The sequence below is a fragment of the Musa acuminata genome, chromosome BXJ3-7 (assembly GCF_036884655.1).
Source record: "Musa acuminata AAA Group cultivar baxijiao chromosome BXJ3-7, Cavendish_Baxijiao_AAA, whole genome shotgun sequence".
NCBI lineage: Eukaryota > Viridiplantae > Streptophyta > Magnoliopsida > Zingiberales > Musaceae > Musa > Musa acuminata.
The window spans coordinates 33,629,804-33,701,892 of NC_088355.1; the positions used below are offsets into that span (position 1 = coordinate 33,629,804).

At 37.6% G+C, this 72,089-nt stretch overlaps 6 protein-coding genes and 1 long non-coding RNA gene across 15 annotated transcripts in view; 4 read left to right on the forward strand and 3 right to left on the reverse strand.

Moving 5' to 3' along the window:
• Positions 1 to 423: 423 nt before the first annotated feature.
• On the reverse strand, positions 424 to 2,280 carry LOC103973357 (protein STAY-GREEN 1, chloroplastic). 2 transcript variants are annotated; one of them, XM_009387903.3, is made up of 4 exons: positions 1,925 to 2,280; positions 1,314 to 1,487; positions 1,050 to 1,211; positions 424 to 931 (listed from the first exon to the last, which is right to left on the reverse strand). In XM_009387903.3, the coding sequence occupies exons 1-4, from the start codon at positions 2,054 to 2,056 to the stop codon at positions 608 to 610; spliced, it is 792 nt and encodes a 263-aa protein (XP_009386178.2). In that variant the 5' UTR covers positions 2,057 to 2,280; the 3' UTR covers positions 424 to 607. The 2 variants fall into 2 exon arrangements, with proteins under 2 accessions (XP_009386178.2, XP_009386177.2); XM_009387902.3 differs by having other exon boundaries at positions 1,050 to 1,217.
• A 1,097-nt stretch (positions 2,281 to 3,377) lies between these two features.
• Positions 3,378 to 4,464, forward strand: LOC135643644 (uncharacterized). Its single transcript, XM_065160862.1, has one exon. It carries the CDS (start codon positions 3,613 to 3,615, stop codon positions 4,273 to 4,275), a length of 663 nt encoding a protein of 220 aa, XP_065016934.1. The 5' UTR covers positions 3,378 to 3,612; the 3' UTR covers positions 4,276 to 4,464.
• Positions 4,465 to 6,159: 1,695 nt separating this feature from the next.
• On the reverse strand, positions 6,160 to 7,055 carry LOC135643587 (NDR1/HIN1-like protein 1). Its single transcript, XM_065160721.1, has one exon. The coding sequence runs from the start codon at positions 6,930 to 6,932 to the stop codon at positions 6,327 to 6,329; it is 606 nt and encodes a 201-aa protein (XP_065016793.1). The 5' UTR covers positions 6,933 to 7,055; the 3' UTR covers positions 6,160 to 6,326.
• Positions 7,056 to 7,324: 269 nt separating this feature from the next.
• On the reverse strand, positions 7,325 to 16,429 carry LOC135643585 (flavonoid 3'-monooxygenase CYP75B137-like). The gene is made up of 2 exons (XM_065160720.1): positions 15,463 to 16,429; positions 7,325 to 8,100 (listed from the first exon to the last, which is right to left on the reverse strand). The coding sequence occupies exons 1-2, from the start codon at positions 16,369 to 16,371 to the stop codon at positions 7,477 to 7,479; spliced, it is 1,533 nt and encodes a 510-aa protein (XP_065016792.1). The 5' UTR covers positions 16,372 to 16,429; the 3' UTR covers positions 7,325 to 7,476.
• Positions 16,430 to 18,505: 2,076 nt separating this feature from the next.
• LOC135643116 (uncharacterized) lies at positions 18,506 to 25,768 on the forward strand. Its single transcript, XR_010498151.1, has 2 exons — positions 18,506 to 19,166; positions 25,252 to 25,768. It is a non-coding gene; the product is annotated as an uncharacterized LOC135643116 (long non-coding RNA).
• A 38,369-nt stretch (positions 25,769 to 64,137) lies between these two features.
• LOC135585151 (uncharacterized) lies at positions 64,138 to 68,620 on the forward strand. Of its 8 annotated transcripts, XM_065158339.1 has the most exons (6): positions 64,139 to 64,364; positions 65,080 to 65,182; positions 65,632 to 65,667; positions 66,073 to 66,125; positions 66,594 to 67,457; positions 68,224 to 68,620. In XM_065158339.1, the coding sequence occupies exons 5-6, from the start codon at positions 66,601 to 66,603 to the stop codon at positions 68,393 to 68,395; spliced, it is 1,029 nt and encodes a 342-aa protein (XP_065014411.1). In that variant the 5' UTR covers positions 64,139 to 64,364; positions 65,080 to 65,182; positions 65,632 to 65,667; positions 66,073 to 66,125; positions 66,594 to 66,600; the 3' UTR covers positions 68,396 to 68,620. The 8 variants fall into 8 exon arrangements, with proteins under 8 accessions (XP_065014412.1, XP_065014411.1, XP_065014409.1 ...); XM_065158340.1 differs by lacking the exon at positions 66,073 to 66,125 and having other exon boundaries at positions 64,138 to 64,364; positions 66,598 to 67,457; XM_065158335.1 differs by lacking the exon at positions 66,073 to 66,125 and having other exon boundaries at positions 64,142 to 64,364.
• An 891-nt stretch (positions 68,621 to 69,511) lies between these two features.
• Positions 69,512 to 72,089, forward strand: part of LOC103973363 (uncharacterized) — a 4,283-nt gene continuing 1,705 nt past the window's right edge. Inside the window, exons 1-4 of the mRNA XM_009387911.3 lie at positions 69,512 to 69,861; positions 70,979 to 71,178; positions 71,565 to 71,705; positions 71,781 to 71,861. Of these exons, the coding sequence (XP_009386186.2) occupies positions 69,639 to 69,861; positions 70,979 to 71,178; positions 71,565 to 71,705; positions 71,781 to 71,861 (645 nt within the window). The 5' untranslated portion in view covers positions 69,512 to 69,638. The remainder of the gene's footprint in view (positions 69,862 to 70,978; positions 71,179 to 71,564; positions 71,706 to 71,780; positions 71,862 to 72,089) is intronic.

Sequence of the window (72,089 nt, forward strand, 5' to 3'; positions counted from 1 at the left end):
GATTGATTTTTTATAACCAATCAAACTAAAAAAAATATTTTATAATATAAAAAAATATTCGATGAATACTCACTTAGTTGTTAACTAGGAACTTCAGTCTCTTTGTTCGTTTAAATATTATTCAAATTAGATATTAAAGATGATTTTAAAAAATATTTTATTTTCAAGCGTGACAATAATAAAGAGATAGATCACGCCGAATCAACTACATCAAGTGAGAGGTTGTGTGCACAATAAATTGGTGTTAGGAAAATTAAAAGAAATATATCATGACAAAACTAAGTTCAACGTACCCCAAGAGCAGGATTGCTCCGAAACTCCCTACCTAGCTAGCTTTCAGCACTCTTTGACCGCCACCGCCAGGTCTCCCCCAACCCACCAAAATTCGAGGCAAAATCATCGGTCAAGGTTGTCTCAAAGACATGGTCGATTAAAGCTTTCTACACGCGTTAAGATAATGTATTTACAGATTACTATTCATAAGCCTTCCCTCCAGCATGCTCTGCAACTGTCTGTAGTACAGTTCATGCAAATAATCTTCAATCCAAAGAACTAGGATATCGGTTTCTGCAATCTGTGTTGTATGATTAGACTGCATCGTGCCTTCCTACTGTTGCAGTTGGCCAGCGGATTCCTGGTACTCTTCTTCGAGATCGTGTGGCCAGGGGATCAAACTCTGTGGAGGAAAGCAGCAGTCGCATTCCACCTGGCATTGCCGCGGCCGGTCCATCGGCGATCCCGAGGAGGAGGAGGACGACGCGTCCCCGGCCTTGCCACGCCCCCTCGAGGTCGCATCCCGGAGCGGCCCCCAACACTCGACCCGGTTGAACTCGGGGAGGCTCGAGTGGAAGTAGACCCACACCATCGCCTCCTCCAGCTCCGGGTAACTGTTGAACAGCGTCTCGTCGCCATGAACAAACGCCTTCTGTACCTTCATCGCATCATCCAACGCACAGTGTCCATCACTCGATGTGCAAAAGGACTCATAATGATGAAATCATGAGCGAGCGAGTTGGTGACTGCACGAGTATACATATGTGTATCTATACCACTGGGAGTTCCTTGCAGAAGATGTAGTATCGGAGGTTGGCGATGAGGTCGAGGAGGAAGTGGCCGCCGCTAATGTGGCAGTGGACGTGAAGGGACATCTTTCCCTGGACCTTCTTCCACTCGGCCACCACCTCGTCCCGCTGCAGCCGGTTGTACCATCCCTGTAGCTGTCGAAAAACAGGGGAGACGAAGAAGCTCTGTAGCAACTGTCGACGACGAGATATGTGCAAGCTGAGATGTGCCTATGACAGGTCGATTGATACCTGAGCACGATTGATGGTGTTGGAGACGGCAAGAGTGATCTTGGAGGTGACATCGCTGTGGGTGAGGGTGTAGGTCCTGGGTAGCTTCCCCGGGTGCTTCTCCTCGTCCACCCCCAAGAACAGTACCTTCAGCTTGGAAGCCTCGAATATTGCCGGCCCAAATAGTCTCGCAACCTAATCACGATTACCAGCACATGAGATCTCAATATGTTGTCTTCTGCATAAGATACAGAGACACGCTCTACGTGAAATCATGCTTTGCGTTCGTTGCTTCTCTGTTGTGGTATTGGTCATGATAGTATTTATTTGCAATTGGCAGGTTGATGATACAATATATTTTTATATTTATAATCGTGAAGAAGTTCATGAAGTATTCAGAATTGCAGATATGTATACAGAAATAGACAAATCCATTAATACAACATCATCTGGTTGTTAAGCTCAGGAGGCAAAAAGAAAACAACAGAAGAAAAGATGGATCGGAAACTGTTATCAGACACCAAAAAGGATATAATCCATACATGTTCTCTTCTTTGCCTCCTTACCGTAGATGTTCATGATCTCAGAACAGTAGACAACAGCAGTGATATCACGATATGTAGAAAGCATACCGGAGCTATGGATCGCCTTCGTCTTTCTCTCGGCTTGCCGAAGACTAACAAGGGACCCCTTCTAAGATCCGGACAACAGCTGTGCTGCTTTAGTTGAGCAGGCAGCAGAAACAGACCGGCAGCGAGAGCCATGACAACCCAAGAGTAGACAGGTAACAGAGCAAAAGGAAGAAGAAGAAGAAGAAGAAGAAGAAGAAGGAGAAGAAGAAGGCTGAGAACAAGCACAGGGATAAGGTAGAAACAGTAGCTAGCCTCCTCCAACCTCTGTGGAAGATTTGGGAAACTCGAGGACACTTGGAACCCAGTGGCCACGGAGTCACGCCTCCTTATTGTGTTCTGTTTCGTTCAGACTTGTTCGGGATATAGTCGGGCCGCTGATCACCTAATATGAGTTCCCTTTCTCGCGCTCTCTCTCCCTCTCTCTCTCTCTCTCTCGCTGTCGAGGTTGCCTACACCGAGAAGTCAGCGGCTTCTGCCGCATTCTGGCGGTGGGAGTGTGTGGTTTGTAAGCAAGCAGAAAGAGGAGGCGTGTGGGAATTCCAATCGTTTACAGGGAAAGGATTCCCATGTTTTCTACTCACTGTTTTGTTTGCTTCTTGGGGTCCAAAGAAGACGAAGCGTGGCCACCAATCCGCCGTGACACGTATGTTGTCAGTCACGGAACAACGAGGCCAATTGATTTGATAAAATCATCACACGAGATGATTCAGGTAGCAGCAAGAAAGAGCAGTCTTAATTATACGGTTGGAAATAATGGAGTTTTCTTTTTGCGAGTTAGATTGCGTTAAATTGAGGAAAAATAATAGATAAAGGGGTTTGTTTATCTGAGAGTTTTAATATAACTAAAATTGAAGGACGTATTTGTTCTTCCCAATAATAAATAAAGCATAAACGATGCATTTTAGGGTGATTTTCTCGGATAATGTTCTTATTTTTTAAATATCGAAAAAAATCTTTAATTTTTAAAATAGTAAATATATCCTTCCTAACAATTTAAATTTTGAGTTTCCTACCGAGACCAACTAAACCAAACTATTCAAACTAATTCGATGTTAAATTAAATCAGTTACAGTAGTATCTTTGGTTCAACAAACTTGGTTATAGTGTTTTTGAATTATATTATAATTATTTAGTAATCTTATCTAAAAATACTGTAAATTAATCTTATTTAATTTAAATTATCATAAATATTAATTATTAATCTTATTAGATGTGTTCAGTTTCATAAAATATTGTATTGAAGAGTGCTTAGATGATTTTCAATGAAAATTAAAGAGATTTTCAATAAAGGGAAAGGGAAAGGGCGAAGGGCACGAGAAAAACACCATGAATGGTAACGCTGTTTATAAAATACTTAAAATATAAATATTTGTTTTTATAAAAAAAATCGTCCAATAATTTATATTTGAAAATAAATCATCCTTGTAAAAAATAATTATTTAGAAAATTAAAGAGATTTTTTTTTTATCTCCACCGACCTCATCCATTCTCTTCATCTCTGCTTCTCCTTTTCAGGCGTCACCGCCAGTCTCATCGCCGCCCTCCTCTCCGCCTTCCCCTCTCGCCCCTGGTCTCGTCTTCTTCGAGGCCGCGGCTGCCGATTTTTCCGTCGTCTACCTTTTCAACCCCCACTACCTCCTCCCGCCCCTCTCACCCGCCGTTACCACGGCCTGCTCCACGCGGTAGCGATGAAACGTGCAGCCTCGCCCACGCCTCCCATCGCTTTCTCTTCGCCGGAGTCCCTCTTCGACTGGATCCGCCCCCGACTTCCCGCCGACGCCATTGCCTCCTGGGGCGCCACCCCTGGGACCAAATCCCTCCGTAATCTCTGGCTCGAGATCTGCAAAGGCGAGGCCTCGCTCCTCCTCCTCCCCCACTCCCAGAATGAGACGAAAGGCGAGGAAGACGACGCCTCTACCCTCCTCCGCGTTGTCAACGTGGCTACCCTCAGAATTCGTAACCCTCGCGGCGCCGTCCTTGTTGAATCTCACCAGCTTCTCTCCGATGGCGCGGTGCGTTACCGTCACCGTATCCTTTCCGAGAAGATGATGCCCGGGGAGCCCGTGGAGGAGGCTGTCGCCCGTGCAGTCCGTGAGGAACTAGGCAAGGACGCGGTGAGAATTTTGCCGGGGTCGTATCAGATGAGGGTAGAGGAGAAGGCTTCTGTCTCCTATCCGGGCCTCCCGGCACGATACGTGGTCCATTCTGTTGATGCGGAGGTCGATGGACTGCCGGAGGAAGGGGAATTCTCGACGGAAGAGAAGGGGGAAGAGTTTGAAGCAACGGAGAAGGCGATCTTTGTCAGGAGACATTTCTGGAAATGGGTTGCTGACGACGGCAACATTCAGTAAGCTTTGGGGATGATTTCAGTGCATAAAGGTGCGTCTTTGAATGGATTTACATATGTATTGATCTGTTATCAACTAAATGTTACAGTTTAAGAACATATTTGTGCTTGGTGATTACAAGTGTTATGTAAAATATCTCAATTATCACAATATTCTATAGTTATATCTATGGTACGACGGGTTGGAACATTATATTCATAATGCGAATGGACTCAGTTATTTGATTATTTCTCGATGTTGCACATCAACTTATTGTAAGAAGATTATGAAACATTTTTAATGTGTATTTACAGAGAGAAGATTGAGCGAATATACATACAGAACTGACGGATAAATTTTGTAATTTATCATTCTAATATTTTTAATATTTATTTAAAGATAAATATTTATTTATTTTTTTAAAATTAATAAGTAAATAAATAAATAAATAAAATATTAAAAAATTATATGTTATATAAAATAAATACAATTTTATTTTATAGAATACAAAAATCGTATTGACTTCTTACTAAATCATGTCATTACATTAAGTACATTTCTCATTAAACTGATGATCATATAAATTAGCCATGTTATAAGATTTATATTGTTATTAGAGTTTGTACCCCATTATTCAAGTCATTATAATCATCAATTACAATACCATATCATAATTTGGACAATGACTTTATTTACTTCCTAATCTTGAATGTTCTAGTAAAGAGCATAATCTCAATAATTAATGTATGTTCCTACTTATGAAACCCTAATAAGAAATAACAGATTTATTTATTTTTATTTAAAAATAAAAAAATTGATATGGTATTAAATCTCCCTGCCCATTTGATAGGGTTTGACCACTACGGTGAACAGAAATAGGGAAGATGTCTAATTATGTTTGCAATTCTATTATCGGAAAATATTTTTAGTTAAATAGATATAAGCCAAATTTTCTAGAAAATCACCAATATAGATAGGGGAATATGTGGCCTATTGATTAGTGTGGTCAATCATATTTTGGCGTCGTTAAGTTGATGAATTTGCATGTCATGAAATGGTCCGATGGGGTAATTAATGCATTAAATTGTAGCCTTGTGAACCAAGGCAATTCCACAACATACTTAATGTGAGACTAAACTGAGTTGTCATTATCTTCTTAAGGTTTAATCATCTCGGCAAAATTCAAATATATTCTGGATTACACATGCACCATGCATCATGCATCATGCTGGTGTAATATCATCATTCTGGATTTCCGGTACCTACTTTGATATGCATGGATTATGTGGAATCAGATTCGAGCAGTTCTTTTTGTTTGTCATAGATTGGGTTGAAACCCACTAAATTTTGTTGTGAGAATATTTTGTGCAGTAAAGGTAAAAATCAGCCAAACCATTTAGCGCAAAATCTTTTTCTCGATTGTCCGTCTCTCCTCACTATGAATGCCACAAGGAAAAACTCTGATGAAGTTACATTTAGGTTAAGCGTTGAACATTGAAATTAGTGTCTAAGGTAGAAGATTCTGCACCACTCCCCTCATCATGGGAAAGGAGACTCCTTTGGGTGAATAGGGAGAGTGTCACCGATCACCAATCAACCATATATTATTCCATTGAATGGAATGTTTCTGTAGAAGCCTCCACTTAGCGCAAAGGACGGACGACGCAGCAAAGTTTTCTCGTTATGGCCCTCATGCAAAGAACATTACCCGCTTAATGGCGTAGGAATCAGTGGGGAAAAGCTAAAAGCATCGGGTTCTTCGTCGATGGCTTCCTTTGCAAGGAAGGAAGCGTCGTTGAACCACTTTAGCTACAAAGCTTTCGTCCACAGCAATTATTTGGTGCTGCTCTCTCTCTCTCTCTATCGCTGCACTGCAGTTTGGATGGTAGCAGAAGTAGACCATATATATGAGCTTTTTCCCTAATGAAACCAAGTTTGCTTTAACTACTGATACACTTAGCAGACAGTACACGACAGTCCAGACACTACTGCTTCTCACATAAGAAGAAAGAGAAAGTTAAAGAGAGACGGTCTCTGGTACACAGAGCTTGAGCATGCGAGAGGAGCCATTGGACTCAGGTATCGACCTTGCACTCCGGTTCACCGAGCAGCGGCACCGGCCCGGTAACACCCTTCCTGAATCCGGTGAGCATGTCGCATCGCACGTACATCCCATACCAGTTGCTGCGGAAGGGGCCCGACTTGTACCTCAGCCGCCCCAGCAGCAGCAGCCTTAGCCCCACCACCCCGTAGGCCTGGTCGGTGGCCAGCCCTGCCGCGACGTCCCCCGATATTGGCACGAACCCGCCGCCGAGCACCGGCGAGATGGCCACGGTGCTGTCCTTCTCCTGGAACATGGGCGGTAGCGCGGCGGGTGGCGTGATGGGCTGGTTGCGGTAGGACACGTAAGCGGAGAGGCGGTCGTAGAAGACGGAGGCGCGGTCGTTGGGGTTGCGGATGACCAGGGTGAACTGCATGCTGGTGGAGATGGCGTTGGCCTGCGACGAGGCGTTGGAGATGTCGTAGATCGCGGCTGCGCTGACGGTGAAGCGGGGCTTGGAGGGGCGGTAGACGAGGTAGAGAACAAGGGCGGTGATGCCAGCTAGAAGAAGGAAGAGGAGGAGGGAGGTGACGAGGAGGCGCCCGGGGGAGGCGCGGCGGCCCTTTTTGTCGTCGGACATCTTTGACTCTATGCGCTTATCTTGCTCCGCAGGATGGAAGTGGTGGAGTGAGGGACTGAGAAGTGGCCGGAAGGTTTTAAGAGAGGATGGAGAAGGGGTCGAAGGAAAAGGATGCTAGTGGCTCGTGACGTGTAAAATTCTAACCTTTTTAAATGGAGGTTATTTAGAATTTGTCCTCTCTTTCTTAATTACAAAGAAACCATGAGGACTGAGACAGTGATTACCCGCATGGTGTTTCAGCTATTCTGTATGAAATGGAAGGTTCTTAATCGACTTCGATACGCTCCGATGCATGAGAAAGCAAGAAAAAATCTGCTCCTTACGAATGGAATAGGACTGACATTTGATGAGATTCTTGCTCCTTTTGAAGAGATTCACCACTGCGAACTATGTGCAAAGTAGTAATCTTATCCCTGTATACCAGGGAGCTGTTAATTACCAATGTATTGTTCTTCAGCACTAGGAGTCACTTGCAATGCTATTATCGAGACTTCGAACACATGCACTGATCCCGTTGTTTACTATCATAAAGACGGGTGGAGATCTAGCAGTAGTGATCAGCGCTTGCAAGTCGAGGCGTGGGAATGGCAACCAGCGGGCGAGCCTTCTTCATCACGATCCCAAACTTCTCCTCCAGCTCCAATGTCGTGCCCTTCGGTAGCTCCCAGTCGAACGAGTGCAGCAGCGACGCCACCATGTACATGACCGCCCTCTCCGCCATCGCAATCCCGGCACAGATCCTCCTCCCGGATCCGAAGGGGAAGTAGCTGAAATCGTTCCCGCTGAAGTCCCACCTGTCGGCGTCCGCGAACCTCTCCGGCCTGAACTCCAAGGGGTCTTTCCAGATGGCGGGGTCTCTTTGGATCGCCCACACGTTGACGAAGACCCTGCTGCCCTCGGGGACGGTGTAGGCGCCGACGACGCGCGTCGAGCTGGGGCAGTGCGGGACGAGGAGGGGGAGAGCCGGGTGCAGGCGGAGCACCTCCTTGATCACCAGCCCGAGGTAGGGGAGCTTGGGGACGTGAGACTCTTCCACAATGCCGTCCTTCCCCACCACATGGTCAAGCTCCTCCTTGGCTCTTTTCATGACGTCCGGCTTCTGCATCATCTCAGCCAAGGTCCACTCCATCGTGTTAGATGTGGTCTCTGTCCCACCCACCACCATGTCCTGCCCACAAGCGTTAATGGCAGGCTTGAATTATTTGGGAAACTTCTAATAATGCAGAGGAATGTAATAATGTTCCTAATTGCACAGCTTCATCATCTTGGGCTAACACTTGCATTAATAGTCATAATAGTAAGTGCAGCATTTAACACTAATGCCAAAGAAGCGTCTGATGTTGGAATATTATGCGATGATGCTGGAGAATTGACTAACGAAGTTGAAGGTATATATATATATATATATATATATATAGAAGAGTTCTCGAAGATAACATAAGAGTAAGAGTTCTCTAATTATAACATAATGATAGAAGCCATATCATTATATTATTATTATACGAAAAACTTTAATATCGAAATATAAAATAAAATAATAATAGATCTAATTTATAATATATACCTTTCGATGTCATTCAGAAAGCTTTTACCTGATCTACGGACGTAATCATTATATTCGAATGATTTCAATATACAAGGAGAACTAGACTCGCTTTTTTTTATCTTCCTATCCTGACCATTATGTGCGATAGATTAAGGACAAATGGGAGATGAGTGAAGATCTATAATCTCTCAATAGTGTTACGTATTCTCATCTCTTTATCTGTGTATCCACATATTCAGAGTCTCTAGAAGGTACATCCTTTTATAGACTATAGTAGAGGGAGTAGGATAAGTAATTAAGAGAGTCCCTCCTATCAAAGTATCTCTTGAGGAATCCTACATGATGGTGTCATGAGAGTATCGTCGATTGATGAGTCGACTCGGTTGGTCTACTATCGAAGGTACAAGCTCATTCAGGTGCCTCTTTCTAGCTGATGTGGAAGACTTTGTGAGGTAAGACCGCATAAGCTATCCGATTGGAAGTCGTTCTGTTGGTGAGGACTTAATTTCGGATGGTCAGGTAAGTGAATTGGGATCTTTCTAGTTGTAAGGTTTCTCCCCGAGGGCTGGGTCATTTAGGTGTCTTCGGGTGATTGGCGATTCTATATGACAGGCCGGTGCCGGGGGTTTCCAGCGCATCGATCCGGTCGAGGTATGATCTTCGGGTCTTCATGCTGAGTGCATGACTAGGGAGCATGTAAGCTTGACCTAGGTGCATCTCTCGGGTTTTCATACTGAGGTACACGACTAAAGAGTGTGTAGGCTTGGCCTTGGTGTAACTCTCGGGGCTTCATGCTGAAGTGCTTGGCTCGAGAGCGAGTCCTTTTTAACTTTACTCATCTAAGGTGCCACTCTCGGGTCATCATGCCGAGATACATGGCTACGGAGTGCATAGGCTCAGCCTAAGTGCAACACTTGGGGCATCTCACCGAGATGTATGGCTAGGGAGCGTGTAGGCTCAGCTTAGGTATAGCCCTCAAGGCTTCACGCCAAGCTACTTCGCTCGAGAGCAAGTCCTTTTTAGCTCTATTCATCCAAGGTGCCACCCTCGAGCCTTCATGCTGAGATGCATGATTAGAGAGCGCGTATACTCGGCCTAGGTGTAACCCTTAGGGCATCTTGCCGAGGTGCATTGCTAGGGAGCACGTATGCTTGGCCTAGGTGTAGCCCTCAGGTTTTTATGCCGAGGTGGATGCCTAGAGAGCATGTAGGCTCGACCAAGGTGCAGCCCTCGGGTCTTTATGCTGAGATGCACGACTATGGAGTGCATAGGCTCAGCCTAGATATAGCCCTTGGGGCTTCTCACCAAGTGTACGACTAGGGAGCATGCAAGCTCGGACTAGGTGCATTTCTCGGGTCTTCATGCCAAGGTGCACGGTTAGGGAGCACATAGGCTCGACCTAGGTGTAGCTCTCAGGGCTTCTTATTGAGTGCATGGTTAGGGAGTGTGTAAACTTGGCCTAGGTGCATCTCTCGGGTCTTCATGCTGAGGTGCACATCTAGGGAGCATGTAGGCTTAGCATAGATGCAGCCCTCCAGAAGCTGAGCTTGGCTGCATTGAGGTAGAGGATCTAGCTCGTCTAGGGTCAGACTCAACTGTATTGAAGCAGGAGTCCAGACTTAGTTGTGTTGAAGCAAGAGTCTAGACTCATTTGAAAGTTCAACCCAACCGCATTAAAGCAAGAGATTGGATCCACCTAGGGTCGGATTCACTTGCGTTGCAGGCAGTTTTTAGTATTGCGGGGCATATATGGTGTGCCACCTTATCTTGATAGCATACACCCCTTTCTATGGGGTCCTCCTCCGTGGGTTTGATTCACAGAGGGATCTGAGCTCCCCTTTTCCATTTCTAGTGCTTCTATAGTTGTGCTAGGGTAGGCGATGCGATCTTCGCTGGTCATTGCTTGCATGGTCCATAGGTATATCGTTATGTCAAACCGATGCCTATTAGACAAGGAGTTGCTTTTATATAGTATTCTCTTGTTTTGCTTCTTCTATTGTTGTTTCTTGTTGTTGGTTGTTAAATTCTTCAGTGCAAACTAAGATGTCCTCCTCCTCAAATAAAACTCTGCCTTCTCCTTGAGGGTCGTCCTCTTCTGGCGATGACCTTCTGATTGCCTTTAGTCCTCTTTCTCGATACCAACGGGGTGCTGAAATGTTGACCGCCTCCTCCCGAAAGGTAGTTCAAGTGAGCTCTTCATTAATGGGGAGTGAACCTTTTGAGACTTCTATAGTCCCTTGGGACCTTGTGTGAATGAAGGAGGTCCACGAATGCAGTTCATGGTGACCTTGCTATAGTTAGAGGCATTGCACAATTGCTTCCGGGTTCTATCTGATAGAAGATAAGATTTCCCCAACTATATGAGGAAATCTCTCTATTGAAAATCCTTTATTCTATTGAGGGAAATCCTTCCTCATAATCTATATGTATAAATAGGAGAGGGACATGTTAATGTATTTAAATTTTTTCACATTTTCAATAAAGCTTCTTCAATAATTATTCTTATCTTCTATTATTTTTATCATAGTATCAGAGCAGTGAGAAAAGCGAAGCTTCGCTCTTGCCTTCGGCCAGCGACCAACGCCGTTGAGAAAAGTAAAGCTTCGCCCTTGCCTTCGGTCAGCGACCAACGCCGCTGCAGCCAAATTCCTAAGAGGCTCCATGGCTAATCCTCATCTTCCTCACCGCAATAGTCTTCGTTGATCTGCCAACAGTCGGCAGACTTAAGGAGAATGAAAGACGAACTTAAGGGGAACGAAAGGAACGCTTGTGCCCTCACAGCAACAGTAATCGCAGCAACGACAACGATTTGCTCTTGCTTTACTCACGAAGCCTCTCGCTCGTAAACCATTCTTTACATCGATCCAAGATTGGTATCCTTGACAGGAGCACGGGGGCATGATAGAAGATAAGATTTTCCCAACTATATAAGGAAATATCTCTATTCTATTAAGGAAAATCCTCTATTCTGTTGAGGGAAATCCTTCCTCCTAATCTGTATAAATAGGAGAGGGGCATGTTAATGTATTTAAGCTTTTTCACTTCTTCAATAAAGCTTCTTCAATAAAGCTTCTTCACTAATTGTTATTATCTTCTATTATTTTCATTACTATCAAAGTTTTTTATTATCTTCTATTATTTTCATTACTATCGCTGGGCGGAGGAGTGGATGTAGGTCACAATGATCGAACCACTATAAATCGATTTACATTTATGTTTTGCCATTTATCTTAACTACAAATTACCTTCCTTGCTTTACATTAACTACACTTTCGTATGCTTTCAATCTAAAGATATTTCCGAAATGGTTTTCATCGAAATCAGATTTTACCGCTGCATTAATTCACCCGCCCCCCCTCTTAGTGCCGACTTATTCCTAACAATCAATTTATCAAGTATTAGAAAAATATTTCTATAATGTTTGATATAAAACATATAAAAGTTATGCTTATACCTTTTACTTTTAGACTAAATCTTATAGTCCTTCTTCACATTACATTTCTCGTCATTGAATCTCGTCATTGAAGTAGTACTTTACTATGAATATTTTTTTTGAGTTTATATAGTATTTATAAATTTAAATAATTTATGTTTTAACTTTCTTTTATTGTTATCCACTCTTTATTTAGTACCCAAATATTATGAGTCTTTCTTACTTTAATCTTAATAATATAAGGGCATTTATTAGAAAATAATTAAGGAAGTATCATTATAATAAAATAATATAATATTAATGTTTTAAGTTTTTTTAATAAATGCTGAACTATTATTATAAAATAATATAATATTAATGTCTTACTTTAGTCAACTTATTTAAGTTTTACATATCCTTAAATTTATTATTTAAAATTTAAATAAGTAAAATAATAATAAATAAAATTAAAAATAAATTATATAAGAAGGAGCTCAACTACATTCATGCTAAATGCTCTTTAAGCTTAGCTTTGCTAGCCATATTGAGGATATAATATTAAATTTAAATTTAATATAAGTCAATGACTTATTAATAAATTTAAATTGATCTTTAAATATTTTAGTGTGCTAGTTGTATACTGTAATGATGTCTGGATATTATTAATAATTATCATAAAACTGAGTATTTTAAATCTTTTTCGATCATTTATCTCAATTATTTGTTCTACAAAACTTTTAGTAGCTAAGTCTGTGATTCTTTCAACCAATCTAATGAAGGTCTAACACACCTAATAAAAATTACATATACTCAAGTCATTGATAATAATTTAATCTAAAAAATATAAGGGCATTTCTTAGAAAATAATTAAGGAAGTATCATTATAATAAAATAAAATAATATTAATGTTTTAAGTTTTTTAATAAATGCTGAACTATTAATATCATATCTATTTTACATTTGGATGAAATATTAACATATCTAGTATTCATACAAAAATATTTATGGAGAACTGATACTATCCTCGTGAAATAGAGTTGCTACCTTTGGGTATATAACTTTAAACTATAAGAATTTCCAAAATAACATCATTATACCCTATCATATAATTATTTGAAATAGATTATTCTTTATGATTATTTAAATCTCTTAATTATGTGTGTTATTATGAATATTATTTTTTTCAATGTTATTTAGGGTTAATTTATAAGTTATTGGTCTAGGCCAATTTAATAGCTATAAGTTTAATATCATAAAATAAAATATAATTTAAATTATCTTATAAATGATAAAATTTTTATTATAATTTATATTTTATAAGTCTACCAACGTAAACCACTTTGGTAGCTACTAGTCAAATAAAATTTAGGGATATGAGTTACAAATAATATTCACAAAATTTCTTCAATCTAATTTATGCTAAAATAATTTAATAATAATAATCATAATATTATTGAACATTAGTCAACATAAAAAAACTTGTATGATTACTGTAATCATGATGAAATATAAATTATGCCTTTATGTAAAAAATAAATATTATTTCATAATTTTAAATATATATATATGAATAACTAAATAAATATATAAGAACAATAATTAGATTTTTATTTATCATATATAAAATGTTATTAATATGTTATATGAGAAAACTATTAAAGAAAATCATAATTTATATATATTTTTAATTGGACAGACCTATAACTGAGCTTCCCAAATTAGCTTCATAGATTTGGGTGGATCATTCACCCAATTAGGCTTATCAAGATTAAAGTTGATCAAAATTTATTTTTTTCCTTGAATTTGATCAAAAATTAATTAATCGAACCTAAATCCAATCAAGTAGTCAAAATACAATAATGATCAAGTTCGATGCAAATATTTGATTAATTTAAATTAAATTAATTAATTTTATAATTAAGGATATAAATAAAAAAACTTTAATTTTTGAAGGGTATAACTATAATTTTATTGGGATATGTAGATAAAATATCTAATTTTTGAAGGGTAGAATTGTTAAAAGGACATAGATTAAAATTTTACTAATTACATAGAGGTAAAAATCTCCTTCTATTTAAAAAGAAAGAATCCCTAATTATACTCCATTTATGTGATCACCATAGTTTACATGTCGCCCAACAATCCTGTTGGCCTTTGACATCCAATGACATCTACCTTGGCCAACATATGACACTGCAATGGCATTATTGCAACTACCATAACCATTATAGGCAGCAATGATACTGTTGTAGCCATTGCATGCAGTGACAATCATTGTAGCCACCACATGCATCAATAGTGGTCGAAGTTGCTACAAGTAACAACGTTGCATAGCTGTAGCATGAATTGTAGCTACCGCAAGGTTGCCGTAATCTATAGCACTTTCACTACATACGTAATCACCACCCACAATTGGGTTAGCGACCATCGAAGATTGCCGCCCTTAACAAAATAACGGTCGATAACAAGTTATCGATAGTGTTCCATCAATCAAACACGAGAAACTTCACATATCTTATAAGCAAATGATAGGACAAACTTTATAAAAAAACAGATTAGCAATACAAATGAATCATTCATGGATCGTAAATAAAAATCAAATAGCATATTTTTTATTTTATAAACATGACTCTGCTATCAATTGTAAGTATAAAAACTATCCTCATGCTACTATTATATAAAAATTTTTAATACTAAAGTATGAAATCAAACAACAATAGATCTAATTTATAATGTATACCTTTTGATGTTATTTAAAATACTTTTATTTGATTTTTAAGCGAGCACACTTTCATTGGATCCAAAAGCTATAGTGATGCTAATATGAAGGTGAACTAAACTCATATTCTCCTCTCTTTCTATCTTCACAGGACCATTATGTGCGATAGATTATGATAAAGGAGAGATAAGAGAAAATTTATAATCTATTATTGACTAATTTACGTGACTAATAAGAGAAGATTTATAATCATATGATAATACTATGTATCCCTGTCTTCCCTTTTTAGTATATCCACATATTCATATCCATACTTAGTTCCTAAGAGGTCGTGTGCGCGAGAGCAAAGGGTCTAAAATAAGTGATTATGAAATTTCATTTTAGCAAACTTATTTCCTAAGTAATTATATCATAATTGAGTTTCTTTTCATCGATTGATAATTATAATTAAAATCTAATTATATCTATAATATATCTTATATAGTTAGATTGAACTATATAAACTAACACAATGGAAATATTCCATTAGCATATTAACAAATGATTATATATATATATATATATATATATACTAGTGGATAATTATGTATGTATTCTAGTATCCCAAATGTTTTCTCCCATCAATTTTGACCTCTAGTAGCGTGGGTCACATGAGAGGTTTCGTGAGAGGCTGGGTCAACTCGAAAATTACCGGCTGTAGAGCGTACCATTAAATTACACCTTTAAATAAGTAAAATTATTCGAAATTTTGTTAAATATTCTTATTTGTTTGATTATGTAATATTCGATAAACTGATAAAACATCAAATACATGACATCTAAAATCAAAGGAATAGAAAGAGAGAATACTGACCATGAGAAGCGCTTTAACGTTAGTCATGGTAAACGGCGTCTTACCGTCGCCACCTTCCGTCTCCAACCTTAGCATGAACTCCAAGAAGTCGTCTCCTCCCTGCTTCTTGCCTCCACCCTCCTCCAATTTCCTCCTCCTCCTTTCGATGATCGACTCGAAGATGCGATCGAAGCGCTCCAACAGGACGTGCATCTGCTTCTGAATCCCCTGCAGGTCGAACCTCGCGAGCCCCGGGAAGAAGTCCGACACGTTGGGCCTCCCCAGCAGCTCCGTTATCTCCGCCACCAGTTCCTGGAACTCCTTCCCCACCACGCTCCGCTCCTCCCCGTCCTCAAGCGTCCCGCCCCACAGCGTGCTCGTGATCACGTTCATCATAGCCAGGAACATCTCCGCGCCGACGTCCACGGGGCTGCCCGCGCGCGCCCGGAGGCTTCTGACCACGGCCCGCACCTCCCGGCGGCGGAGGTCGTAGACGGCGTCGAGGCCGGCAGGGCAGAGCATCTCGCGGACGCAGGCGCGGCGGAGCATGCGCCACACGGGCCCGTTGGGGTTCCACACGATCTCGGTGCCGCCGCCGTAGGTGATGACGCGGGCGGCGGCGGGGACGTCGCGGTTGGCGAAGGCCGCGTCCTGGTCCTTGAGCACCTCGCGGGCGAGGGAGGGGGAGGTGACGACGACGGCGAGCTTGGCGCCGAGACGGAGGCTAAAGATGGGGCCGTGGGCGCGGGCGAGGCGGGCGAAGTAGGAGTGCAGATCGGGTTCGAGGAAAGGGAGGCTACCGACAAGGGGGAGGCCAATGGGGCCGGGGGGGAGGGGGGCGGACCTCGGGCGGCTGTGCCGCCGGAACCAGGCGGCGTACCACAGGGCGGCAAGGAGGCAGGCGGCGGCGTAGACGAGGAAGCTATCCATTTACTTTCTTTCTTCTGTGCATGCCAAGCAATAGGATGTGGTGAGTGTTGTACTCTTATCGAGTGGGAATATGGCCGGTCTATGATGTTTTGATGGGTGAGAAGATACCCTGTTGTCGGGTAACAGTGGCCACACAGAAGCCACCAAATTTCCGATGACGAGAACGCCTCCTTTAGTTTAAGATGATAATTAAAAATACTTAGCAGAGGGAGATGCTAATTGATCTGTGTTCTTTTCTCTTTCCCTTTTTTTTTTTTTGAGAGAAAAGAATTACTGCTCAGGTTTTCCTGTATTCACTCGCAGATCCTATTTTTCTGTCCGTGGGGGCTGCACGGTTCCTGTATTAACTCGATTCCGGCCTTTTCGAATCCCAGCGGTTGGCGGGGAGGACTAAAATGATTAGGTTAGATTCGGTTAGGCCTTCAGTGGAGGTGAGACGAAACGGCGCCTTGAATTCGATTTGACTCAAACAGTTTCTCGTGTCTCGAAAGGGTACGACCGCTTTGGTGGGCCCCCCTCCGCTTTGTCGAATAAAAACAAGGGATAAATACAAGCGTCAGTGTGAATCAGTAATATGTGGGTCCCACGACCGAGCAACATGTCGTGCAAACGAGTAATTAGATTTCAATTGCATCGGATGGAATAAGCATATGGAATGTGTCTTACATGATGCCGTGAAGTTTAGTCCGAGAGAAAACCTTTTAGAATAAAAAATTAAAAAAAATGAATCAGAAACTCAACGAACGATTCACCGTACTAAAAAAAAAAAAACACTATCCCACCATACCCTCCCACATAAATATAGAAAAACATAGTTTATATACAATAATAAATCCTATATACTTTTTTTTTCTATTTGAATTGATAATTTTTATTCTTTAAATAGTTTAGATCACTCCTAAAATACTCAATAACCCTAACAAAAAAAATTGATGATTGATAATAAATCCTAAGATCAAAATTTCGTCCTGCCAAAATAATCAACTATAGTTAAAAAAATCTTTATTTTTCTCTTTCATCCTTTTATTATTTTCAAATCAAAAATATCTTTTTCTCTTCTCTCCGAATCATTTCATATATTATTGGAATAGCTCAATCATAAATTTATGGTTTGGAATAACTCAATCATAAATTTCATATATCATTGATAACCCCAAAGGGAATATTAATACGATCAACGATAGGAGAACCGTTTGTTATATGAAGTACAGGATAAACGGGACGACTATCTGCATCATTCCCGTTAAAACTTGCACATGCTTAGTGAGATTGATGAATACTTTGGACGAGACGACTCCCTATCAGTATTATTATATTTAAATCAATTTATTAATATTTATAAGAAGGACATCGAAGCATAAAAATACTAGCATAGCTTTTTTTTTTTTCTTTGCGGCATATCTGTTAGATTATGTGGCCCTATTTAATTAGGTAAGATATATTATAGATATTATTAGATTCTGATTATGGTTATTGGCCAATAGAAAAGAAGTCCATATTAAAGTAGGATTCCTTAGGAGATATACTTGATGGAAGGAACTCTCCTAATAACTTATCCTAGACCCTCTGCTCTCGCCTATAAATAGACAGGACCTCTAGGGGCTAATATATCCATCAGATATCATATGTGCACATCTGATAGATAGGACCTCTAGGAGTAGTATCTGAGTCAATTTTGAGAGATTAAGGTTTTTTCTCTCAATTTGAGTCAAGTGAGAGATTAAGTTTTTTCTCTCAATCTCCCTCTCCCTTAATCCCCTAATCCATCAATCTAGGTGGTCCTGTGAAAAGATAGGAAGAGAGGAGAAGGATCTAGTTCTTTTTGCAGATTGATATTTCAGATCCGACGATGGAGCACTTGTAAATCAGATAAGGTTTATTTCTTCTGAATAACACGAAAGGTATGCATCGTAATATTGTTAGATCCAATTTATTTGATTTCAATCTTGGTATAAAAGTTTTTCCGCATCATAGATAGCATGATTACAGATTTTATGCTAACAATTGGTATCAGAGCCAGGTTCTTGAGATCAAATATATTAGATCTATTATTGTTCTTTACGATGCTTGAATGATTCGTCGGATTTTATTGATCCGTTTTCTTTCTATATGATTTGCTCTATTATTGATTATGAGCAATGTATAATTGTATGTTTGATTGATGAATTTACTGTTTATTATCATCGATGTTATTGAGATGATTATATCTGTTGATCCTTGTCAACAAAGGGCCGTGTACCACCCCGCAGCCGCGCATCACGGTCGTGCATCACGGTCGTGCGCAGGCAGAGGTTCGCTTGCGAACGGTGGCGGCATCACGGACATCCCGCACCGCATGTGAACGCGGTGATTACGGAAGGGCGGTGGCCGCAGATGGTGGCAACCGCTGCCAAGCGCTAGCAGCGGCAGCGGCAGCCGCGCCAAGCGCCAACGGCGGCCAAGCGCGAGCAGGAACCGCGGCAGCCGCGCGCAGGTAGTGGCAGCGGTCGCGCGTGGGCACAGGCAGCGCGGCGGTATGGCAACCGCGCACCGGCGGCGGCCGCGCGTGGGTAGGCCGTGCACAGGCGGCGGCCACGCGCGGGCAGGAACCGCCGCAGCGGCCGCTCGTGGGCAGAGGCAGCCCCCCCGCGGCGGCAGCGGCCGCGCGCTGGCAACAGCCGCGGCCAGCCGTGCGCGCCGTCCGCAGGCAGGAAAGGTCGCAGCGGCCGTGCGCGCGCAAGCGGCGGCAGCGCCGCACGTCGCAACGGGCGCAGGCAGTTTAGGGTTTTTGGCATAATTACGGTTTTGACCTCGAGGTTAGGGTTTTGCAAAATTACAATTATACCCTTTGCAAATTTCGTAATTCCAGTTTATGTTCTGACAACATATTTACCGTTTTACCCTCGGGTCTAATTTTGCCAAATTACAGTTCTGCCCTTCGTGAATTTCTTAATTTCAGTTTAATCCTATCGTATATTTACAATTTTATTCAAATTGAGAATTTTAAGTTATATTCTCAATTATAAAATTGATAAATATGATTTATTATAATTATGATTGAATTTAATCATGATTATATTTTGGTTATTTGATTGGATTTAATTTTTGATTAAAAAAAAAAACTATAAATTATGGTTTACTTCATAGTTTTCTCATATGAATTATTGATTATACATGTGATAAATAAAGTCCAATTATTGTTCTTGGATATTTATTTAGTTATTCACATGTATATATTTGAAATTGTGAAATAATATTTATCTTTCACATGAAGGCAACGAAGACATGATTTATATATTATCATGATTATCATATGAGTTTTCTTTTGCTAATTAAAGTTCAATGATTATTATGGTTATTCTATTATTGAACTGTTTAGCATTAAAGTTCAATAATTATTATGGTTATTGAACTGCTTAGCATTAATGTTCAATAATTATTATGGTTATTTTATTATTGGAACCGCTTAGCATTAATGTTCAATAATTATTATGGTTGTTATTCTATTATTGAACTGCTTAACATAAATTAAAGAAATTGATGAATATTATTTGTAATTCATCTCCTTAAGTTTTATCTGATTTGTAGCTGCCAAAGTGGCCTTGGATGATAAACTTTTGTGATATGAATTATAATAAAGGTCTTATCATTTATATGACATTTTGGATTGTATTTTATATTTTTGTATTGGTCCTGTAGCCACCAAAGTGACCTGGACTGATAATTTATAAAATACATTATGTATTTAGTCCTAAATGATATTAAATAAAATAATATTCATAATGACAGCATGAATCAGGTTAAAGAAATTTAGTGAATATTATTTGTAATTTATCTTTCTAAGTTTTATCTGACCGGAAGTTACCAAAGTAGCCTGGGATGATAGGCTTATGGGATATGAATTACAATAAAGTTCATGTCATTCATGGGATATTTTAGATTGTATTTTATATTTTTGTATTGGTCCTGTAGCCACCAAAGTGACCTGGACTAATAATATATAAAATACATTATGAAATTCATCCTAAATGACATTAAATAAAATAATATTCACAATGACACATATAATTATGAGATTTAGATAATCCCAAAGGAGAATCTATTTCAAATAATTATGTGATGGGGAAGGATGATACTATTTTGGATATTCTTGCAGTTTAGGGTTGTATACCCAAAGGTAACAACACTATTCCACAAGAATGGTATCAGTCCTCCATAAGTGATTTTGAGTGAACACTAGATATGTCAATATTTTACCCAAAGGTGAAATATAGATGATATCAATAGTTCATCACATTTTGGAAACTCAAAGCATTAATGTTATATTATTACTGTGGCACTTCCTTTATTGTGTTTCTGTAAATGTTCCTATACTTTCTGAAATAAATGGTTTGAGCATATACAAGTTGTATTGAGTGAGTGAGATTTTGATCAGATTAATTGAACAGAACATAATTACTGAAAGTTCTGTGAAATAAATAATTGAGGTGACTGATCAAGAAAGGCATGAAATACTCGTCTACAACTAGCGCATGAGAATATCTAAGGATAAATTTAAATTATCTGATAAATCATTAGTTGACACCTTACTATGATAGTATTTGAGGAATTTAAGATTATATCCTCAAAATAAATGATAAAGCTGTAAGCTCAAGACTCATAACATTTTGAGTACTACTCAAGGAGTAGGTAACACTAAAATAAGTATGAAGCGTAATTCCATTTGAGTTGATAATTATTATATAAACTCATAAAAGAATATCTTCACAATAAAGTGTTACTTTTGTAGCAAATAAAATTATGTGAAGAAGAAATATAATATAAGATTTGATTTGAAAAAAAAAAAAAGGGTATAATTATAACCTTTGTATGGTTCAAATCAAATATTATGGATATTATTGATGGATTAATTTGATGCTTCATCATATGTTACCAATAATAGATATTGGGATAAAACCAAAAGAGAATGAGATATTTATCAATGTAGGGAATCATTTTAAAGTGAAAGCGATATTAGTTTGTATTTATCGCTTATATGATTCAATTTGATAAATCTTGAGAATCCATGTTATGTTCTTATAATTCTGGAAATTTAAGTTCTTTATCTAGAATTGTTATAATATTATTTTTTCTTTTGATGGTCGTAAACTTACTGTGATTCAATAAAATTAATTTTTGAATTCTGTATAATAGTCTATGCAGAATTATTATGAATCATAAGTTTACAATGATCATATAATTAATATTAAAGTGAAATTTAGTTTTATAAACTCCTTGAGGTTATGTTTATCAGTATATGCTTTTGTCTCATTAAAGAGAGACATCTTATTACCATATAAATAATGTGTTGAGATATGATTATGTATATCTAATTCATGTAAAGTCTATGACCGTTTACACTCTTGAAGTGTATATAAATGAAGTCGATAGACAATTAGATAGAAAAGTCAATATCATCATATCTGAAAAGGGTGATAAATTTTATGGTATTTATGATGAACCCAATTATAATTTTTTTGCTAGATTCTTGAAAAAAAAAAAAAAAGGTATATGATTTACCAGATATGTTACAGCCTAATATGATTGCTGAAAGATGTCATCGTACCTTATAGATATGGTTAGGAGCAATGATAAGTTATTCTTTTGTACCCAAATCAATGTGAGATGAAGCTTCAAGGACAACTATGTATATCTTGAATGGTGTTCCTAGTAAGTAAATTACATGACCTTTTAAGTTATGAAATGATAGGAAACATGACTTAAGATATTTACATATTTGAGATTGTCCTATGGAGATAAGGATCTTCAACTCACATAAAAGAAAATTAGATTTATTAATTATTTTTGAATATTTTATTATCTATTCAGAAAAGTTTAAAGGGGTACATTATTTATTGCTCTAATTATAGTATGAGGACAATTAAATCTGGTAATGTAAGATTCCTATAAAATAGCAAATCAGTGGGAGTGAAAATCTCGAAATTTAATTTTGATATAGAGGAGATATAAGTAAATACTCCTTTATTATTCGAGAGATTGTTGTTACTCAAATCATTAAATGATTTGATAAAAGTGAACAACAAAATAACATTACTAAACTCCCATATTATATTGATATCATTATTAATGGTCTTGTAGAACAATCATAATTGATAACTTTGAGAATATCTCAAAGGGGAAGGAATCATGTCATTTATGGTTATTATGTTGTATATCTACAAGAATTATATTATGATATAGGAATCAAAATGGATCCCTTATTGTTGTCATGGGTCATGAAAAGTAATGATTTTGAAAAGTAATATGATGCAATAAAAGAAGTTAAAATTAATAATCAGAATGGTGTCTGATAAATTTATCGAATTGTCCAATAATTGTAAAAGAGTCTATTAAATAAATGTGGCTCAAAGGACAATGTCGATATAATGGTCAGACTTGTGGTTAAAAGTTTTACTCGTAAGGAATGTATCGACCATAACGAGATTTTTAATGAACTCGTTAAGAATTATCATGACATTAATGATTCATTATGAGCTTAAGTTATATCATAATGATATGAAAACATTTTTAAAAGATCTAGCTTTATATGGGTTACTCTACATAATTTACTCTAAAAGAAAATAAAAGAAATATAAAGTTTGGTATGCAAATTCAGGAATCCATTTATGACCTTAAACAAGCTTCAAGGTAATGATATATAAAGGTTCTTGATATCATTATTTCAGATTTAAGGTAAATACTATTAATTAGTATTTATATCAGTGGGAGCAAGTTTATTATATTGGTCTTATATATGGATAATATTTTGTCTTACCAATAGTGATCTTGATTTATTATACTAAATCAAGAATTTGTCACTGAGAGTTTTAATATGGTTGATATGAATGAGACATCTTATATTATTAACATTGAGTAATTCAATGATAGACCTCAATGATTATGAAGATTGTCTTAGAAAGGATATATCAACCGAGTCTTGAAATGATTTTAATATACAGCTTTGTTCAGTAAATCATAAAAGCAAAATTTTAGTCAATAGTAAATGCTTGAAAATGACTTGAAAAGAATCAGATAAATAAGATATTCTTTGTATATGCGCAGTTGGAAGTCTATGCTCAAGTCTCTGTTAGAAAAGATATCAGTTTTTACAGTTAAAATATTGGGTATATATTGGAGTTACCCAGAAGTAAAAACATTAAAGGACTACAGAGAAAGTAATAAGATATCCGGAAGGGACAAATGATTATATGCTCACATGTATGAAATTATATCAGCTTGAAATAATGGTATTTTTCAGATGCTGATTGTATAAATTACCTCGATAATAGGAAGTCCACCTTACGGTTAATATTTATGTAATTAGAGAGGCAATTTATTATTATTAATAATAAAATTGATTTTGTGGCATGCTTTGAGGCCACTAATCAAATTTGTGACTGCAAAATTTTTATCTCAGGGCTTGGTGTAGTCAGACTCAATTACCAAGTCGTTAAAGATATTTTATGACATTGCAGTAGTTTTCTTCTCTAAGAATGACAAGTACTATTGCATCTATATGCATTATGGTATAAAGTACTTGATGGTTAGAGAAGATGAGTCCAGAAACATCTAATGTCAATTAATTACTTGAGTTCCACTGTATTGATTGCTGATCCATTCACTTAAGACTTACGGTCTAAAGTATTTTGAAAGAACATGTTCTTATGATTGGGTTTGTGAGCAATCCATAAAGGATATGGTGATGCATGTTTGAGTGGACATTATAATTGACATTTTTACTTACGTACTTAAAGTTATTTGTTTCTGCTATCCTGTTCACAATTATGTATGTACATATTATGGTTGAATGTGATGACAGGATTGTCTTGACAAGACAAATTATAGGGGTCATTTTGGACTGTATTAGGAAAGGCTAACAGTATTGTGGTATATAGAAGGAAGTGTGACACTGATGGCATACAACCGCTATGACTCATATTGTTAGTCAGACTTAATGTAGTATTATTATTATTATTGGACTTATTGGCCTATTTTCTAAAATTCACGCGCGTGTATATAGTTTTTCAAAAAACTTTCAGAATCCAATTGAGTCAAATTGTTTTTAAATAAATTTTGTTTATTTATTTTTGATTTTTAAGTCTTTTTGTATCTTACCAATTATTGGGCCAAGTGAGAGAATGTTAGATTATGTGGCCCTATTTAATTAGGTAAGATATATTATAGATATTATTAGATTCTGATTATGGTTATTGGCCAATAGAAAAGAAGTCCATATTAAAGTAGGATTCCTTAGGAGATATACTTATGGAAGGAACTCTCCTAATAACTTATCCTAGACTCTCTGCTCTCGCCTATAAATAGACAGGACCTCTAGGGGCTAATATATCCATCAGATATCATCTGTGCGCATCTGATAGATAGGACCTCTAGGAGTAGTATCTAAGTCAATTTTGAGAGATTAAGGTTTTTCTCTCAATTTGAGTCAAGTGAGAGATTAAGTTTTTTCTCTCAATCTCCCTCTCCCTTAATCCCCTAATCCATCAATCTAGGTGGTCCTGTGAAAAGATAGGAAGAGAGGAGAAGGATCTAGTTCTTTTTGCAGATTGATATTTCAGATCCGACGATGGAGCACTTGTAAATCAGATAAGGTTTATTTCTTCTGAACAACACGAAAGGTATGCATCGTAATATTGTTAGATCCAATTTATTTGATTTCAATCTTGGTATAAAAGTTTTTCCGCATCATAGATAGCATGATTATAGATTTTACGCTAACAATATCATCATCATCATCATCACATAAAACTCTTTATCTTTTTTTGTTTTCGTTCTCAAGGAAATCTTTATTCATAACCTTCAGGGATCGTCTATGTTCTTACGTTTTATAAAAACATTTACTAGAATGAGTATTGAAATTTCAAGCCTTCATCAACGGACGCATGCATTAATAGCGCAGGCGAAGGAAAGGACACTTGATAGGGCTAAAACGCCGCCGACAACTAGTCCGCGTCAGCAGTCGCCGTAGCAGCTCTCTTTCCCAGGCTGTTGCCCGTCACATGTAGTGCCTCCTCGTCGGTCGTCCCTTCTGACGGTGAACTTGCGCCTACCACAGCTCGAGAATTGGTCGATACTGGAGGGGAACGATTACAACAGTCTGTGTGAGGGACTGATTCTTTAGTTTACTGCATAGGACAATAAACTAAGTGGGAACGTCACTGTAATGCTAATAATGCTACTTCAAGCCATCTCACAGTACTGAAAACATTTCTTCTAGAGAGGTTATGAATATAACGCAGAAAGGTCAGCCACGGTCCCCAAAAGTGGAGACACCACCACTATAATGAACAGTGTTTAACACGTTTAAGGACAAAATGAAGTGCTATAATATTAAATTAACCCACCAAATTGGGTTGGCCAATGTTGCTTCGTAAAGAATTCGTCAAGTATCTCATCATTATTTATCAGAATGTACAGGCCATCCAGCAAAAATGGACACCACACTACTAATAACAATCTGACTTATTTTCCAAATTGTAAAAAAGATTCCAAACCATTTTACATGGAGAATATGTATGTTACCATGGTATTTATTACTTGCCGAAAAGCAGACCAAAAGGTTGGATTGGATGAAGCTAAACTGATTCTGGATCCCAAAACAAGATGAGAAAAAGGTTCCAAAGGTGGCATGCAGATAATCCTTATTCTGGTCTGATTTATGTTTACTCACAAATCAATTTTGCAAAGCACAAAAATAAAAATTTGTTCATGATCCCTTTGATTTCTTTTGTCAATTTTTACTCTTTACTAAAGAATAAAGGAGATGACATCTACATTTGTTGATACACACATCAAGCATGGTTACAAGTTCATATATATAACTAAGACTTAGGGGGCCCTGTTTTGGTAATCCTAAATGAATTCAGCAGCTTAATCAACTTAAGTCGATAAGCGCCTTTGTAGTCTGAGGTCCATTAATAGGATCAGCTCTTCAGTATTTGAGTATGGAAGTTAGACGGAATAAGCGAATTCCATAATACTTATTTTCTTTGAGTTATAGGAAATTATTTACTTTCTTTGAGCTAAATAAAATACTAATTATATTGTTTCATTCCTTCAACACTTTTTTTTTTTAATGATTTTTATCATTTGTCAGTCATGCATAAATGTCATAGGACTGAACCTACATGCAAAAATTCACACTCCACTACCAGATTTAAAGATTAGAATTGTTTGCAGAGATACAGAAACGAGATATAATGATCGAAATCGAATAGCTAAAATGAAACGAGTTGCGATTTATATGCTACTGAACAGACAAATTTAATGGAAGATAAATTTGCAAGAAATCTAGTAACTTCAAGCAATTATTTTCAAACAACAGATTATATGGTAACACTACATGTAATATTTACTAATAGAAGAAGCAATCAGACAAGAACTAAGTGACCAAATTAACTCGTAAAGCCTCTGTTAGATGTACACCAATAACCTGCAACTGTTAAAACTGGTCCAAGAAAAGGAAAACTCAACATGAATCTAATGCAAGGAAGCACTATGATAGAAGATAGCAAGGTGATCAATCATACTCGAGAGGAATGTGTTCATGGTGCTTGGAATGATAAATTATCATGGTTCAACATGTCAGGAAAACTTGCCTGGCCGCATCTGGTAGTCTTCTGCCAAAGCATCGACATATGCTCTGCTAGTCTTGCTTTCAATTCATGGACAGTACCATCAACAAGCTTCTCAATATATTGCCTGAAGCAAGTGTCAGAGACATGTGGTGCTCCCTGAAAACCATTTATATTTATTTATATGATTAACATAGGAAATTAAGACTCGGCAGGATAGATAAACGAAAGAAATAGCTTGCTGTTAATTTGAAGGAATGTCGTACTCTTCTTTCAGGACACCACCATAGATACAGGTGGAGCAGCAATTTTGCTATGCAGTATAGTGGAAACCTTCAAGAAAATACAAGAATGGGAAATGGCAGAATAGACCCAAGTCAATGACAAACATATAGGAAAAAGGAACTAATTTTTACAATATAATCGAGGTGCTTGCTCACCAAGACAAGAAAAAATCCCCAAATGTCTCCAAGACTGCCAATGAGACAACCAAAATCCTGCGAAAGAACCAAATTGCAAGTCATCTGTCGCCCAAACATAGGGTGGAAAGTTGATTTCTTGGATCGATGTAGAATGGTTGGACTAACCAGTACTGACACTAGTGACGCGAATCCTCGATATCTTGCTTGTTTAGTTCCACAGTCTTGTAGCACCCATAAGCCAGCCATTCATACCCAAGAACCAGTCTGCCAATCGAAAACGAATCACATCTCGATTCTCTCAGCGAGGAAGGGTTGTGAGAGCATCAAGGTTAGGAATGCTTACAGCAAAGCTCTACAAAGAGATACCCATCGTGATTGCCCACGATAACTACTCAGTGATCGCTTTCAATCAAACGATAAAAGCCGAGCAAAAGTGATAGGATAAAAAAAAGAGAATTTTGTATAGGAATAAATATAAATATATCTAACATACTGAAATTAAATAGAAATCACAATCAAATAGGACACCAATATTTATATGAAAAAATCCTCCAATATGAAAAGTAAAAACTATGAGATAAGCAAGAAAAATCCACTATAAAAATAATAAATATACAAATCTCAGTTCCTTGGCCAAAACCTAAGTATAAATTACAAGAGAATAACTAGGATACAAAGATTATATCACTGTGCATAATATTCAAAACATTCCCAAGTGATCACAATAAGAATTCACTATAAATCTGATCTGACCTGAGATGAGAACACTACATGGATGATTGAGAACAGCCTATGCGTTGTCCTTATCTTTTTTCCTTTCATTTTCTCTTATTTTTCTATCCTCAATTGCCATTGCTGCTTCTTTTTCTTCTCTAGCCACCACACCTCGAGGTTAAAATAGTTAGGGTTTATGTTAATTGTGACGAGAGAAGGCTAAAGTGGGCTGTGGGTAATTAAAGCCTACTATGGGCTGAATAATGGGCCATCTATCCAACAATCTCCTCCTTCAGCCCATAAGGGAGGCTATCCCATGACTCCTCAATATGAAGCCGTCGGCATATCTCATGCCTTTCTTTCAGTAAGATCTTTGTCAGTATATTTGCTTCGTTCTCATCTATTTAAATTTTCTAAAGTTGCAACCGCTTCTCTTTAAGTACATTTCGAATCCAATGGTATCTAACATCTATATATTTTGACTTGAAATGAAAAGTTGAGTTCTTACATAAATGGATGACGCTTTGGCCACCACAATACATCACATAGTTTTCTTGTTTCAACCTCAATTCTTGTAAGCATTCTTTCATCAATAACATTTCTTTGCAAATCTATATAACAACAATATATTTTGCCTATATGGTGGAGAGAGCAATACATCTTTGCAATCTGGATTGCCATGACATAGCTTCCTATGCAAAAGTAAGTACAAAACCTGACGTAGACTTCCTCGTATCAATATCTTTTGCAATATCTGTATTTATGTAACTTTTTAACATAGGTGGTCTACCTTTAAAGTTTAAACATGTTAGGAACGAGTCGGCGCTAAGAGGGAGGGTGAATTAGTGCAGCAAATAAAAATGTCGGTTTTGAAAACTTAGTATGCTGAAAAATCGTTTCGAAAATATGATAACTTGAAAGAATATTCGTAAGGTAGTGAAAGTAATAATTCAGTTTGCATTAAAGGCAAATTGCATAAAATAGAAATACAAACCAGATTTTTATAATGGTTCGGTCGTCCTGACCTATATCCACTTCTGATTCCTCTTCACTCAAGGCCACCAACTTCCACTACCGATCTTCCTTCAATGGGTGAAGATCAACTACCCTTTTATACTCGATTCTCCTTTTGACAAGTTCACGAGAGAACTTTTACACCCCCACTTACTCATCTCTTAAACCACACTAACACTTAGAGCTTAAGAGGAGTTTTTACAAGATTACAACAGTATTTTTCTACCTTTTTTGCTCTCAATTCTTGTGTGTGTTAACCAGGGATGAGAGGGATATTTATAGGCCTCAAGTGGATTCAAACTTGGAGCCTAAAAGTATCTCATCATGGGTTTCCCGAGTCTTGGCAATACCACCGCCTGTGCTGGGCAGTACCATTGCCTACAGCACTAACATTGGGCGGTACCACTGCTTGACACCCTACCACTAAGCGGTACCACAACCCAGACTAGCGGTACCATCGCCTGACACAATCTCAGAGATTATGCCACGATGGTTCCACTTGTTAGGTCATTGTTTGAGCCTTTCACTTGGCCCAACATAACTCAAATTAGGGCCTAATTGGCTCTTAATTGAGTTAGCACAATTCTAACCCAATTACGTCTAAAAGCTATTTTAATCTAAATAAATATTACAAAGCTAATCAAATGTTATCCGGCATGTCATTGGTTCATCGATGCCTCATCCGATTCTTCATCACATCATCCTCTCTTATAGCCTATTGCCCAATCGGCTAGTTGACCTCTTCAACTCTGATTTCCTTGACGTAATTTTCGCTCTTCTTGGCCCGATACCTGAACCTATGGCCTAAATCCTTCTACCGATACGTCGACCGATCCTCCGGCTCGATGTCTAATCTTCTAACATGTTCCACTCCCGCCCAATATGATTCTTCCTACTTTTAATTATCTCTCCCTGATCGAAGCTTCCTGCATCACTCAAAACACAAATCAGATAAACACTATCAATTTGTTTCATTATCAAAATATGAGATTCAACAAAACAAACTTTAGAGCTCTCTTTGAGATATCTAAAAAACCACTTCACTACTGCCTAGTGCTCTTTTCCTAGATTTGCAAGAAATCTACTAGTAACACCCATTGCATATACGATGTCCGACCTCGTACATACCATCACATACATTAAACTTTTAATTACTGAAGCATAAATAATCTTTGGCATTTTCTCTTCTTCTCATCACTTAATGGACTCTGCGTTGAGCACAACTTGAAGTGACTTGAAAGAGGAGAACCTACTAGCTTTGCATTGCTCATATTGAATCTTTCCAATACCTTCTCAATGCATTTCTCCTGTGACAACCAAATCTTTTTTTTTTTTTATCATGAAAAATCTACATGCCCAATATTTATTTTGCTGGCCCTATTACAAAAGATTCACTCAATTCCTTCTTCAACCTATTAATTGTAGATATATCTTTCCCAAAGATAAGCATGTCATCAACATAAAGTAAGAGAATGATAAAATCCTCACCAAACCATTTGATGTACACACAATGATCTGAAGCTATTCTTTTTTATCTATTTTTAGTCATAAATGAATCAAACTTTCTGTACCACTATCTTGGAGCTTGCTTCAGCCCATATAATCTCTTTTTCAACTTGCAAACAAAATTTTCTTTACCTTTAACTTTGAAGCATTCTAGTTGCTTCATATAAATTTCCTCCTCTAAATCACCATGAAGGAAAGCTATCTTCACATCTAACTATTTAACCTCCAAGTCCAAGCTAGTAGTAATATTAAGAGTAATATGAATATAAGATATTTTAACAATAGGAGAAAAAATCTTTTTAAAGTCAATACATTTCTTTTAACTAAAGTCTTTCATAGCCAATCTAATTTTGTACTTTAGTTGAGAATAATATTCTTGAGTCGTCAACCGGAAACCCACTTGTTCTTCAATGCCTTTATTCCCTTTGGTAGTTGCACCAAATCATATGTGTTGTTCTTTTGTAGAGCATTCATCTCTTCTTGCATAGCAACTAACAACTTTTTTTCAGCTCAATTTCAATTGCTTTCTGGTAACTCTTTGGTTCACCTACATCAGTAAGCATCATATATGCATCTGTATAATATCTTCTAGAAGGTTGATGTTGTCTAAAAGTTTATCTCAACTGAGGTTCTATGGGAAGTTACTCCTCAACTTCTTCTTATTTAACATGTCTTGCATGTAGATTAACATCGAGCTCTACACCATCTTCCTGCACATCTCCCCCATCACCCTGATATATTGGAGGAGTAATTGGGGAACAATATGCTATTCATTTTGTAGAAATCTTGGCTAGTGCCTTCTTCAAATTCTCAAGGGTTTGATCCTCAAAGAAGATCATATGTCTACTTCCAAATACTTTTTTTTTTTCTAGATCCCGAAGCCTGTAACCAAATTGATCATGTGAGTAGCCAAGAAAAAAACATTCTTTAGTCTTATCATCCAGCTTGGACATCTCATTATTTGGAATATATGAGAATGCATGACAACCAAACACTCTCAAATGCCTATAGGAAACATCTTTCCATGATAATACATACTCTACAATATCACCATATAGGGTTATACAGGGTGACAAGTTGATCACATCAACATCTTTCCATGATAATACATATATATGATCTTTTTCATAATGGTACGGTTCATCCTCTCTACAATATCATTATGCTAACATATACTAGGAATTCTCATCTCATGTTGGATGTCATGTGACCTACAATAATCATTAAACATTTATTTGTACCCACCTCCATTATATGATCTTATATATTTCAATTGTCTTTCTGTCTCTCTTTCAACTCTAGCATAAAACTCTTTGAAGATAATAATAATATGATCTTTGGTTTTCATAGTATAGGCCCAATCTTTCTTGGAAAAGTCATATATAAAAGTGACAAAATAAAATATACTATTGATACTAGGAACATGAACAGATCCACCAGGAGTTTTTATCCTCAAAGGACCACATATATTTGTATAAACATGGTCAAAAGTATGCATTTTTCTAGACAAAGTAGGAATAGAAAATGAAACTCTATGTTGTTTACCAATCAAAAAATAATACAAGGGTTCATGCATATACCTTTGAAATCTGACAATACCTCTCTCTTGGAAATAACTTACAGTCCCTTCTTGCTCATGTGTCCTAATCGCTTATGTCATAACTCTATGATGAAATCTTTCTTTGTAGCATTTAACTGCTCACCACAAGCTTTAGCCTGTAATCTGTACAAAGTGTGATATTTCTTCCCACTAGTTATAATAAGAGAACAATTATTAAGCTTCAATTTGTAGGGAAATCTAGGGGCGACATCATATGCACATTAAAAGAACAAAAAATAAAATTTCAGTTTTCCCAAAAGGTGTTCATCATCGTGCAAAGATTAGTACGCAAAAACTGTGAAACTGAAAATCACGTATAAGATAGATGTATTATCTAGGGAGATCATATTTCCTTGAATTCTTATAGATTTATAGGAGTGGATGAAGGAGGTCAAGCGTTCTCCTCTCTAGTTGTGATCCATATGGTAGGGGCTGCGAAGACGCTCCTCAAATCATTGCCTAAATCTCCACACCTGTTATCTCAGGAGGAGAAGGGGAGAGGAGAATAAGAGATGGTAATTGAGAAGCCTAGCATATGACCCTTCAGTTCTCTCATATTTATAGAGTCCCCTTGTTAACTTAACCATAATGGATCCTACCATATTGGGTATTGGATCTCTATCCAATTATCTAAGCTTCTTAGATTAGTGGATCTCTATCCAATAATCTATTATTGACTCTTATTGGATCTCATCCATAGGATCCAATAATTCAAGGGTTTATTGGATATCCAATAAAATAGGGGCTCCAATGGATATCTCATATTCGAACCTCTACTCATTGTAACACCTACCATATATGTATGATCCTCTAGGCCTAATATCGAGCTGACCATGAGTTATACCTGTTAGAACTCTTTCTGGTTCAGTGAATTATTATCTCTATAATAATTCATTCGACTCATTGACTACGGACGTACTAGGCCACTACGCCGCAGTCCCCAAACGATACAGGGGAATCCAATCCATTTGAATATCTGTTCTCAGTTACTATGTACCTATAGTCCTTCATCGATCAAATACTTGAAAAACTATATACCGAGCATGGTGCTGTCAGGTCCATACAGTTTCTACTCGAGTTTTGCTCTAATCAGATTCTCTCGGAAAACTCTTTCTATCTTAATCTGAATAACCTTGGCTAAAGATTTATTTGAACAAGAATATATGAGATATTCCTCTTATGATACAGAGAGTGGATGATCCTCTATCGACACTCAATAGCCCTCGTAAGCTTGGCTGCTCCTCCCGATGACTGGTTATGCTAGATCTGAAACTTCTAAACCTGTAAGTCAGTATCAAAGAATGGAGTATTCATACAAGACATCCTTGGTGTTTCAACCCTAAAGATTAGGTACACCATTGGGATGATAGAATCGCTATTTGACAATGAGTTATTATCAACCATCCAGCATTCTATGAGTAGATCAATCAGTGAACTCATTCTCTAATAAGCACCTGCACTATAGCCATAGTGTCTCTACAAGAGCAGCTACGAGACCAACCGCCTCTATCATTTGGATAGGTATACAACAAACTACTCTGTCCGGTTATCTCGATGTCCCTCTCGAGTAACCTATAACTAGGATTATTTAAGGCCTGTATTTAAAGGTGAATCGATCTCATTATCATGATCTCATCACGATCTGATTCTTATTACACAAATCCATGAACATCACGATATATTTTTGCAACAAGCAATATAAAGTAAGAAAATACTATAATAATAAGCAAAAAGACTATATGTCATGTCATATGTGCTATCACTTATGTGATTGGCTTGTAGGGCACATATGACTAGCAATCTCCCACTTGACCTAAAGCTAATCACCTATGTGTTTGATCCCCATCAAATGCCTGTGACGCTTAGTGGATCTAAGATAATGATTTTATCAGTGGATCTACGATATTATTTTCGGATGGAACTTTTTCAACTACTACATCTCTTCAGACCATGATCTCTCTAACAAGTTAGAACCTCCTCATAACACTTCTAATGAAACCCAAGTTTCATCATTTGAGCAATTGTCTCATAGTTATCGTAATATAAGGAAATCTGCTCCTTGCTACTTGACATGACTCCTAAATCTGTGATAAACTTCTTCATCCATACTCCCTCCTTTGTTACCTTTATTGTAGTAATGTACTCTGCTTTTCTAATCAAGTCAGCAATAGTATCTTGCTTTGAACTCTTCTAGCATATTACTCCTCCATTCAGGGTGAACAAGTATCCTAAATTAGACTTGCTATCATCAACATTGGACCAGAAGCTCGAGTCCGTGTAGCTCTCAACCCTGAGGCTACAGGGAAATCTAAGGGTGACATCACATGCGTAGTGGAAGAACAAAATATTTCTTATTGGATATAATTATGAAATATTTCTTAGAGCAGAAGATATCTTCTCCCTGAGTAGAAAAAATAGGTAATAAAGCTTCTTGGATATGATTATGAAATAACTTACAAAAAGGGAAAGAGAATATTGTTGCAGATGTGCTTTCACGACTACCCGACAAGCTGAATTTTTAGTCGTTTCACTTCCGATCAGTGACTTTCTTAAGGATATTAAGAGGGAATGACAGGAAGATCCGGAGACCAATAAAATCATAAAAAAATTAGAGGAAGCACCAAGCTCCGTAGCTCATTACAATTGGGATTCAAAAGAATTACGCTATAAGGAACGCATTATGCTTGTGCCAAATTCTATTTGCATAAAGACCATCCTTTAAGAAATGCATTATACACTTGCGACCAGGCACTCCGGGTTCCTTAGAACCTATAAGGGAATTAAGCAAAATTTTTATTAGGTAGGGATGAAAAATATTATTGCTAAATTTATGGCATAATATAATGTATGTCAATGACATAAAAACGAGACAGTGGCAAGTCTCGGAAAGCTGCAACCCTTACTCATCCCAGACTCTATATGGACTGATATATCAATGGACTTCATCGAAGGGCTTCCCTCATCACAAGGAAAGGCTCAAGCAAGGATGAAACAACATTATGATCAACACAAAGGCGAAAGAGAATTTTCAGTAGGAGATTGGGTCTTTCTACGGCTCCAACCATACAAGCAAACATCAATCTAGACTAGAACATCTATAAAGCTTTCACCTCGATTCTATGGACCTTACCAAATTTTGGAGAACATCGAAGTTGTAGTATACATATTGGACTTACCCGCCAGCTCCTGAATCCATCTAGTCTTCCATGTGTCATGTTTAAAGCTCAAGCCGGGACAAAACGAGATGACCCAAAACCATATAACAAATATGACTACCCAAGGAGAACTCTAGATCCAGTCGAGTGCTATTATTGATCGACGGATCGTGACTCGATGACGACGACCCACTATTGAAGTGTTAATATAGTGGGCGAACCTACCAACAGAAGATGCCACTTGGGAGAGCTATGGTGACATGAAAATTAAATTCCTAGAATTCATGGATCGTCAGCCTTGACGACAAGGCTGATTTGAAGAGGACGGGTCTACTAGGACTCTAACTAGGAGAGTCATAATTAAGTTTCATTCAAAAGGGCATTCATATAAAACCTACCTAGCCGACCCCTATTAAAGAGGTGAAGAGGTCGGCTTGGGTTAGTTAGGAGGTTGCTTATTAGAGTAGGAGTCTTATTAAGAGTTGGTTAGAAGTAGAAGTCTTGAGTAGGAGTCATATTAGGAGTTGGAGTTTAGAAACCCTATAAATAGTTATGTATTCATCCTCTTTTGATAAGCAATAGATGAATCGTTTTAGCAGCCTTTGAGCAGCAACTTGGAGGGATGAACCCCTATAGAGTTCCAAGGAGGTCGATTCCCTACAGAGATCAACCCCAAGCTTAGAATCTACCAGGGTTGTAATAGAGGAGAATATGAGAGGCAGCCCAAATAGGCTCTAGCCTATGAATCATTGAGTCCCTCTTATTTATAGAGGTCTCCTATTAACATAACCCTAATGGATCCAGCCCTATTATTATGTATTGGATCTCCATCTAACTACCCAAGCCTATTGGATTAGTGGATCTTTATCCAATAATCTCTAATGAGCTAATACTTGATCTCATCTACAGGATCCAATAATTCAGGGGTCTATTGGATATCCAATAAGATTGGGAATTCGACGGATATATCATATTCGAACTGTAACATCCCTTATTTTTTTAAAAAATTATAAGGATTTATTTGTAAATATGAGGATTTTTTTTATATATTGAAAATATTATGAGGGACCAAAATATGAATCTCATTAATTGAAGGTGATTTGTGAAAGATTCACACTAAGAAAAAAATAATAAAATAAAATAAAATAAAATGGAGGACATGTGCCATTAGTAGGATGAGCCACTTACATTTATTCTAAAGATAACACCTAAACCTCCATGCATGCTTGCCGCCTTACTATTTTAGAATGAGCCAAACCTAAGTAATTTAAAGCACAATTGAGAGAAACTTTACAGCCAACGTAATTTGAGAAAAGGAGAAGGAGTTGAAAGAGAAGAGAAAGAGAAAGAATTGAAGAAGAAGAAGTTTTATCTTGGCTTAAGGCTTTGCATCAAATCCCCCACATTTGGAAATCAGAACTTTTTAAGGCAAGTGTTCTAACCCATCCTAGAGATAAATTTTGATCCTTGTTTTCACCTTAATTTTGAGAAAATTAGGAGATTATGGCTGCATGTAAGATATCTATGTCATTTATACATCAAATGTTGAATTTGAAATTTTTTCAGATTTTGACCTTTTAGTACCCGTGTGGCCATAACTTTTTGCACCAATTTTGGATTGAGGAAAAACCTCTTTCATATGAAAGGAGACTTATAGAGCTTTCATTTAACATAAAAATTGAAAGATTTGTAGTAAATTTACCTATCCAAACAATTGAATGAAAATACATCATATATTTGGTAAAACTGATACTATGAATTCTGACCTTCTGTTACTAAATTACTCATAACTCTCTAGTGGAAATTCTAAATTATGAAAAACTTAGTTTTTTAAAAACTAGATTCACATATTTTTCTTCTGACATATAATTTGGAAATTTTGAAGTACGTTTGACTTCTGAAACATCTATTTAAATTGATTTTATCTACTCTACAAAACAGAGATGATTAATTCTGATATTCTATTACTAAATTGCTCATAACTCTCTAGTAAAAAATTCTGAATTATGCAAAACTTAGTTTTTTGGAAAATAGATTCACGTATCTTTCTTTTGACATATAATTTAGAAATTTTTAAGTATATTTGCCTTCTGAAATATCTATTTAAATTGATTCTATCAATTCTGCAAAACAGAGATGATCAATTCTGACCTTTCTTTACTCTATTTGTTTTAACTTCCTGTTTTTTGTTCATCTAAAAATAGATTGGTGAATTAGAGTATACTTAGTCACTCAAATAATTCTGAAAATGTACAATTCAAATTCTGTCATAATTGAAAACTTTGTTGGGTATTGCCTATTCAAATTTCATCCTATTGGAAATTTGATTTCTGCTAAATTCTTCTTCAATTGAGCTTTATATTAGTCCTTTGAAGTTCTTGTATTATTCATCCTAAAATTGTTGTATGTCTGAAATTTATTATGTAATGCTTTGTTTGCATTTCCTTGTTTGATAAAGGCAAATGCATATCTCCGTTGTTCCGCATGTGCTTCGATATGCGCCAATACTATTGTTCATACTACCCATTTGTACTATAGTGTCTTGTGAGATATTGTGAACCTTTGCCAGAAATGATAAAGGGAGTTATGCATAGAGCCCGCGATACTCTGTCGGCCCCCATTGACTTCACTCAGATGTGGGTGGATGGAACTCCCAAACGTGGGAGACTTATGCTTGGTGGTCATCCAAAAATGGATGAATCACATTATGTATGTGGTCCCACAACGCCCCTCTATGTTTTTGATATGATATCCAAAGCTTTACTTATGAGTTTATATTTATGCTTTGGATAAAAAATGAAATGCATGCTATATCAAAAATGACATACAAGCTTGTGTTTATTATTCGGTTCACTTATTATACTTTGAAGTGTTTCGTATGTCAATGTTATGCTCCCAAACACTCTTACACCTTTGATATGGACCTAAATGCTTCATATGTCATTTGATACATGCCTAAATGCTTCTTTTGCCAATAAAATGCTCCAATTTTCTTTCTCCTATTGTTATATCTAATGCCTATTTTCGAATGAGGTAACCCTTTGTGATTTTTTTATATCAAATGAGATGATTCTAAATGAACGCTTATATTTCTGCCTTTGTTATCTTGATACTAAGCCTGCTTGAACTTCTCCTATCGCCATGGATATGTTAGTCGCTTGCTGAGCTCTTTATGCTCACCCCGTTGCTATATAAATTTTTGAGGGTAGCTTGTCACGCACTGAAAAGCTAGAATTGGGTTGAAGTAGTGAAAGGATAGAAGATTTTTCAGCTAATCTTTGTTGGATGATAGGTTTTTTTATTGTATAGTATACTTTACTTCTGATGTAATGTTAAGGATATGTTGATACTTATATGTTGTAAAAGTTTAAAGGACCGCTCATGTTTATGTAATGATAAGTTTAAGTTTTATAAGGATAAGAACTCATGGTAAATAATTATCTTTTTATGATTGTATATATTTCTACGATTATATATTTGTGTTGTGGTTGATGTTTAGTTGAGTTGCATTTGGATTTTGTAAATCTCTGAGTGAAGTGGATTATGATTTATGTAACATACATGTTTATGAATTGTGAATATTGATTTTGAATGATTCTTAGTATCCTCAAATTGTTAGATTGGATCCTGGATTGAATTGATGATGAATTATAATATTATTGATTTTAGACAAGGTCACACCTCCTGAATGTGATAATTCGGGGGGCGTGACAGAGTTGGTATTAGAGCATGGTTTGAGGATCATTGAAATATTTGATATGTTGACGTGCAAAATATATTGAGGTCTAGTGAAATATAGTGATTGGTAGAAATTTTCTTTGATGTCTTTTAGGAATCTAGGAGGACGAGGACATTTGGTTCTCCTACTTCATCTGGTTTTGATTAATTAAGTGAGATGAAAGGGGTGATCGAGGATATTGAATCAGTGTGGCGCAGCAGAAGCATGGTGCACCTAATCCATTGGTGGTAGAAAAATGGATGATGCAAATGAAAAATATATTTGATGTACGAAATTGTTCCGATGATCAAAAGATTTCTTTTACTACCTTATATTGGAAGTAGAGGCTGATTATTAATGGGAACAATGAAAAAAATTTTTGGAGATCAGTGGCAAGAATGACAAGGACAAGTTTACCAATAAAAATATAATTGAAAATGAACCAGAATGTGATAATTAGAGGGTAAGACATTTGGATTTGAAAAAAAAATTCATCATAAAAAGCTCAATAATGTTGATGGCCTCTATCTAGGTGCAAACTGATCTCATTCAACAAATTAAAGAAGGACAACTATGAGATTCGCATTTAATATACTTGAGAAATGAAGTTGAAAAGGGATTGCAGTTGAATTTTTAAATTTCAGATGATAGCTTATTGATAGCTTCTTTTATATGATAGCTTCTTTAAATTAAAGAAGTACAACTATGAGATTCACATTTAATATACTTGAGAAATGAAGTTGAAAAGGGATTGAAGTTGAATTTTTAAATTTCAGATGATAGCTTATTGAGATTTGGGGATAGAATATATGTTCCAAATGACCCAGATATCAAGATCCAAATTTTGAACGATGGTCACAACTCAAAGTACACCATGCATCCTGGTAGCATGAAAATGTATAGAGATCTCCAAAGTCATTATTGGTGGAAAGGTACGTAGAAGGAGATTGCAATATACGTTTTAAGGTATTTGACATGTCAGTAAATCAAAGCAGAACACCAGAGACCTGGAGGTTTGTTACAGCCGATATTCCTTAATGGAAATGGGAATGCATTACTATGAACTTTATTTCAAGACTACCCAGAACCTCTAGAAAGCATGATGCTATTTGGGTCATTGTTGATAGGTTAACTAAATCTGCATATTTCTTACCAATCAATATGACTTATTCTTTTGATAGGCTTGCAGATTTGTATGTTGATGAAATAGTAAGACTTCATGGTGTCCCAAAGGAGATAATCTCGGATAGAGACTCTAGATTTCTTTCTAGATTGTGGAGGAGATTACAAGATTCTATGGGCACCAAAGTAAAGTTTAGCACTGCCTATCACCCTCAGACTGATGGTCAAGTGAAAGAACAATTCAAGTACTTAAGGATTTGCTTAGAGCCTATGTTATGGATTGGAGAGGTGAATGAGATAAAGATATTTCTCTTATTGAGTTCACTTACAATAATAGTTACCATTCGAGCATTCAGATGACTCCTTATGAAGCATTGTATGGGCGAAAGTGCAGAACACCTATATGTTGGGAGGAAGTTGGTGATAGAAAGTTGTTAGCACCAGATAAAGTACAAGAGACTACCGAAAAGAATCAGGTTATTATAAAAAAGTTAAAGGCTGCTCAGAGTCGGCAAAAAAGCTATGTTGATATTAGAAGACGAGATATTGAGTTCCAAGTAGGGGATTTTGTATTCCTAAAAGTCTCCCCTTCCAAAGGCGTTGTAAGATTTGGAAAAAAAAGAAAGTTAAACCTAAGGTTCATTGGACCTTTTGAGATCATTGAAAGAATTGGCTTTGTCGTATACAAGATTGCCTTGCCACTATCGATGTGTTATAGCCATAATATATTTCATATGTCAATGCTCAGAAAGTATATACTTGATCCCTCTCATGTCATTGAGTATGAGCCGATTGTAATTGAGAAATACTTGTTTTACAAGGAAGAGCCCATTCGGATTATTGATAAAAAGGAGATCTTAAGAAATAGAATCATTACTCTAGTTAAAATAATTTGGAAGAATCATCCTACAAATGAAACGACCTAGGAGCTAGAGGAAGAAATGAATAAAGCTTACCCTCATCTTTTTGCCGAAAGAGGTATGACAAATTTAGATGACTAAATTTTCTTTTAAGGATGGGAGAGTGTAACATCCCTCATTTTTTTGAAAATTTATAAGGATTTATTTGTAAATATGAGGATTTTTTTAAATAATTATTTAGCACTAAATATTTTTTTTATATATTGAAAATATTGTGAGGGACCATAATGTGAATCTCATTAATTGAAGGTGATTTGATAAAGATTCACACTAAGAAAAATAAAATAAAATAAAATAAAATAAAACAAAATAAAACAAAATGGAGGACATGTATCGTTAGCAAAGATGAGCCACTTACATTTATTCTAAAGATAGACACCTAAACTTCAATGCATGCTTGCCACCTCACTATTTCAGCATGAACCAAACCTAAGTAATTTAAGGTACAATTGAGGGAAACTTTATAGCCAACGTAACTTGAGAAGAGGAGAAGGAGTTGAAGGAGAAGAGAAAGAGAAAGAATTGAAGAAGAAGTTTTATCTTGGCTTAAGGCTTTGCATCAAATCCCCCACATTTGGAAATCAGAACTTTTTAAGGCAAGTGTTCTAACCCATCCTAGAGATAAATTTTGATCCATGTTTTCACCTTAATTTTGAGAAAATTGGGAGATTGTGGCTGCATGTAAGATATCTATGTCGTTTATACATCAAATGTTGAATCTAAAATTTTTTCAGATTTTGACCTTTCAGTACTCGTGTGGCTATAACTTTTTGCATCAATTTTGGATTGAGGAAAAACCTCTTTTATATAAAAGGAGACTTATAGAGGTTTCATTTGACATAAAAATTGAAAGATTTGGAGTAAATTTACCTATCCAAACAATTGAATGAAAATACCATATATATTTGGTAAAACAGATACTATGAATTCTGACCTATTGTTACTAAATTGCTCATAACACTCTAGTGAAAATTATTAATTATACAAAACTTAGTTCTTTGGAAACTAGATTCGCATATCTTTCTTTTGACATATAATTTGGAAATTTTGAAGCATGTTTGCCTTCTGAAACATCTATTTAAATTGATTTTATCAATTCTGCAAAACAGAGATAATTAATTCTGACCTTCTATTACTAAATTACTCATAACTCTCTAGTTAAAAAATTTGAATTATGTAAAACTTAGTTCTTTGGAAACTAGATTCGTATATCTTTCTTTTGACATATAATTTGGAAATTTTGAAGTATGTTTGCCTTCTAAAACATTTATTTAAATTGATTCTATCAATTCTGCAAAACAGAGATGATCAATTCTGACCTTCCTTTACTTTATTTGTTTTAACTTCATGTTTTTAGTTCATCTAAAAATAGATTAATACAGCTTTCTAATGACACCTATTTTTAGTGAATTGGAGCATGCTTGGTCACTCAAATAATTCAGAAAATGTACTTTTCAAATTCTGTCATAATTGAAAACTTTGTTGGGTATTGCCTATTCAATTTTCATCCTATTGGAAATTTGATTTCTGCTAAATTCTTTTTCAATTGAGCTTTATATTAGTCCTTTGAAGTTCTTGCATTGTTCATCCTGAAATTGTTGCATGTCTGAAATTTATTATGTAATGCTTTATTTACATTTCCTTGTTTGATAAAGGCACATGCATATCTCTGTTGTTCCGCAAGTGCTTTTGATATGCATCAATGTTATTGTTTATACTACCCATTTGTACTCTACTGTCTTATGGGATATTGTGAACATTTGTCAGAAATGGTAAAGGGAGTTATGCATAGAGCCCGCGATACTCTGTCGGCCCCCATTGACTTTATTCAGACGTGGGTGGATGGAGCTCCCAAACATAGGAGACTTATGCTTGGTGGTCATCCAAAAATGGATGAATTACATTATGTATGTGGTCTCACAGCGCCCTTTATGTTTTTGATATGATATCCAAAGCTTTGCTTATGAGTTTATATTTATGCTTTGGATAAAAAATGGAATGCATGCTACATCAAAAATGACATACAAGCTTGTGTTTATTATTCGGTTCACTTATTATACTTTGAAGTGTTTCGTATGTCATTGTTATGCTCCAAACACTCTTACACCTTTGATATGCACCTAAATGCTTCATGTGTCACATGCCTAAATGCTTCTTTTGCCAATGAAATGCTCCAATTTTCTTTCTCCTATTGTTATGTCTAACGCCTATTTTCGAATGAGGTAACCCTTTGTGATTTTTTTATATCAAATGAGATGATTCCAAATGAACGCTTGTATTTCTATTTTTGTTATCTTGATACTAAGTCTGCTTGAACTTCTCTTATCGTCATGGATATGTTAGTTGCTTGCTGAGCTCTTTATGCTCACCCTGTTGCTATATAAATTTTTCAGGGTAGCTTGTCACGCATTGAAAAGTTAGAATTGGGTTGAAGCAATGAAAGGCTAGAAGATATTTGAGCTAATCTTTGTTGAATGATAGGTTTTTTTTGTTGTATAGTATACTAACTTCTGATGTAATGTTAAGGATGTGTTGATACTTATGTATTGTAAAAGTTTAAAAGACCGCTCATGTTTATGGAATGATAAGTTTAAATTGTATAAGGATAAGAACTCATAGTAAATAATTATCTTTTTGTGATTGTATATATTTCTACGATTATGAATTTGTGTTGTGGTTGATGTTTAGTTGAGTTGCCTTTGGATTTTGTGAATCTTTGAGTAAAGTGGAATTTGATTTATATAACGTACATGTTTATGAATTGTGAATATTGATTTTGAATGATTCTTAGTATCCTTAAATTGTTAGATTGGATCCTGGATTGAATTGATGATGAATTATAATATTATTGATTTTAGACAGGGTCACACCTCCTGAATGTGATAATTCGGGGGGCGTGACACGAACCTCTACTCATCGCAATGCCTATCATTTGCGTGTGACTCTCTAAGCCAAATATCGAGTTGGTCGTGAGTCATACATGTTAAAACTCCTTATGACTTAGTGAATTATTATCTCCATAATAATTTACTCGACTCATCGATTACAGATGTACTATACCACTACGTCACAATCCCCAAATGATATAGGGAAATTCAATCCATTGGATATATCTATCCTTAGTTACTGTGTACCTATAGTCCCTCATCCACCTATTATCCCAGAGATCGTATATCAAGCATGGTGCTGTCAGACCCATACGGTTTTTGCTCAAGTCTCGCTCTAATCGGATTCTCCCGGAGAAATCTTTCTCTCTCAATCCGAATGACTCTGGCCAAGGATTTTTCTGAGCAAGAACACATGGGATATTCCCCTCATGACACCGAGAGTGGATGATCCTCTATCGATACTCAATATTCCTCGTAAGGTTGGCTACCACTCCTGATGGCCGGTTGTGCTAAATCTAAAACCTCCAGACCTATATATTTGATATCAAAGAATGGAGTACTCATACAAGACATCCTTGGTGTGTCAAGTCGAAGTATCAGATGCACTACTGGGACTACGAAATCGTTGTATGACAATAAGGCATCATCAACCATCTAACATTCCGTAGGCGGATCAATCAATGAACTCATTCCCTAATGAGCACCTGTAATATATCCCTAGTGTCCCCATATGAGCAGCTATGAGACCAATTGGATCCATCATATAGATGGGTATATAGCACACTAGTCTGTCTAGTTATCTCGGTGTCCCTCTCGAGTAACCTATGACTGGGATTATTTAGGATCTGTGTTTAAAGTCGAATCGGTCTCATTATCGTGATCTCATCACGATCTGATTCCCATTGAACAGATCCATGAACATCACAATATATTCAAGCAATATGTAATATAAAGTAATAAAATATCAAATAATAATAATAAACAAAAAGAATGCATGTCAAGTCACGCATGTCATCACTCACGTGATTTGCTTGCAGGGCACCTATAACTAACAATCTCCCATTTGACCTAAAGCCAATCACTATATGTCTGATCCCCATCAAACTGTTGTGATGCTTAAAGACAATTTGTGACAATGACTTCGTTAGTAGATCTACGATGTTATCTTCGGATGGAACTCTTTCCATTGCTACATCTCCTCGGGTCACGATCTCTCTAATAAGCTGGAACCTACTCATAACACTTTTGATGAGACTTGAGTTCCTTCACTTGAGCAATCGCCTCATTGTTGATGCAATATAGGGGAATAGCTCCTCGCTACCTGGCATGACTCTCAAATCTATGATGAACTTCTTCATCTAGACTCCCTCCTTTACTGCCTTTACTACAATAATGTACTCCGCCTTTGTGGTCGAGTCAACAGTAGTATTTTGCTTGAAACTCTTCCAGCACACTGCTCCTCCATTCAAGGTGTACATACACCCTGAATTCGACTTACTATTTTCAACATCGAACTAAAAACTTGAGTCCATATAGCCTTCAACCCTAAGGCTACTACCTCCATATTTCAGTAAAAAATTCTCAATCCTTCTCAAGTACTTAAGATACACTTTATTGCTTTCCAATGCCCTAAGCTTGGATCCATATGATACCTACTCGTGACACTCAAAGTATGTGCTATATTAAGCTTGGTACATAGCATGACATATATGATAAATCCTATCATTGAGGCATAGGGTATCCTATCCATATTCACCTTTTCTTCAGGAGTTTTTAGGGATATACTCCTAGAAAGCGATATCCCATGTCTCATTGGTACGAGACCTCTCTTAGAATTTTTTATGTCAAACATTTTGACAATGGTGTCTATGTACTTAGACTAGGACAAGCCAAGCATCCTCTTGGATCTATCTCTATAGATCCAAATCCTCAATATATATGATGCTTTCCCTAAGTCTTTCATGGAGAAGTTTTTGGATAGCCAAGTATTTACTGTAGATAGCATTCTTACATCATTCCCAATGATCAGAATGTCCTCCACATATAACACCAAAAAAGTGATAGCGCTCCCACTTACCTTTCTATACACACAAGGCTCATCTTTGCTCTTAACGAAGTCATAAGATATGATTACCTCATCAAATCTTATGTTCCAACTTTGAGAAGCTTGCTTTAGTCCATAAATGGACCAAAGAAACCTACACACCTTATTTGGGTAGTCCTTGGATACGAATCCCTCAAGTTATATCATATACACCTCCTCCTTGAGGTTATCATTAAGGAATGTGATTTTCACGCTCATTTGCTAGATCTCATAATCATAGTGTACTACAATAACCAATAGATTTCGGATAGATTTTAGCATGACTATGTATGAGAAGGTTTCATCATAGTCAACACCTTGCCTTTGACGATGCCCCTTAGCCACTAGCCTTGGTTTATAGGTCTTTACCTTTCCATCTACTTCGATCTTCTTCTTAAAAATCCACTTGCAACCAATAGGTACAATACCCTCAAGTGTATCAACTAGTTATAAACTTTGTTGGAGTATATGAAATCCATCTTAGAATTCATGACTTCTTACCACTTTCCATAGTCTATACTCGTAATAGCCTCCTCATAGGTTTGAGGATCAATATCCTCAACATCCTCTCTAATAATATGTCCCACATATCTCTCAAGAGAATGGGATACTCTGTTGGACCTATGTAAAGTCAGAACTTCTGTGCTAGATACCTGAACATACTCGGGTTGTGGAGTGGTACTTAAGCTAGGTTCTCTAACCTCGCTCAACTCTATCAAGCTCCCACTATCTCTATTAAGAATGTTTTCCTTCTTAAGGAATATCGCTCTCTTAGCTACAAAAACCTTTTGGTCCTCGGGATGATAGAAATAATACCCATAAGTTTCCTTAAGGTATCCCACGAACTTGCACCGCTCCATCCTCGATTCTAACTTACATCGGGGTTGTGTCTTTTAATGTGGGCAGGGCAGCCCCAAATCTTAACAACTTTAAGATCGAACTTCTTCTCTTTCCATATCTTATATGGTGTAGACACTATCGATTTAGTTGAAACTCTGTTCAATAGGTAAGCGATGGTCTCTTAGGCATATCCCCAGAATGAGATGGGTAGATCAATGAAACTCATCATAGACCGCACTATGCCTAACAGTGTATGATTCTTCCATTTAAATACACCATTGAGCTGAGTTGTATGAGGAGGTGTCTATTAGGATAGAATCTCATGGTTCTTGAAGAACTAGGTGAACTTTGTACTTAAGTACTTACCTCTTTGATCTGATTGAAGAGTTTTGATACTCTTTCCAATCTGGTTCTCCACTTCATTCTTATACTCTCTAAATTTCTCAAATGCCTTAGACTTATCTTCATCAAGTACACATGTCCATACCTTGAGAAATTATTAGTAAAAGTAATAAAGTATAACCTATGGCATGAGTTGACATGAGTTCACATACATTACTATGTATAAGTTCTAGTAGCTTAGTGGCTCTCTCTCCAGTTCCACTAAAAATGAGAGTTAGTCAATTTTCCATGAAGATAAGGCTCATAAGTTGCATATGACTCATAGTCGAATAGATCTAGATATCCATCCTTTAGCAACTTTTAGATCCTTCTCTCATGGATGTGACCTAGCCTACATTACCATAGGTATGTACTATTCACCTCATCACGTTTCCTCTTAGACACACTTACATTAATGATCTGTGGAGTAGTGTTTAGCATAAACAAATTATTATGCAATGTTTCTCTCGTTAATCTCTTAGGTTTTGCCAGAATTTGTAATAAATTACAGATATGATAAGCACTATCGGTATCCAATACCCATGCACTATCACAAGAGTCTAACAAATAGAGACTGATCATGAATGTACTTGAAGCTTCTCCAAGCTTTTGTTTCGCCCTCTCTATAAGGTACTCTTTGTAGTTTCTCTTTCAGCGCCCATCTTTACCATAGTGAAAGCACTAGCATTTGTTCTTAATATGGTCTTTCTTAGCAACCTTTGCTTTACCCAGTCTGCCCTTGCCCTTGCCCTTCTTAAGGGACTTTTCTGCTTTCCTTTTCTTTTTGGTCTCACTAGTATAGAAAAATAATTTCTCTTTCTTGATAGTGCTCTCTACCTCCCTCAACATATTGAGGAGCTCTGGGAGAGTCACCTCAAGCTTGTTCATATTAAAATTCATTATGAATTATGAAAAGGAATCTAGTAGGGACTGAAGCATAAGATCCACACATAGGTTATCCTCTAGGAGCTTTCCTAGACCTGTGAGTTTCTCTATCCACTCAATCATCTTTAGGATATGGTTCTGAACCGATGTCTCCTTAGTCATCCTAGTACAGAAGAGACTCTTAAATATCTCATATCGCTGAGTCCTTTGTTCCTCAAATAGTTTACGAACATGTAGGAGAATGGATCTTGCATCTATCTTTTCATGTTGTCTCTATAACTCATGAATCATGGAGCCCAACATATAACACCGAGCAAGAGTGGAGTCATCAATGTACTTCACGTAGCGAGCAATCTCATCCTCTCTTGCCCCTTCCTCGGGAGTAGGCATCACTATATCAAGGACGTACGCGATTTTCTCCACCATGAGAACAATTCTCAAGTTGCGGAGTCAATCTATATAATTCGGACCAGTGAGGTGGTTGATATCAAGTATGCCATATAAGGGATTTGAAAGCGATATTTTCTGAAAATAAAATATAGTAGAAATAAATAACATGTATATTTTATAAAATAAATAATCAAGATATGGACTTCTATCTTAGTATGCTCCCACTATTTTATTGGCGAGTCATGTGACACTCTCTGCACATGAAATGAAAGTCTCCAGCAGACTTCTAGTAGGGATCGGGATCTAATCAGCGTTTTAGTGTAACCTCAAGGGACTCGACCAATCACACTAAGCTTATAACGTATGCAACTCTTTCCGATCACAACTCCTTATTATTCCCGTCCTATTTGACCTCTGAACTACCATGGTCTCGAGAGACTCAACCAACCATGATGTCCAGTTAAGTCAACACCATCGTTACAAGATAAGTTTGATTTGATTATATACCCTCGAGGGACTCGACCAAGCATACCTTATTCTTAGATCACCGGTGACATCTCTATGTCATAGGCAAGATAGCGAATCGCGATATAAATGATCCTTGAGAAACTCGACTAACTCAACCTACATCGAGAATCAGTCCCTACCTATAACGATAGAAAGCCACGTGAGTCAATGTAATTGCTTCACGTTTATTGACTTAATATTATTGAGAGAGGGGATTTTGATTTGGTCTCCTAATATGACATGTCACACATATACATATTTAATATATATCTATATCGCATGTAAATATATATATATATATCTAGTAGGTGTACAAGCAATCACACATCACATGAGCAATCATACCAAATGATCATGGACCATAGCCTAATATGATCAGGCTTGAACCAGTGGACCTAATCACTCACAACAAGATCTATGTGTGCAACGGTGTATCTTCATGCCCTATGATCATCTATGTCATTCTTGTCGGCTTCGTCGGCATCTCGACACATCTCTATGCATCGCGATCATCCGTCTCGACCTCATGGGTCTCGTTATCGCTTTCATACTCCCGCTACGCCATCTCGTGCGATTACAACTTAATCATAGGCATGCAGGTCCGACAATAAATGAGAAATAAGATAGAGGCTCGCAAGCCCCAATAATAATAATCACAAGTACGCACACATCATACGGTCCATAATCATCCATCCATATATCATATATCACATATACACATCATCATCATGTAGGACTAATATAAAATAAAAGTAATAATACTTAATTAAACCTTTTAATTAATTATTATTTTTTGAAATTAAGGACATGTAGGAAATTTTTTGAATTATAAGGGGTATTTCATAATTTGGACAAAAGGATAGAACTTGACATTTCTCAAATTCCTAAGGGCAAAACTATCTTTTACTCAGAAAACCCTAAATCCCCATCTTTGCTGCTTGCTATGGCCGCCACCACCCTGCAGGCGGTAGCCCTCTATGGCGAGGGGCGAGGGGCGTCGCCCCCGCAGGTGGGCGCCCCCACGGGTGGCTTTGCTCGTAGGCCTAGTGCCTAAAGGCATTGCTACCCCACAATGCCTATGTCGATGGGTGTAGCGCCCACGAGCGTTGTAGCCCCGCGACGCCTCTACTTGTGGGTGCAGCGCCCGCAAGTGGGGCACTCACGGGCTGCTAGCCCCCGTTGGTCGCAAGCCTGCTACAAGCAGGTCGTCAGTCGGCTGCTGCAGGCGTAGCGCCTACACGTGTGCTGGCGCTATGCTACCCCCTTATGGCTGCCACTGCAAGTGGTTGCATACACATAAATGGCAGCAAGCTACCATCTGCGAGGGCAGCAAGCTACCATTTGCCCGCCGGCTCAGTGCCCGCAAGCGTCGTAGCCCCGTAGCGCCTATGCCCGTGGGTGTAGCGCCCGCAAGTGGGGCACTCGCGGACTGCTAGCCCCCATTGGTCACAAGCCTGCTACAAGTAGGTCATCGGTCGATTGCTGCAGGCGTAGCGCCTGTGCGTGTGCTGGAGCTGTGCTACCCCCTTATGGCCGCCACTGCAAGCGGTTGCATACACGTAGATGGCAGCAAGCTACCATCTGCGAGGGCATCAACAATTGTTGCCCTTTCTCACTTTTATGTCAACGATTTTGACATAAAAAGCTTCTCCAAAACATAAAACACGTAGTTCAAAGCCAATCTTTCGCACGAACAACCTGACTCTAATATCACTATTGGGAAATATAAGGGTGACATCACATGTGCAGCGGAAGAACATATAAACAAAATCCCCAAATTTTCCATATGTGTTCGTTATCATGCGAAGATTGGTGTACAAAATCTACGAAACTTAAAACTGCATATAAGATAGATTGTGCTACCTAGGGAGATCGTATATCCTTGAATCCATACAAATATCTAGGAGAGGGTGAAAGAGGTCAAGCGTCCTCTTCTCTAGTGGTGATCTATGCAACAGGGCTGCGACGTTGCTTCTTAATTCTCCAAGCTTACTATTTAAGGCGAAGAAGGGGAGGAGAATTAGAGAGGCAACTCAAAAAGGCTCTAGCCTATGAACCATTGATTCCCTCCTATTTATAGAGGTCCCATATAAACATAACCCTAATGGATTCGGCCCTATTGGGTATTGGATCTCCATCCAACTACCCAAGCCTCTTAAATTAGTGGATCTCTATCCAATAATCTCTCATTGGCTCTTATTGGATTTCATTCATAGGATCCAATAATTTAGGAGTTTATTAGATATCTAATAAGATAGGGGCTCCGACAGATATCTCATATCCGAACCTCTACTGATCGCAACGCTTACCATATGTGTGTGATGTTAGGAACGAGTCGGTACTAGGAGGGGGAGAGAGGGGGGGTGGGTTTGAATTAATACAATAGAAAAATTACGTTTGTTTGAAAATCTTCATATGATAAAAAATTGATTCCGACAAAAACTATTTCATAAAGATATTAACTTGAAAGAGTATGGGAGCATAGTGAAAGCAATAAGAAGGTAAATTAGTTTGCAGTAAAGGTAAATTGCTCAAAACGAAATGCAAACCAATTTATAGTGGTTCGGTCGTCGTGACCTATATCCACTCCACCGATTCATCTTCTGTTGAGGCCACCGGCATCCACTAATGGTCTTCTTTTAACCGGTGAAGATCAACTACCCTTTTACACTCTTTCTCCTTTTGATAGGCTTAGGAGAGAATCTTTATAACTTCTCTTTCTTAGACCACACTTCACCCTTTAAAAGAACTTCTAAATACTAAGAAGAGACTCTAAATCCTAATATAGTTTCCCTTTTTTTCCCAAGTATTCTTTCCCCCTTTCTACTCAAATTCTTGCTTCACCAAGTAGGAAAGAGTGGCGTCTTTATAGGCCCCAAATGGATTTAAATTTGGAGCCCAAAATTCAAATCCTTGAGATCTTAGGGTACGAGCGGTACCACTGCCTCCACTAGGCGATACCACCGCCTGCAGCTTGACACTGGGCGGTACCACTGCCCAGTCTAGCGATACCACCACCTGACAGCCTCAAAGACCAAGTTTTTCGAGTTTTCCAACTCACAAGCGGTTCTACTGCCTGTTCTAACGGTTCCACCGCTTGACCCAACTTTTGGGTCACTGAATGGGCCTCTGAATGAGCCCAAATCAATCCCAAGTAAGGCCCAATTGGCCCCTAATTAAGTTAACATTATTACATCAATATCTAACTCAATTAGCCCCCTAAACTACTTCAATCTTAGACACGTGATTACAAAGCATGAATCCTTTGTCTGACATGTCATTGGTTCATCCGGTGCTTATCCGATCCTTTGGTGCATCGTCCTCTCCTTCGGCATATTGCCCAATCGGCATGTTGACTCTCGCAACTTCTAATCTCCTTGGCGCAATGTCCGATCCTTCGGCCCGATGCCCGAATTCATGGCACGAAGCATTTTGCTGACATGTCGACTGATCCTCCGGCTCGCCATCCAATCTTCTAACATGTTCACTCGGGCCCAACGTATGATTCCTTCTGCTTTAATCAATTTGCCTCTCCTTGATCGAAGCTAGTCTTACATCACTCAAAACGTAGATCAGATCATAAACACATCAATTGATTTTATCATCAAAATACGAGATTCAACATATAAACCTCTAGGCCCAATATCGAGTTGGCCGTGAGTTATTCTTGTTAGAACTCCTTCTGACTCATTGAATTATTATCTCCATAATAATTCACTCGACTCATCGACTACAGATGTATTAGGCCACTACGCCGCAGTCCCCAAACGATACAGGGGAATCCAATCTATTGGACTTGTCTGTCTTTAGTTACTATGTACCTATAGTCCCTTATCCATCTAATATCTCAGAGATCATATACCGAGCATGGTGCTGTTGTCAGGCTCATATGGTTTCTACTCGAGTCTCGCTCTAATCGGATTCTCTTGGTGAACTCTTTCTCTCTTAATCCAAATGACCCTAGCTAGGGATTTATTTGAGTATAAACACATGGGATATTCCTCTCATAACACCGAGAGTGGATGATCCTCTATCGATACTCAATAGTCCTTGTAAAGTTGGCTACCACTCCCGATGACCAGTTATGCTAAATCTGGAACCTCTAGACCTATAAGTCTGGTATCAAAGAATGTAGTACTTATATAGGACATCCTTGGTATCTCTAGTCTAAGGACCAGATACACAACTAAGACTATGGAATCGATGTCTGACAATAAGACATCATCAACCATCCAACATTCTATAAGTGGATCAATCAATGAACTTATTCTCCAATGAGCACTTGTACTATATCGCTACTGTCCCCACATGAGCAGCTATAAGACTAGTTGCATCAATCATATGGACGAGTATACAGTATACCAGTTTGTCCGGTTATCTCAATATCTCTCTTGAGTAATTTATGATCGGGATTATTTAGGATCTGTGTTTAAAGATATATCGATCTCATTATCATGATCTCATCACGATCCGATTCTCATTGAACAGATCCATGGACATCACAATATATTCAAGCAACATGCAATATAAAGTGGTAAAATATCAAATAATAATAATAAGCAAAAAGACTATGTGTTAAGTCACATATGTCATCACTCACGTGATTGGCTTGTAGGGCACCTATGACTAGTAGTAATTATACTAGAATTCCCCTCTCTATCTCTAAGTATGAACTCTATTTAAGGGAGGGCAGTAAGAGCTATAAAGGTTGCCAACTAAACTTGTAAAAAGGAGAAAAAAGTTGTAAAAGAGTAGTTGATCTTCTTTCATTGAAGGAAGATCACTAGTGGAAGCTGGTGACCTCGACGAAGGAGGAATCGGAAGTGGATGTAGGTCACATTGACCGAACCACTATAAAACTTATATGTTCTCTTTCTTCTTTGCTATTTACTTACTTTGCAACTACTTTACATCTTCATCACTCTCCTACGAACATCTTTAAGCTTAAACGTCTTTCCGATACGATTTTATCGTATGAATTTTCACGATTGATGTAGTTTTTCAAAAGATTAATTCACCCCCCCCCCCTCTTTTAGTATTGACTTAATCCTAACAAAATCATATATCGGGTATGGTACTATCAGTCTCATACAGTTTCTACTCGAGTCTCACTTTAATTAGATTCTCCTAGAGAACTCTTTCTCTCTCAATCTGAATAACCTTGGCTAAGAATTTGTTTGAGCAAAAACACATGAGATATTTCTCTCATGATACTGAGAGTGGATGATCCTCTATCGACACTTAATAGCCCTTATAAGGTTAACTGCCACTCTTGATGACCGGCTGTGCTAGATCTAGAACTTCTAAACCTATAAGTCCGATATCAAAGAATGAAGTAATCATATAGAATATTATTGGTGTCTCAAGTATAAAGACTAGGTACACCACTAGGACGATGAAATCGTTGTCTGACAATGATGTATCATCAGCCATCCAGCATTCCATGAGCGGATTAATCAGTAAACTCATTTTCCAATGAGCACCTACATTATAGCCCTAGTGTCCTCACACAAGCAACTATGAGACCAATCGTCTCCATTATATGGATAAGTATACAATGTTAGGATCAAAAGCACTAAGAGGGGGGGGGGGGTGAATTAGTGCAGCGGAAAGAGCACCACCTGAGCCCCAATCAAGCGGTGGCACCACCTGAGCTCGGTCTCTAAGCTCTGGCAGGAGGTGCAACCACCCCTGACAGGAGGTGGCATCGACTAGAGGCTCAGTCTTCGAGCTCTGCTAGGCGGTGCAACCGCTAGACCCTGGAATTCCGGGAGATTACAGTTTTGAGCTCCAAATTCAAACTGGTTTAGAGTCTATAAATACCCCTCCAATCCCTAAGTAAAACACACAAGCACAAAGAGCAAAAAAGGAAAGAAAAGCTGTAGAAATCAGTTGAGAAATCCCTCCTCTAGCTTAAGTGTTAGAATTCTATTTAAGAGAGGAGAGTGAGTGCTTTTAAGGGTTGTCTCCTAAACCCGATAAAATGAGAAGATGGGTGTAAGAAGGAGATTGATCTTCGCCTAGTAAAGGATGATCGTTAGTGGATGCCGATGGCCTCGACGGAAGAGGAATCGGAGGAGTGGATGTAGATCACGATTGATCGAACCACTATAAACTCTTGTCTTCTCTGGTTTGTATTTACTTTGAGCATATTATCTTTACTGTAAACCTCCTCAATAGCTTACTGCCTTCTGCGCATTTACGATTGTGTTTCAAAGTTCAGTATTTTTCGAATCGGCGTTTAGACGTAAATCAGTTTTATCATACGAACATCATATTTCAATTTGCGCTTACATTCTAATTTCTATCATAACTACAAACTGCCTTCATAGACTTGCTTTAACTGCATCTTGCTTAATCACAAGTTACAGTGATTTACGAATCGGCTTTTCTACCGAAATCACTCTTATCGTATGAACGCAGTTTTAATCGTCGAAAGTTTTTCGCTGCACTAATTCAACCCCCCCCCTCCCTCTTATTGCTCTTGATCCTAACATACAATTGTTAGGATCGAGAGCACTAAGAGGGGGGGGGTGAATTAGTGCAGCGAAAATCTTACAGCGATTAAAAACGAAAGCTGCATTCGTTCGATAAGAACTATTTTGATGCAAAAGCCGATTCTAAGATTACTTATGATTAAGTGCAGTTTACGTCTAAACACAGTTTGCGTCTAAGTGCAGTTTACGCAGTTTGCGTCTAAATGCAATTTTGCGTCTAAGCGCAGTTTACGCAGTTTGCGTCTAAATGCAGTTTGCGTCTAAATGCAGATTGCATTTAAGCGCAGTTTGCATCTAAGCGCAGTTTGCGTCTAAGCTCAGATTGCGTCTAAGCGCAGTTTGCGTCTAAGCGCAGATTGCGTCTAAGCGCAGTTTGCAGTTATAAATGGAGTCAAAACGTAAACGTAAACTGCAAAGAAACTCGTTCGTAAAAGCCCAGAAGACAGTTTGCAGTTATAAATGCAGTTTGCTGACTTATAAACTACATTGGTATGTCACTTTATATTTATCAAGGCATAAGGTTTTCAAAACATTTAGTTTCAATGTAAAATCCGAGATAAACAATAAGAGATGTTTGTAACTTTGCATATGCTTATAGATCAAGGTAAAGAGTAACATATGGAGTTTACAACATATCAGGTAACCATATCAAAGACAAAGTCCTTCATGGTGAGTAACATAAAGAGTTTACAACATGCCATATTAAAGACAAAGTCCATGAGGAGTTTATAACAACAACGGATGATTGTGTTCATACAAGCTCATTCATGAGGTGGAAGGTTTAAGTGCCTAAATAAAGAGTCAAATTGTCGATGAATTTGCTGCAGCTCAGTTAGGATTTGATCTTGTCGATGTTCAAGCCGTTCTTGTCTTTATTCAAATCGGTCCATCCGAATCCCAATATCTTCAACAGATGATGTGTGAGTTTGCTCAAACGGATGTGTTTCCTCAAAGGGATAGATCGGAGGAGATTGGGTACCCCTAAAGACTGGTGTTTCTGGTTCTGGTTCAGGTTGAGGGGGATCAGTTCTTCTTGGCATTCTAACCCAGTTGCCGTTTCTATAAAAACATCTTAATCGGTGAAGTAGATTTTTATTAATTATGCTGAATCTATCTACTTTCATTACTTCTTCTTCCGGTGGTATTAGAATATCATAGGCTTTCATTATTCTAGTTATTATACCACCATATGGGAGCATCATGTCTTTCTTAGATAGTTCCAACATGTTTTGTTGGATAAGATAACCAAGACAAATGTCATTTTCTTTCATGATCATATACATAGTTCCTAATTCTAATTGGCTTACTTCATCATGATGATATTGTTTAGGAAGAATGATGCTAGTTAGGATGTGATGAAGTACCTTAGTGTTTAGAGGCAGTAAATGTTCACAATTTTTAGGAACAAATTCTAAGTTCGGATTGGCAAAAATTGTTTGTAGGTCTTCAACGTATGTTGTTCCAACATTTTCATCATCCCATGATCCTCTAAAGTAAAGTCCTCTACTTTTCATGGGAATGCCTATCATGTCGCAAATGAATCTATCCGTAATTGAAATATGTTGTCCTAAGAGATAGGTGGACATCCTTTCTTCTTCATCTACTAGTATGTTGTTGTAAAACAATCTTACTAGTCTTTGATAGATGGGTTCATTAATTTGTAAGATAGGGAGTAGATCTAAGTTTGCAAACCACTGGATTGTCTCTAAGTCTCTTAGCTCACTTAAATCTATGTATTTTCCCTTGTTGACATTCCTAAGTTCAAAAGAGGAAAATTTTTTAGCATAATATTTTGAATCGAAAAGGGTGGAATCAAAGTCTTCTACTAATCTCCTCTTTCCTTTGTCCCTTGAGGATCTTCTAGATCCCATAACTATTGCTGTTTAGAATAATAATGATGAGCAAAAGTAAATGAATCAAGAAACAGAGTTTAAGGGCTTCTTAGAGAGTACCTTAATGAGATCTTCAAGAGAGGGATCTTCAAGAGAGGGAAGGAATGTTGATGCTTTGCTTCGAAATGAAGAGTATTTGGGATGCTAAGATGGGGGAAATGGGGATGGAGGAGGCTTAGGAGAGTAGAGGAGGGAAGGAAATGAATTGGGGTCGGTTTCACTGCCGGCCCTAGCTTGAGTTATAAAGGGGCAGAGTTGCGGGCGGTTGCACCTCTGGCTGGAGCGGTGCAACCGCTTGCAACACGTGACAACTGGAGGTGCTACCTCCAACTGGGGCTGTGCCACCGCCTGGTGAACACTTGTTCTGATCTGAGAATTTTTCTGTCTTGAGGAGAGTTTTCATTCCCAGTAATCAACTTTACTTACGTAATTACGTAAGAATTTTCATTTTAAGACAAGGACTTTGGCACGATCAAGGTAGATTTTTAATGTGCACATTCTCAATGTCGTACACATGTTTGTGATAGTTTCTTCAAGTTGATAAGTATTGCAAGTTCATGACAGAGTTAGTTATTTCATGATACGAGTTAAATTAGAAGGTTATGAAAGGATGAAATTGATGGGTTCGAAAATCCAGGGATATGTGAATTTGGGAATCATACGTTTCTAATTCTTGAAATGTTAAACAGGATTGTATCTAGGTCGCATTTGTGATTTTACCCTTGTTGTTGTTTCCGAAGGTGGCATAGCCTTCGTCTTTGCTAGTGAGCTTAGAGAATTGAGATGGATCTCCGGTCATATGCCTTGAGCATCCACTATCAAGGTACCATCTCTTGCTCCTAGCTTGCGATGGTGTGGGTTTCTACAAGAAAGGATGATTTTTAGGTACCGATTTGCTTTTGGGTGCCTCAAAGATAGATCTACATTGTTTATCATGTTGCATAGAGTTTATCATGGTTCCTTTAGGAACCCAAATCAATTTGTTTGGACTAATTTTCTTGAATGGACAATAATGCGTCTTGTGTCCAATTTTGCAACAAAAGTTATATTTTGCTTGGTGTTGAACATGTAAGATGGGGCCTTTTATAAAGGTGGTTGGATTTAGGTGAGGACTTCTCACAAATCCAATTCCACTTCTTTTTGGAACGTGACCCTTGTTTGCAAGGATCATGTTCAATGACTTGCTACCAACCTCGAAATTCTTCAAGGTGTCCTTAAGTAGCAGGTTTTCTTTTTGGAGAGTTTCTAGATCATGATATTTGATACATGAATTTAAACTATCATGATATTCAATTTTTAACTTATCAAAATCACAAGTAAGACTATCATGCTCCTTTTTCAGCAATTTATATTTTCTATTGATAATCTTGCATTCATCAAATAAGTCATGGAAGGCATTTAATAATTCATCGAAAGATAAATCAGCATCTAATAAATTCGTTACCTCCTCTCCGATGGCCATTAAGGCGTAATGAGCAACTTGCTCGGTGTTGGACTCATCTTCTTCAGACGCGCTCGAATCATCCCATGTTGCTTTGAGCGCCTTCTTTTTTGTTGTTCTCTTTTTGGGTTGGGGACAATCACTCTTGTAGTGTCCCGGCTTTTTGCACTCATAGCAAATAACTTGGTCTTTTTTGGATTCAAGTTTACTTTTAGTGTCATTCTTAAACTTGTTTCTTTTAATGAATTTTTTAAATTTTCTTGTTAGAAGTGCCAAGTCATCATCACAGTCCTCATCACTTGAGTTTTCTTTCAAGTGATCTTCCAAAGTTCTAAGTGTCATATCCTTCCTATTCTTTGGAAGGATGTCTTCTTGCTCTTCATGAGCTTTGCAAGTCATCTCGTAGGTCATTAATGACCCAATTAGTTCTTCAAGAGGGAAGTTGTTTAGATCTTTTGCCTCTTGAATAGCAGTGACTTTAGGATCCCAACTCTTAGGAAGGGATCTTAGAATCTTATTTACGAGCTCAAAATCCGAAAATCTTTTTCCGAGTCCTTTTAGACCGTTGACAACATCCGTGAAACGGGTAAACATGTCGCCAATAGTCTCACTCGGTTTCATCCGAAAAAGTTCGAAAGAGTGTAACAAAAGATTGATTTTTGACTCTTTCACTCTACTTGTGCCTTCATGAGTCACTTCGAGTGTGTGCCAAATATCAAATGCAGTTTCACAAATCGAAACACGATTAAACTCGTTTTTATCAAGTGCACAAAATAAGGCATTCATAGCCTTTGCATTAAGAGCGAAAGCCTTCTTCTCCGTATCATTCCAATCGATCATTGGAAGAGAAGACTTTGAAAAACCATTCTTGACAAGATTCCATAGTTCAACGTCCATAGAAATAAGAAAGATCCTCATTCGGGTCTTCCAATAGGTGTAGTTCGTCCCATTAAACATGAGTGGACGTGTAATGGAATGGCCCTCTTGGTTTTCGGCGTAAGCCATCTCTCTTGGGTTTTAATCCGTTTGAGAGTTAACCGGGCTCTGATACCAATTGTTAGGATCGAGAGCACTAAGAGAGGGGGGGGGGGGGGGGGGGGGGGGGTGAATTAGTGCAGCGGAAATCTTACAGCGATTAAAAACGAAAGCTGCGTTCGTTCGATAAGAACTATTTTGATGCAAAAGCCGATTCTAAGATTACTTATGATTAAGTGCAGTTTACGTCTAAACACAGTTTGCGTCTAAGCGCAGTTTACGTAGTTTGCGTCTAAATGCAATTTTGTGTCTAAGCGCAGTTTACGCAGTTTGCGTCTAAATGCAGATTGCGTCTAAGCGCAGTTTGCATCTAAGCGTAGTTTGCGTCTAAGCGCAGTTTGCATCTAAGCGCAGATTGCGTCTAAGCGCAGTTTGCAGTTATAAATGGAGTCAAAACGTAAACGTAAACTGCAAAGAAACTCGTTCGTAAAAGCCCAGAAGACAGTTTGCAGTTATAAATAAAATCAAAACGTAAATGTAAACTGCAATGTAAAACTCGTACGAAAACACCGATTTACGTCTGAATGCAGATTCGGAAAGATTAGAACTTAGAAACTTGTCCGTAAAAGCACAGAGAGCAGTAGCTATGTAGGAGGTTTGCAGTAATGATAAAGTGCTCAAAATAAAACCAAACCAGAGATTTAGAGTGGTTCGATCAGTCTTGACCTACTCCACTTTTGGCTTCCTCCACCGACGAGGTCACCGACGTCAACTAGAGGCCTTCCTTCAATAGGCAAAGGCCAACTGCCCTTTTACAATTTCACTCCTTTTGACGGGCTCAGGAGACAACCCTTACAGAACCTTTCTCTCCTCTCTTTATAACTCAAGACTTGAAGAACAGAAAGAGAACTTTTGGACTTTACACAAATTTGAGCTCTTAGAATCACAGAAAAGATCAAGAATTCGGTGTAGGTCTATATCTTTTCAGTGCTGAATGGGTGGGGTATTTATAGGCCCCAACCCAGTTCAAATTTGGAGTTCAAAATGATCAAATCTCGGAATTTCGGGATCAGGCGGTTGCACCTCCTGACTGGAGAGGTTGCACCGCCTGGCAGAGCTCGAAGACTGAGCCTGTGGGCGGTGCTACCTCTATCAGGGGCGGTTGCACCTCTCTGCCAGAGCTCGAAGACCGAGCTCAAGCGGTTGCACCGCTTGACTAGAGAGGTTGCACCGCTTGGCAAAGCTCGAAACTTGAGCTCTGGCGGTGCTACCTCCTGACAGAGGAGGTTGCACCGCCCAATCTCGCTCAGAGACTGAGCCCTGGGCGGTTGCAGCTCTTGGCTGGGGCGGTTGCATCGCCCAGTCTCGCTGGGAGACATAGCCTGGGCGGTGCTACCTCCCTGCTTGGGCGATTGCACCTCCCACAGCAACCTGGGTCCGAATGGGTTGAACCATTCGACCCAATTTGAGTTCTTCAGGGGCCCAATTGCCCGAGGATTAAGCTAATGGGATCACCTCCCATTTCTAACTTAATCAAAGTGCTAACTACGATTATTTCCTAAGACATATTCTGCAGCTTACTTCGGTGCGCCACTCGCTTCTTCCGGCGAGTTTCCGGCGAACTTCCGTCGATCATTCGATGAACTCTCGGTGATGCTCCTGCGGACTTCTGGCAAACTCTTGGACTGCGATGATCCACTTGGCAAGTTCCGATGAGCTCCTTTGGCAAGCTTCTGGACTTCTCGGATTTGTTCCCGCAGAACCTCCGACAACTGTCCGAACTTCCGTCGAGCTCTCGAACTCCCAACGTGATCATTATCATGACTCCGGCGTAACTCCTGCTGCATGTCTTACTTTCATCGTAGTTAATCATGCATACTTATCTCAACACATACATTAGACAACAAATGACAATTGACTTCATCATCAAAATCCGAGATTCAACAACAATACACTAATCTGTTTGGTTATCTCGATGTCTCTCTCGAGTAACCTATGACTAGGATTATTTAAGATTTGTGTTTAAAAATGAATCAATTTCATTATCATGATCTCATCATAATTTGATTCTCATTACATAGATCTATGGATATCATAATATATTTATACAATAAGCAATATAAAGTGAAAAAATAATATAATAATAATAAGCAAAAAGATTACGCGTTATATTACACGTGTCATCACTCACTTGATTAACTTGTACGACACTTATGATTTGCACCATTGCCCTTTATGAAATCTGCTATCAAAGTCTTCGTCATCTAACCTTCCAACTGAAATTAAATTCAACCTCAAGTTAACCACATGCCTCATATCCTTAAGCACCAACTTACTGCCAAGGTTGATCTTTATGTGGATACCATGTCGATAATGTTTGCCATGTCATAGTTGCCCATCTTTGTAACACCAAAATTTTTAGATTTAGACGTAGCAAAGAATTCTCTCTATGGTGTACCATGATAAAAAGTACTTATATGTCAATCACCTAGTCGATATCCTAACACACACAAGAAAAAATATCATCACAAAATCAAATAATCACCACCTTGCACTATAGTTGTAGTATTATCTTTTGATTCTATAGGCTCCACTTCTTTTCCTTTTTTTTTTTTTTGCTTCTTAAGTTGCTTGCATTGATTCTTGTAAAATCCTTTTTTACCGTAATTGTAGCAAATAATATCTTTTTTTTATCTTGACTTGCTTCTACCTAGATGTGAACTGTTTCTATCCTTGGGTTTTGACATTCCTCTATTATCTAAAATAAGTGTCTGTGAATCAATCTAAGATGTTATTAAATTTTTTATTTTCAACTCTTTATTCAACAAACTAATTGTTACTTGACAAATAATTACTAAAAGAAACCACTAATTTTGCTATATGGAAATCAGTCATTGGTTTTGACGGATCCACGAAAGTTTCAAAGGTTTTTAGTCATTGATTAATAGTTTTTGAGCATATTGATATTGACTTATATAGTAATCAATGGCCAAGTATGCCTGTTAAAACCGGAGCCTACTGGTTTTTTTCTAAATGACCAAGCATGCCTGAGACCAAAGTATATGATGAGATATCATTTTTCAGGTAACTCGAATCTCTATCCTACAAAATCGGCAACGTGATATGAACAGAGAGATTGACTCTATGTGAATGAGGCAATCCATTCGACTGAGACAACCAACGATAGCCTCGATGCTAAGGTGAGCCATTATTTTATAATCATAATCCTAATAATTCGATACACGAAATCATGACTCAATAATAATCGAATAATCCACGTAATTGTTATTTGTATTAACCATTGCCTCAAATTTTATTATATTTTTAAATCATTTAAATCTTTTACTAACTTAGAATAGTAATTTTTATAAGATTATTTGTTGACTCTTCGTCTTCATGACACTATACTCTCTCTCTATATATCGGACATATAGAATCTAACGCAATACTTAACATTGTAACATTATGGTTTTAATATAAATGTAGATAAACAAGACATAAATTAATGATCTTCAATACGTTAATGATCTTCACAAATAAATTATTATTGACGAAGATTATTTTTTAAATCAAAGTAGGAAATAGATATTTTATGAGGAGAATTTAACTCCCTACTGTTAGAAATTTACTAATAATTTGTGATAACTACTTGAATTATTATTATTTTATAGGTATCAAAAATGCATTATATTTTCATAGATGCCCCCCCAAATTGTTCGTACTTATACAAATATTCCTCTCTTCCCATTCTTGCACCTTATAATTTTTTATTACACACTTTTAGCGGGTGAGAAGACGAGGAAAGTTCGAATAATAAATTCAACATTTTAGTCCGGAAAGGATGAACCAAATTGTAACTATAAAGCGTCTTTTTCTTTTTTTTTGTCATTTTGGCTGAGTTCTTATGATGCACTTATTATATTCTAATCATGATTTTTCTATTTTCAATTATTTACTTATTAAAAAAAAAGGCTCCAAATTAAAATTTTAAGAGCGTCCACAATTGGGTTTCTACCAAATGGTGCTCTTAATTAGATTTTATCTAGGGGATTTTTTTTGTCAATTTGACAAAAATACCCTCTGCTCTTCACCCAATGCCCCCGATCGTCGGTCGCCTCCGCTACCAGCCCCGCCCTTGCTCCCACCACAAGCCGCGCCACCCGTCGCCTCCTCCCCCTCCTCCCCCGTCGATCGCCCTTCCGCGTCGCGGTGGGAGCAGTTGGGTAGAGCTGAGGCGAGCAGCGAGGGCACCAACGATGGAGGCAACAAAGAGGCGACGGAGGCGGCCTTGCTGAGGGAGGGGGACAAGGCTGTCGCCAGCTAGCGGCGTTGCACAAGTGTCACTATCGCGAGGCATCTCCTTCCACCCGCATCTCATCCCATGCTTCGCGATCCATGTTGTAGACGTCGCCCCTCGGCGAGCCCTCGGTTGGGTACATCCTCTGCCCCACCACCGTCGCATTGTACCGCGTCATCCCCCGTCGCATCCCCACGACTAGTGCCTACTGGCACGCCACGAGGTCGTAGCACTCCATTGTTGCGATTATGCCATCGGCGTCCCCTGCTGTGAATATTCGACCCTCGATCACCCCCGTTGTGAACCACCGTGGGATGGGCATCGAGGGAGGAGGGGGGGAGGAGGAAGGGCGAGTGACATGCTCTCACCACAATGAGGAAGGGTGGGCGATGAGGGAGGAGAGGGGGGAAGGAGGAGGAGAAGTGGGAAGGGGGAGAGGAGGAGGGGGGTGGGGGCGACGGACGACGGTGGTGGCAGTCAAAGTGAAAGGTGGAGGAGGGTAGTTTTGTTAAATTGATGAAATGGTGCCCCTTAGGTAAAAACTAATTAGGAGGGTGTCATTTATAAAAGTCAAACATTGAAGGGTTTTTTTCAGATAAAATGTCCAAATTTTAAATTATTTTTTAGATAAATAATTTTAAATATATTTATTGGTTCATTTTGGCACTTATTTCATTCATCAATATGCTATCCTTAATTAAAAAAATGTTATCATATGAGCATTATTTTTTTGAAAAGATTATTACAATTTTATATTAATATGACTAAAATGATTTTTGTTTATTTTATTTATCTGTATACGCATGCAGCGTCATTAAAAAGCCTCAATTGACTTTTTCTTTTTCTTCAAGGAAAAGCCAATAAAAAAGCACCGAGAGAAGAGAAGAGGGCAAAGTAGGTAACGCGGACGAAGAACAAAAGAAGTGCCGTTCGTCGTCTCTCAACGTGGAAAAGGTAAGATTTTGATGTAAAATTTGTTATTTTTTCTGTGAAATCAATTCATATCTTCGTCATCATGGCGATCTGATAATAACTAGGGTTGGGGTTTCAAGATTTAAATTTCTTCCCCTAGTGTCTGTTTCGTTCATCGCATAAATTAGATCGGTTTCCTTTGTCTGCGCTTTCTCATCCATACACGTGGGTCTCTGGATCTTGTGATGAGAGTTTGAGAAATGCCATTTTATGTCCGATTCCGTCGGTTGTGATGGGATTTGGCTTCTTTTTGCGGGATGTTTCAATGAGACATTCTTCGATTTTGGACAATAAAAAGGCACCTTTTCTTTTTACGAAGGGTATCCTGATTCGAAGAGGTTGTCGTAGGAAGTCATACGTATCGGTCTATTGTTTATGTCTTATTTGCTATGCTAAGCGTTTTCCGCGAGACTAATTGTTCTGTTGCACAGGCACGAATTGGTCAAGGTATCGAAATCAAAACGAGGGTAAGTCCTTATAATTAGATTTGTGATAGTTTTTGGAGAAAAATGACATGGTTTCTTGATATTTGATTTGTTCTTTTAAGATGGACATTCAAAGAGGATTTTGTGATTCGGGCATTTTCTCTGAGTCAGAGCGAATGTTGTTGTTAACTTGTTATCCCCTTTCCTTTTCTAATATCTTTTGGCTATTATGTTTCTTTTCTCTCTCTTTTTGTTCTTTTATTATTATAAAATAAATATACTTCCTTTGGTGGTCATGAACTCGCCCTACATCAATGTTCCTACCAGAGCCAAAATTGCTTGCATTGGGCGAGTTTGTTAAAAGAGCTTTCCATGATACCATCTATCATTATATATTAGCTATTGCTAATTTTGTTCCAACTAATATAGTTTTTCTTTGGATTTCAGTTCAACATGTCTCCATCATCGAGTTTGTGCATTAACTATTTTTCATGGATCTGGTACTATCTCTTACGTTGAAACCAATGAGAAATATATTGGTAATTGCGTCCAGTTGAACTTGAGTTAATTTTTTTTTATGATACACTTGGCCATTTAAGTTTTTAAATTATTTATGGTTCTCATTTATGAAACAACTCTTAAGATTTTTTTGTTCTTTTGCGCTGTATTTGAAATATATGTATATATATGTTTTTCAAAAGCCTTTTCCTAAAATTTGATTATATCTCAGATAAGTGGATTATTGGTAAGTAAACAAAATTAGTGGATTACTTACTATGTGTGTTGCTTGGTTATTTTGTTTTACATGGAGTTCCATTATCTCCTTGTTTTCAAAATAATGAAAAGTTGTCTGACTAATATAAGCATAAATTCAGCATTTTAGTTTTCTTTAGTTGCATAGTTATTCTTATAAGATAATCATTTTTCTGTTTACTTAAAGAAACTTTTCTTGCCTTCGTGGCATACAGACAGGTAATGGAGAACAAAATTCAGGAGGGTGAATATTTGGCCCTAATTAGTGAGCTCACTAATACAAATACTATACAGAATCATGAGGTGGAGTTTCAGCAACCTGACATTGAAAAACTGGAACTTGTGGAGGTGAAGGCTAATACAGAATGTTCAGAAGGTGCTTCTGAGAATGAGATAGAATTCCTTTTGCGTAGAGTTAAAAGTACTGCAACAATGCTTGCCTACCTGAAATCTAAAGCAACAATCATGGCAATTCCTCAATTAGCTCATACGTCATGTGGGATCAAACATCAAGAGGGGGTAGGGCTTGTTGACAAACATGGGATACCAGTATCTGATTGGTTTAAGGATGTTGATTGCCCTTCCTCGGAAGATTCAGATGTGGAAGTTCAACTGACAAATATTCCTCAGTTTGAATCTTTTGATGCCAATGATGGAGCATATACTGGTGAATTACTCAGTACAGTACACATGGTATCAGATGTCATGGAATCTCTCATTAAGAGAGTTATCATGGCAGAAACTGAAGCTGATAATCAGAAGGAAAAAGTGAAGTTGGGCATGGAAGAAAATACAAAGATGACCCTTCAAATTGAGATCATGTCAGCAAAGGTTGAAGAGATGGAAAAGTTTGCACTTGGTGCAAATAGTATTCTGAATGAAATGCGGCAGAAGGTTGAGGATATGGTCGAAGAAACATTAATACAGCGACAACAAGCTGAAGAGAACAAGCAGGAGCTTCATCGTGTAAAGCAGAACTTTGAGACATTAAGATCATTTGTTAAAAGTCTTATCAGTGTCAGAGAACTCCTCCTATCATCGGAGCAACAATTTCAGACTGTTGATGAACTTTTTGACAGGTACCTTATTCTATTTACTTGAGCCAACCGCATTTTTGTTGCTTTAGTTATTAGATTCTAACTTACATAAGTTGTTTCTAGCTTGACTTGTAGTATCCTTAACTTTTGATAGTTCCTGTGTACATCTAATTAGCAATATCATCATTTGAATTAAGAAGTCAAGTTTGTATTCATAGCTTTAAGCCATGTGGTGGCACTAAAATAGTTAAAAATAAAAATAAGGAAAGTATCTACATTTTGCCGTGGTATATATTTTCTATTTCATTCTCTTGTCATATTTGCTAAAACATCTTTTTCTTTATTGTTTTGATTCAACTAGTACCGGGTAAAACTTTTAGTACAATATAACTTAATATGTATGTGAACATCATAATGTATTTTGATGTGAAGTTATGGATATCACTCTGATGTCTACATCTGTTTAGTGTAAATCATACTATTTATTTCCTAAATGGATGTCTACATCGTGAGATTTCAGTATTTGCTTTATCATGCATGGTAATTGCTTTCTCATGCTGATTTCTACATCGTGAGCTTATGATATTTTTTTAATGATTCACATTGTCTGGCTTTTCTGTTTCTTTCATGAAATGGATGTGAATAAAGTTTCAGTCTCTCAGACTTATCACCAGAGTCCAGTAGCACTCCTGTGGTAGTATGTATTTTCATAGCCAACATATCAAAATTTCTTTTATATTTTTGTCGGATTTTAAAATTGAAATCCAGAGGATTACTTTACCAAAGAGCTCTTTGTTTCGATATACAGGCTGCTTGTTGAGACGACTCATTTACAGAATGATAAGTTTCAGAAGGAGGCTGAAGTTCAGAAGCTCATTGAGGAGAATGTGAGATTGAGAGCTCTGTTAGACAAGAAGGAGGCTGAATTACTAGCCATGAATGAACAATGTAAGTTCATGGCTATTAGTAGTGGCAATTAATTGATCATATATTGAACAGTTGAAATATTCAACGTGGTGATCCTTCTACCACACTGAAAGTTTGTGGTTAAATTCTTTAACTGTACAGTTCTGAGTGTGCAATGGTCAAGTACATACAGCTTTTCGGACATGTTGCAAAATGTAACTGGCTGCTACATTGATCGACCAAAATGTCACTGGGATTTATGAATGTGCTATCATCATTCTGATTATTATTTCAGAGAATCGAAGAGTGTCCTTATATGTCTTAACTTCTATGCTTGTTTCTAATGAGCAATGCTAGATCAGAGATGTTGGTCCTATTGATGTTTTGTGCCACTCAAGGATCCAAGCGGGAATGATCATCCTGTTTCTCCAACTAAAACTCGTCATTTTCATGTACCACACTTTCTTTGTTCTATTCCTTTTCTAATGACTATTGGTGACATTGTTATTATGTTAACAGGAATCATATAGCTCCCATATCATATTGGTTCAATTTTTAGCTCTGCTTGATTTTTCTCTGGTTCCTCATTTTTGTGGAAGAGCATCATATCTGAAATCCTATCATAACACGGTTGAAGTCATACTGATACAATTTGGAAATCATTCATTGCCTTCTTTGTTCTCTGTACAGGTTGATGTTTTTGCTGCATCTTTACTTTCATCTTTTCGTTATGACTTTTTATGTCACTCTTTATTGAACTCAAATCAACCACTAGGATTGCCCGTGCCTTTAGATTCTCACAAGCTCAAATCAATCATGTGTTTTCTTCTTCCCAAAATTTAAAAGAGAAAGACACCCATTTTTATAACATTTTATTTCTAGTTCCAATTTCCACACAGAACATTCTCCATATGTCAATAATAATTATTATAATGATACTAAATTACTAATATCAGTAGTAATAGTAAGTAGTATTAGCAACAGGAAGAAGAAAATGATCATGATATGATCAAACTTCTGACCCAAGTTGGGTTCATCTCGAAGGCTTAGACCCAACCAGTTGGTGAACGCCAAACGCACCGTTTCTTTATCTAACGGCCATGGGCCATTGGCATCGACGTCAGCATCGACTAACCCCCACGATCTCGTACCCGAGTAAATACCACGAGATAGCTCATCCGGGTCCCATGTTTTCCATCCTCCAAACCTCAGCTCGCTACTTTCGGGAGTGAAGGTAGCGGAAAAAAGAGGCTCCTCGATTCGCCCTCTTTTCTGCTTGGATTCGAGCATCGGATCGCAGCGAGGGAAGGCGTCGCGATGAGGGGAGCAAAGCAGCCGATCTACGCCGGGAGGGCATGGGTGAGGCGGCAGCCGCCCAAAGTGAAGGCGTTCCTCTGCGTGGTCACGGGCATGGCGGCCCTCGTCTTCCTCCGCTTCATCGTTCACGACCACGACAACCTCTTCGTCGCTGCAGAGGCCGTCCACGCCCTTGGAATCTCCGTCCTCATCTATAAGCTCACCAAGGAGAGGACCTGCGCCGGTGCCTGCCGCCCTCGCTTTCCCTTTGCTTGCTCTGTTTTGGTTTATTTTGATCTGTTGTTAATTCAAGAAATCGATCTTCGTATAGTTTTTGATAAAAAAATCGTAAATCTTACTTCTTCTGTGTGCTTGATTTGATTGTGGATGTAGCGGCGAGAATAATACTTGATGAAATTTTGTGATTTACCTAAAGGGTGCTTTAGATACGATGACTCAAGAAAGTTAATTGTTCACCGTCTGACATAATTTATGGGCTGGAGCAGTATCTGATTTATCGTCAGGGTTCTGATTTGTGAGTTTGTTGGAGCTACCGTTACCGTTGATGGTAGGGTTATGACATGGAAGTTTGGAGAAGCGTATTACATCGTTGCTACTAGCAGAATTATCAGCTGATTACAAAGTTCAAAAATTCTGCTCATGAGAACTTCGAAAAGATTGGCTTTGGGTGGTTAGTTATATTTAGAACATGTTCTATTTCTGGATTGAATAGATGTGCCTGCTTAATGACGGTTTAAGTGAGTCTACAATTTGAGCTTATCAAAATCTATCATAAAATTCATGTTGCTATATGGACATTTGCATATTCTCTTGCTTGCCCCATTGTTGGTGTTATTTTTCCAGCATTATCATTTATGAGTACATGTGAGACCATGAAATAAAAGAACTACAAGAAAAAACCCTTCTTAGAATTTATCTGATTATGGATTTCTTTAATATATTTTTGTTATGTTTACTAATTTTTCCAATTAAGTTATTCAGTTTCTGTCTCATAAGGAGTTCCAACTTCGTTTTGAAGTGAACTAACATTTTTTTTTTTGGGAATCTGGAACATTCTTTCATGGAGCATTGAAATGCTAAAAAAAAAAATAGAACTTCTAACCTTATAATTTCTTTCACATGTATCTTCAAATAGTTGATTGCATCAAACTTTTTAAAGATTTATTTGTATTACTTATATGTGAGGCTCTTAGATATTTGTTTTTACTAGGGAGTTGAATGGATTTAATAGGTCATGAATTTTTGTTGCTTTGGAATTCATGGTACCTACCTCTAAGCTTATATAAATTGCACTTATCTTCTTGAATTGATTTCGTGCATTTACAATTCTTAATTTGCAGGACTTTCATTGAAGTCTCAAGATTTAACAGCTTTGTTTTTAGCTGTCAGACTTTATTGCAGCTTCGTTATGGAATACGATATACACACATTGCTAGATTCTGCCACTCTTGCTACTACTCTTTGGGTTATTTACATGATTCGATTTAAACTGAAGTCTAGTTACATGGAGGATAAGGACAACTTTGCCATATATTATGTGGTAAGATATGTTATGTATGTTTTCAAAAACAAAATGATAATAATCTCATTGGAAATTATTTTCTTGGTTGAAGTAATGGCTTTAGCCTACTCTTTGGAATATTTTGTATTTGTGATGGAGGAAATGTTCTTCAAATTTGGGTGATGAATTTGTTTTTCAAAGTTTGTATTTCCTTCACTCGGGTCTCAAGGGTCAATAACATGGAGGGTTGGGATTTTGAAGGAAATATACAAGTTTATTAAAAGTTTATTTTTCTTCTACTAAGAGTTTCTTTTAATTTAAGCCTCTTTGCTAGTCTCAGAAAATTTTCTTAGCTGCTATAACAGTGTACCTTTTATTTAAGATTATAAATGGATCAACCGTTTTTCTGTTTTATATGATTGTAGGTTGTGCCTTGTGCTCTGTTAGCCTTTGCAGTTCATCCTTCTACATCACATAACATTTTCAATAGGATATGTTGGGCATTTTGTGTTTATTTGGAAGCTGTTTCAGTTCTGCCCCAGTTACGGTTGATGCAGAACACAAAGGTGCAACCTGAATTCTGAGATTCTTGTAAATTTTTTATAAAAGTTTTCTAATTGTATCTTCAACATGCTTTCTAGATTGTAGAACCATTCACAGCTCATTACGTTTTTGCTCTGGGGGTTGCAAGATTTCTGAGTTGTGCTCACTGGGTCCTTCAGGTTGGTTTAGTATGAGATTTGGTTCTTTTATGGCAATATTGTTCATATTTGCATTTTGATTAGGAATTATTAATATGTCACCCATGTGCTTTTAACAGATTGATTTCTTAAGCATAGGCAGGATAATTTTATTTTCTCCTACTGTTCATGATCATGATAATTTGTAGGCTACTGGTTCTTCATCTATTAACATAGAAAGTTGATTGACAATAACCTATTTACCATTTA

Bases quoted from the DNA above. Each gene is read 5' to 3' on its own strand.
- LOC135643587 (XM_065160721.1), bottom strand. From the start codon at position 6,932: ATGTCCGACGACAAAAAGGGCCGCCGCGCCTCCCCCGGGCGCCTCCTC.
- LOC135643585 (XM_065160720.1), bottom strand. From the start codon at position 16,371: ATGGATAGCTTCCTCGTCTACGCCGCCGCCTGCCTCCTTGCCGCCCTG. The intron at 8,101-15,462 runs GTCAGTATTCTC...GCTTGTGGGCAG, and splicing joins ACGTTAAAGCGCTTCTCATG to GACATGGTGGTGGGTGGGAC.
- LOC135643644 (XM_065160862.1), top strand. From the start codon at position 3,613: ATGAAACGTGCAGCCTCGCCCACGCCTCCCATCGCTTTCTCTTCGCCG.
- LOC103973357 (XM_009387902.3), bottom strand. From the start codon at position 2,056: ATGGCTCTCGCTGCCGGTCTGTTTCTGCTGCCTGCTCAACTAAAGCAG. The intron at 1,218-1,313 runs GTATCAATCGAC...GTTTTTCGACAG, and splicing joins ACACCATCAATCGTGCTCAG to CTACAGGGATGGTACAACCG. The intron at 932-1,049 runs GTATAGATACAC...GATGCGATGAAG, and splicing joins TCTGCAAGGAACTCCCAGTG to GTACAGAAGGCGTTTGTTCA.
- LOC135585151 (XM_065158334.1), top strand. The intron at 67,458-68,223 runs GTACCTTATTCT...TTCGATATACAG, and splicing joins GTTGATGAACTTTTTGACAG to GCTGCTTGTTGAGACGACTC.